Consider the following 66,794-nt stretch of genomic DNA (forward strand, 5'->3'; position numbering starts at 1 on the left):
GAAGTTTTAAAAGATATAAAAATACCCTCACAAATTAAACCATACACTTTTAATGTAAAATTTTAAGTAATAGATATCTTCTCATCTTATAGTTGTTTACTGAGAAGACTATAGATTCATATGACAGGTGATGTCCCTTCTACTATACCAAAAGATTAAGTTCAATGTGAAAAGTTAGTTTGTAGTAGTGTTTAAAGCAGAAGACATACTAGTAATTTAGCTGCTGAATGCTCCATATGTAAAAGCTGCTGAAGAGGCGATAAAATGTTCTTACTAATATTTTGAGTTAGTCAACTCTATAGGTGAGAGACCTAAAAACCAATACTTTTCAAAAGTAGTAATGTGTCAAGTCATTAATAAAGGTCGATATCCTAAAGTAGGATTGGGTAAAAATTTACAGAGGATAAGGGAACCTCCGATAACGATGGATAACAAGGAAAGACTGGGTCTTAGTTATGAAATTGAAGATTGAAAAATTAAGGTAAGACAAGCCAACAAGATAATAATGATCATTTCGTACTCATATGAGACCTTCAAATATGAAGGATTTATGTACTCAAATATAGAAGAAGATTTTAAACTAAGCATAGAGAAGACATTTGTTGAGTTATCTATCTATGTGATCGAAGATGAGAGTAAGTATGAGAAGAAACTATGGGTTCATTTTTGTCTGCCAAATTATGAGCTGAACAATTAGAGCATTAATGAAATGCCTACTATCCTTGATACCTATCCAATGTAATTGAACATCGCAATAGCTTATGCCCAAGGCCTTGGGGTGGTTTTTCTTGTTTGGGCCATTTCTCTTTTATTATTTTAATAAAAATTAGGAATGATGCATTTTTATTCATTTTTATTCATTTTTTCTAGTTCTTTATTTTTTTATTTTTCCATACACTTCACCAACATATCCCATTTCATTCAATTTTAGGTCATTAAATGAACAGAAAAATAATTATGATAATGATCAAGGGGTTAATCCTGAAAAATTAATTAACACTGATGCACTTGATAATGAAGATGATTCTGAAGAACATGCTATCCCTCTAGACCTAATAAGATTGTTTGAGTAAGAAAGTAAATCAATTAAGCTTCATCAGGAGACAACCAAGTTTGTGAATTTAGAAGATGAGAAGAATAAGAAAAGTTTTAAAATTAACACGTCACTCTTGTCGATAGACAAGCAATGATTAAAAAATCTACTTTGAGAATTCATTGATGTGTCTGCTTGGTCTTATCAAGATATGCCTGAGTTCAGTACAGAAATAATAGAGCATAAACTGCCTTTGAAGCCATAATGTAAACCAGTTCAACAAAAATTAAGGTAAATGAAACCTGAAATGTTATTGAAGATCAATAAAAGGTGAAAAAATAATTTGATGCAGGTTTCTTACAAGTGGCCACATATCTAAAATGGGTAGCCAATATTGTACCAATTTTTAAAAAGGATGAAAATGTGCGAATGTGCGTAGATTATCGCAATTTGAATAAGGTTAGCCTAAAGGATAATTTTCTTTTACCTCACATTGACACACTGGTAGACACTACGGTCAAGCATTCGGTGTCTTCTTTTATGGATGAGTTTTCAGGGTATAATAAAATAAAGATAGCCGAAGAAGATAAGGAAAAAACCACTTTCGTGACTATGTGGGGAACGTTTTGCTATAAAGTCATACCCTTTAGTTTAAAGAATGTTGGGGTAAATAACCAAAAAGTCATGGTGACGCTCTTTCATGACATGATGCATAAAGAGATTGAGGTGTATGTAGATGATATGATTACAAAATTTTGAAAAGGTGAAGATCATGTCACCAACCTTAGAAAACTATTTAAGAGGTTGAGAAAATTCTAACTCAAGCTAAACCCAAAGAAGTGCACCTTTGGGGCAAGGTGAGAAAAGTTGCTAGGCTTTATAGTCAATGAAAAAGGGATTGAAGTCGTCCTAATAAAATACGAGCCATTCAAAATTTGTTATCTCCAAATACACCAAAAGAAGTTCAAAATTTTTTGGGTAGATTAAACTATATTTCTCGGTTCATCTCTCAGCTTACCTACAAGTGTGATTCCATATTTAAGCTCTTGCGAAAGAATAACTTTAGAGAAAGAAATGAGGAATGTCAAATAGCTTTTGAAAAAATTAAGCAATACTTATCAAATCTTTCAGTATTGGTACCACCTATTTTAGGGAGACCTTTAATTTTATATCTGACGGTATGTAAAAATTTAATAAAATGTGTGCTGAGGCAACAAGATGAGTCAGCCGAAAAGAGAGAGCTATTTATTATTGGAGTAAAAAATTCATAGAATACAAGTATAAGTATTTTTCTTTGGAGAAAATATGTTATGTATTAGCTTGGACCGTCAAAAGACTCAGACAATATATGCTCTATCATACCGTCTGGCTCATAGCAAAATTGGATCCAATTAAATATATCTTCGAGAAGCCTTCTCTGTCTAGAAGAATTATTAGATGATAAGTAATGCTCTCAGAATATGATATCATATATGGGGGCCAGAAGGTAATAAAAAAAAGTGCCATAATTAAGTTTCTCGCAGATCGTGTTGTTAAGAATTATGAGCCAATGAGATTGAAATTCTCTGATGAAGATTTGATGACTGTTTCCTAGTTGGAAAAGGCAAGGCATGAAGAAAACCATTGGAAAATATATTTTGATGGAAGTACCAATGCTTTGGGACATGAAATTACGGTAATCTTGATTTCTCTAGAAAAATAATATTATCTTATAACAGCAAGGTTGAATTTCAATTACACAAATAACATCGCTGAATATGAGGCATGTGTCATGGGTTTGCAAGCTACTATTTATAAAAAAGTTAAAGCATTGAAAGTGTTTAGAGATTTAACTCTAGTAATATATCAGTTGAAAGGAGAACGAGAAATGAGAGATTTGAAACTCATTTTATATTGCAAGTATATCCTAAAGTTAATCAAGTAGTTTGAAGATATTTAATTTGATCTTTTACCTTAGGAGGAGAATCTGATTGCTAATACCTTGGCTATTTTAGCAGCAATGATTAAAATTAATGATAACGCTGACATTTAGCCCATCAGGTTAAATGTCAAAGACATGCTGGCTCATTGCTCTAATGTAAAAGAGGAGGAGTATAGGAAGCTCTGGTATTATGATATCTTACAGTACATTAGCAATACCCTACCTAGGTAACTGAGAATGACAAAAGAGTTATCTGAAGACTAGCTATGAGTTTTTTCTTGGATAGAGATGTTTTCTACAAAAAAAGCCATGACCAAGTATTGTTGAGATGTGTAAATAAGGATGAAGCAAAAAAAATTATCGAAGAGATGCATGATGGGATATGTGAGGCACATACCGATGGACATATGATGGCAAGATAGATCATAAGAGTAAAGTACTATTGGTTGACAATAAAAAGTGATTGCATTGATTATGCTAGAAAATGTCATAAGTGGGAGATATATGCTGATAAGATTTATGCTCCACCATCTACTTTACATGTTTTGGCACTACCCTGACCATTTTCTATGTGGGGCATGGATGTCATTGGTCTTATTACCCCAAAAGCTTCTAATCGGCATAGGTTTATTTTTATGATGATAAACTACTTCACGAAATGGGTGAAAGTAGCATTATTTAGAAGTGTAGCATGATCTATGGTCTGTAAATTTATAAAGAAAGAAATTATTTACAAATATAGACTTTCAGAGAGAATTATTTCAAATAATACCAAGAATCTAAATAACAAGATGATGTAAGAAATATGTGCTCAGTACAAAATCAAACACTATAATTTAGTACCATATCATTTAAAAATGAATGGAACAGTTGAGACAGCAAACAAGAATATAAAAAGAATTCTTGAAAAGATGACTGAGACCTATAAAGATTGGCATGAGAAGTTACCATTTGCACTGTATGTTTATCAAACATCAGTGCATACCTTTACTAAAGCAATCCCATTTTCTTTGGTTTATAGGATGGAAGCTGTACTGCCAGTGAAAGTAAAGATCTCATCTTTGAAGGTTTTGAAAGAAGTTAAACTAGAAGAGGTTGAATGGATTCAAGAGCACTATGAACAGTTGAATCTCATTAAGGAAAAAAGATTGACAGCGTTGTGCCATGGTCAACTATATCAAAGAAGAATGATGAGAGCTCATGATAAAAAGGTTTGATCTCATTGTTTTTGGGAAGAATAGTTGGTCTTGAAAAGAATTCTCTCAAGTCAGCACGATAATAGAGGAAAGTGGACTCCGAATTGGGAAAGGCCATATATCATAAAATGAGTTTTCTCAGGTGAAGCATTAATATTAGCTGAGATGGATGAAAATGATTTACCTCATCCTATAAATTCTGATGCTGTGAAGAAGTACTATGCTTGAAAAAAATAAAAATAAAAAAATAAAAAAATAAAAAAAAGACTCAAGACAAAAATTCAAAAGGGCGGTTTGAGTCAAAAAGGGGTTTATTTAAGTTAAAAACCTGAAAAGACAGCTTAAATAAGGAGAATACAGCATCGAATTTAAAAATTCATTGGTAAAGTGGCTAGCATGTTCTGAAGAGCTCTAAGTTATTGAGTGCATTGGATGGTTGAATTTTTTGAAAAGAACTTCAAGATATGTTATTATGATTGTTTGATTGTTCATTTGGGCATTGTCCCTCTATACCTATTTTTTTTAATTTTTTTTTTCAATTGGCCAAAGTTTGTCATCATTTTTGCCAATAAAAGACATTCCATTTCATTATTTATGTGTCTCTTCTGTTGATTATTTTCTAGCCATCTTACTTTTTTCTCTTTAATACCTTACAATAAAGGAAATGTGTGAATGCATTCTTACTTTTTGAGATTAAAATAATAATTGATAAATGAATAATAGCATGAAAGATTTTTACATTATATTGGAAAGGTTGAAAGTGATAAAGGTAAATTTGAAATGTTTAGTTCCTGATAAGGACATTAAATTTGAAAAGAGATTTCTTGAAAAGGAGAAAATGAGCATTAAATGAGAGAAATGATTCAGAGTTACATTGATTTGGCCATAGTACTTGAAGATTGAGGGGTTTGGGGCTCAAGAAAAGAGCTTGAGAAACTTGAATACTATAATTGAATGGGAATAAATTAACCAGTATTTGCATAACATGCATTACATTTCTAAATGACTAGTGCATAACATACATTGTATTTGAAAAGGTCTGGTGCACAGATGTTCTAAGATCCTACGTGAAAAAGACAGATGTGAAGACTTTTCGATGAAAGAGTTTCAAATTCTCATTTGAGAAAAAGCTTATGAGGTAAGATTTTAATCCTTGAAAGAAGATATTCCTCAATATTAGGAATGATTTGTAAGACCTTCAGGCATAATCTCCTAAAATCTCTGTAGACACGATCTATAACTCCTTTGGACATGATTGTCAAGAAGTAATTTATTTTTTCAAAGTTGTGGTGCCTCTGTTTAGAGGAGCAATTTATATTTCTAAAGTTGTGGTACCTCTATTTAAAGGAGCTTTGTTTATTTTTCAAAAGTCATTGAGCCTTTGTTTAGAGGAGCTTTGTTTATTTTTTAAAAGTCGTTGAGCCTCTGTTTAGAGAAGCTTTGTTTATTTTCCAAAAGTCATTGAGCTTCTGTTTAGAATAGCTTGTTTATTTTTCAAAAGTTGTTGAGCCTTTGTTTAAATGAGCTTTTTTTATTTTTCAAAGTCGTTGAGCCTCTGTTTAGAGGAGTTTTGTTTACTTTTTCAAAAAAAAAAGAAAAAAAAAGTCAGGTTGATTGGATTGTTTACGTCTTTGCACAATTCTTGTTTCACATAAAATGTGCAAAGAATGGTAGCTGTAGACACCTCAATTTGTCTGAGGGTCTACTAGATTAGGATTAATTAGAAAAATAAAAAATAAAAAAAATAAAAAAGAAAGGTGGTTGAGGAGTTTAAGTTGGATTGAAGGTTGGAATCAGAATTCAGAAAGGATTGAAATCCCATTTGGCTTAGGATTTTTGGATTTGAAAACCTTATAAATATAAGTTTGGATCCAAAAGCAAAACACATGAAAGAGGAAAAAATGAAGCAAGAAACGAGAGAGAAAATAGAAAGAAAAATCACAAGACACAGAAAGCAAACAGAGAGAAAAGAGAAGCAAACAAGGTATTTAAAATGTGCAAAAAAGGTCTTAAGATTTTAAAGATTTTTTTTGAATTTTTTTCTAAAAATTTTTTGAAAAATTCCATATTCCATTGAATTTTCTAGGGAAATTCAAGTTTTTCGATAACTTTTTCAATGAAAAACCTAGTTTTCGGTGATAAAACCTAGAAACTGATGAGAATTCCACCGATGTTCTTTGCGTTTAGAGAGAGACGTAAAAAAAATTGAAAGGAAGAGAGGGAAAAGAGGTGAAGTATCTGGCGAAAAAGGAAAATTTTTGCCTTTTAGACTACTTAAAAACGATGCCATTTTGGGGAAGCTAAAAGTGGATAGGATCCGCGCGTCACCCAAAATCTAACCCAACCCACAGCGCTTCAACCCGTTTACCCTTTTTTGCTTAGTCGTTGTTGAGCCACTGAGCTGAGCCGTTTATCAAGTTGTCCAACCGCATATCAAGTTGTCTAGCTACTTTTGTTTCTCGAGCCAAGCTTCCATCATGTTAAGCCGAGTTGTTTTCAAGTTTTTTTTATTCTTTTATTTATTTGTTATTTATTATTATTATTATTATTATTATTGCCAATTTATTTATAAATTAAATTAAAATCATTTATTTTTTAATGATCTCTTCAAAATAAAATTTCTAAAAAATATTTTTGAAGAAAAATTGAAAGTATTAATATTCCTTGAAAATAAAAATTTCTAAAAAATATTTTTGAGAAAAAGTTGAAAGTATCAATTTTTCTTGAAAAAAAAGTTTTCTAAAAAATATTTTCGAGGAAAAGTTGGAAGTATCAATTTTTCTTGAAAATAAAAATTTCTAAAAAATATTTTCGAGGAAAAGTTAAAAGTATCAATTTTCCTTAAAAATAAAAATTTTTTAAAAAATATTTTTGAGGAAAAGTTGAAAGTATTAATTTTCCTTGAAAATGAAATTTTCTAAGAAATAATTTTTTGAGAAAAAGTTGAAAGTATCAATTTTTCTTGAAAATAAAAATTTCTAAAAGATATTTTTTGAGGAAAAGTTGAAAGTATCAATTTTCCTTGTATAAAAAACATGAGTTTTTTTCTTGTAAAACAAAAAAAGAATCTATATCAAAAGTCAAATTCATTTTGGAAAATTTTTAATGTTAAATAATCTGACGACGGAGCTTTATAAGAGAAACAGTAGTTTTCTTGTATACTCTTGAGGTGAGAGAATTTTCTTAATTTTTTGCCAAAAGTATTGGAGTTAATTAAGAATAATTTCAAATAATTAATTACTTGATCAAATTTTTTAGGCTTATCGAATAACATAAAATTGAGCTAATACCATTTTCTGATGGGCATGTGGGGGTGTTATAACCTTCCCCATATATAACTGAACTCCCAAACTCCGTTCTGGTTTGTAAATCTGAACCTATTTTTTTAGGGACCCTTAGTAAAGCTTGGGAGCCCCTTAAGAGGATAGATTCCTTATATGGCCAATCACACCTAAATAAAAGATTGGTGGTGACTCTTCAAGTTAATATCTAGCTATAGATTTACGGATCTATATGTTATGACAGCTTAATCTTAGCATCGTTATCAATCCGGATCACTGTAACCAAAATGGCCAAAACATCCTCAATTTCACGAGGTAAATGTTCAAATTGAACTTCCTCAAATTGCTTACACAATTTTGAGATATACTTATGGTATGAGATAAACTTCGAATCTTGTTTCTCACATTCTTCCTTTAGCTAATAAATCACCAAAGTTGAATCCTCAAACACCTTCAATATATTAATTTTTCTGTTCAAAGTAGCTTATAAACTCGTTACATAGGCCTCATATTCTGCTACACTATTGGTGCAATTAGAGTTCAACCTTGCTATAACAGGATAATAGCACCCCTTAGGAGATATCAAAATTGTTCCAATTTTATGCCCTATGGCATTAATAGTCCCATCGAAGTACATTCTCCATGACTTTTTATTGCCATTCTTTTTCTCTAATTTAGAAACAACCATTAATTCTTCATCCAAAAAATCAAGGTTTATTGGCTCATAGCTTTCAGTAGCATGATCCGTAAGGAATTTTGCTATGGTATTTCCTTTGATTACCTTTTGGCTCATGTATACAATATCATACTCTGAGAGTAGTACTTGCTATCTTACAATCCTTCCTGATAATGATGGTTTCTCAAAAATATATTTGATTGGGTCTAATTTAGTTATAAGCCAAGTAGTATGGTAAAACATGTACTACCTAAGTCTTTTATCTATCTAAGTCAAAGTGCAACACATTTTCTCTAATAATGAATACTTAGACTCATACTCTGTGAGCTTTTTAAGTAATAAATAGCTTTTTTCTTTCTTCTAAATTTATCTTGCTACCCCCAACACACATCCAATTGGCTTCTCATGTACAATTAAATATAGAATTAATGGTCTCCCCAGAACTAGTGGTACTAGCATTGAAGGATTTGATAAGTACTGCTTAACCTTATCAAAAGCTTATTAGCATTCTTCACTCTATTCACCAAGTTATTCTTTCGGAGGAGCTTGAAAATGAGATTGCATTTGAAGGTAAGTTGAGAGATAAATTGAAAAATGTAGTTCAATCTGTCTAGAAAGCCTCAAACATTCTTTAGCATACTCAACGAAGATAGGTTTTGAATGGCCTGTGTCTTTTTTAGGTTAACTTCAATTCCTCTTTCAATAACCACAAAACCCAACATTTTTTTTAACTTGGCTTTGAATGTGCTTTGGATAGATTTAACTTAAGTTGAAATTTTCTTAACCTCTCAAATAATTTTTTAAGGTTAGCCACATGGTCTTTTTTCTTGTGAGATTTTGTGATCATGCCATCCACATGCACCTTAATTTTCTTATGTATCATATTGTAAAGAGTGTCACTGTGGCCCTTTAATAAATTACCCCAGCATTTTTCAATCCATAAGACATAACCTTGTAATAAAAGGTACCCCATATGTTACAAAAGTGATTTTTCCAATGTCATCTTGGACTATCTTTTTTTTATTATAACAAAAAAATCTATCCATAAAGAAGAATACAGAATGTTAGGCCGTATAATTCACCAATATATCAATATGGGATAGAGAAAAATTATCTTTCTGGCTAGTCTTGTTCAAATTATGGTAAACTACACACATTCATATATTTTTCATTTTTTTTAAGAACAAGTACTATATTAGCCACCCACTCAAGATATTTGGCTACTTGTAGAAAGCCTGCATCAAACTATTTTTTATCTCTTATTTGATATTCAACAACATTTCAGGCTTTATTCTTGTCAAATTTTGTTGAACGAGCCTATATTTAGGCTTTAAGAGTAGCCTATGTTCCACTATTTTGATGCTACGTCCAAGCAAATCTTGATAAGACCAGACAAACACATTTATAAATTCTTAAAATAGATCATCTAATCTTTGTCTATTAGTTGATGAAAGTGATGTGTTGACCTTAACCTCTTATTTATTCTCATTATCCCCTAAATTGATCATCTCAATAAATTTTTTATGAGGCTCAATAGATTTATTCTCATGTTCAATCAATCACATTAGATCTAGAGGCAAAGTATATTCTTCAGAATCCTCTTCAGTGTCCAATTCATTAGCATTAATTGAATTTTCAAAATTAAATCCCTGATTGTTATCATAATTATCTTCATATTCATTTAAAGATCTGAAAAATTATGAAATTAAAAGTATTGGTGAAATGCTTTGACTAGAATGAAAATTGAATAGAAAAAATGGATAAAATGCATACTCTTATTTTTTATTAAAATACTAATAAATAAGAGGTCCATTCATAAAAGACCATCCCAATGCTTTTGGTCATAAGCAACTAGGAGTTATAATTATATTGGGAAGGTATTAAGGACAACAAGCATCTAGATGACATTCTAATTTTTCAATTTAAAGTCTGGTGGACATGGACAAACCAACACTTTTTTTTTTAGACTTTTTCACCTATCATTTGGATAGATAGCTCGACGAAAGCTTCTTCTATGCTTGGTTCTTTTTCAACATCTTTTTCTACCCTTGGATACATATGTCTTCTTGGCCTAAATGTTTCATGCAAGTGCGAGACAACCATTGGTATGGTTCTTATTGTCTTTCTTTCTTTCTTATTGTCTTGTATTTTTTTTATTTTTCATTCTTCAGCTTCAGACCCCAGGCCTAATTTGTTGCTATTATCTACTATCATTGGTGGTTTCTTTATCCCTTGTAGATTTTTACCCAACCCAACACTAAGGTACCAACATTTATTAACCATCTGATTGACTATGATCTTAGAAAATTTTAGTTGGTATAATTTAGACCCTTACCTATAGTATTAATAAGCTCGAAAGATTGATAAGAACACTCTAATGGCTCATTTGTTACTTTTACATATGAAGCATTCATAGGCTAAGTTACTAGCAAATCTCCCTTTTTAGCCACCATCACAAGTTGATTTTTTATATTGAATTTAACCTTTTGATGTAAAGAGGAGGGACCAATACCTGTCATGTAAATCCATGACTTTTCTACCAAACAACTATAAGACGGAAAGATGTCTACGACTTAGAATCTTTCATTAAAAATACAAGGTCTAATTTGCAGAGGCATCTCGATATCTCTAATACTTCACGCCTAGTTTCATCGAATGCTTGGACCATTATATGGCTACTTTTTATTTGAGACATATCAAAGGGCAATTTTACTAGGATGGACATAGGCATAACATTAATAGCTGAACCGTTATCAATAAAGACCTTGACTATAGTGTGACTCTTGCATTTAATAGTGATATGAGGAGCCTTTGTGCTTTTCTTTCCTTCAGGTGGAATCTCATTACCACTGAAGGCTATATAGTAAAGTACCACCAGATTCCCTACCAAATGGTTCACATATTTCATAGACATATTATGTGCCACATAAGCTTGATTTAACACCCTTAACAAGCCATTGCAGTGTAGTTCTGAATTTAATAGCAGTGACAACAAAAAAATTCTAGCTGGCATCTTGTTTAACTATTTAATCATAAAATACTCGTTGTGTTTTAAAAAAACTCACGGCTTCCTTTTTAGACATAAGCTTTGGACTGTCTTTATCTAGAATCAGTTCTCGATCAACCTATTTTTCTATCACTATTACTTTCTCTTTTTTTTTCTTTTTTTAACTTATTTGGAGTATAACAACTTTTATTTTTGGTTATGGCACCTACACTAGTTATATTGGGGTGTCTGACTTAGGTATGATCTCCTCTCGGCCTCTAAACTATCACTTTATAGCCATACCTTCATGGCACAGCCTTATCATCCTTATAAGAGAATGGACTCAAGACCTTTAGAGTTATTGACTTAGGGATAAGTTTGTCTATAATCGATTTGGGTTTTCACCATAATGGATAGTTACAAGTTTTGGCACCCATTTTGATGACTTATCAGTTATAGACATCTTAGTCATCTTGAAAGTTTTCTCTTCTTCATAGAACTCAATTTGATAATAGTCCATCAACTTTTGCACTTTTTTATAAAATTGTTTACAAGTTTCAATAGAATGGCTTGGAACCCCACTATGGTATGTACACTTCTAATTCAAAATGCATCTTTCATGATAAGTGTATAAGTCCACTGGTTGCACCATACCAACTTCATATAAAGCATCAAATAATTAATTGAATGGAGTTTTAATTTTCTCTACTCTCTTCTTTTTACTTATCTTTATTCAAAGTATTCACTATATGATTTGATAATGGATTGTCACTAACATTGGGTGTTGTCTTCCTACTCATATCAAAATTGATCAACTTTTCTTTGATAAGATTTTACACATTATACTTTAAAGAGGTTCAATTTTTTATAGAATGGCTAGTTATTCCATAAGGGTAGTCATAGTAAATAGTAGAATCATATCACTTAAAATAGGAATGTTCAAGTAGTTTTGTAAATATAGGAATGACCAAATGATTTTTGTAGAGTTTTTGGTATAACTTTGTATAAGTCATAAGAATAAGATCAAAGTAGGCTTTTTTCAGTTATTTCATGGTTTTTATGTACCACTTGTTTGATTGGTTGGACGAATAGAATTTCTTGTAGTAGCAAAAGTGTTTGGGTTGTATGTATGGGCAGGTGGTTTGAATGTCAGTTGATAAATATGTGGATAAGAAGGTTGTAAAGCTAGTTGGTATGGGAAAGCTGAAATATTATTTATGGTGGGATAATATGTGGGATAGGTAAGTTGTGGGTAAAGAGTGTAGTTTCAAAATTACTATCCTTCAAAACTCACAACTTGAGTTTCACTCTCTTTTTTTTTAGTATTTTTTTGGTAGCAAATGGCTCTTCTCCCTCAAGTTTGCCATTAAGACTTAGTTGCCTTTTTCTTTATATTTTACAAAGAAAGGTGATCAAAAGCCATATCTATAATATGATAGCATTAATTGATGAAGGATAGAGTCAAATCATTTCAAGATTGTATATGGGTCCTATCCAACTGAATATACCATTTTATAGTAGACCCAGTTAAATTATCTTAAAACACATGCATAAGCAATTTCTCATTACTAGTGTGGGTTGCCATTTTACAATAGTAAATCGTAACATGCATGATAGGACACTTGATGTTATCATACTTTTCAAACTTTGATACTTTAAACTTGGAATGTATCACCACATCTGGTATCGGACAACACCTAGTGACATTTATAGAATCGTAAAAATTGATACCTTTCATAGCTCGTAATCTCTCATCGAGCATATTCATCATGTAATCAGCTTTAGGGTTTTCTAAGGACTCAGCCACCATCAACTTTAATTTTTCTTTTGAATCATTCAAATTGGAGATTTGGACCAACTTAACTACCTTTTCAGTGAAGGCAGGATTGATGTAGTTTTGAGCATTCCCTTAGTTAGGTACAAGTGGCATTCCTGAATAATTATAAGTTGAAAATACAGGCTGTTGTGGTAGGAAGCTTTAAATAGATTGGGCCTAGTACGAGCTATAACCCAAAGATATAGTAGGTCGATGACTTTTTACGAAACATCCTATTCCACTACTTATCCATTGTTTAGCTTACCTGAAGCTTCAAAGATCTTACTCAGTTCTCTCTTGATTTTTTTCTAAGTTTTTTTCAATTTATCAATACGGCTTGTATTATCTTATTTCATTTTCTTAGCTTGAGCTTGGGTGTTATATTAGTGTTAAGCTATTCTTGAACCTTATGCATTGTAATTTATAATTAATGATCTTGTTATGGACCAACATGATTAAGAATTAATTATGAATGACTAAATGCAATGCATGAAAAAAAAAGAAAAAAAATTTACGTTTTTAAAAATTTCAACAAAAGTAAACTTTCGTTAATTTCATAAAAGTCTATTTTACATCAAGTCTATTATTTTTCACTTATAAAAGTGATTAATCTACTCATATTGATACTTGGCTTCCTCAATGAAGTTCAACAGTCATTGCTTATGCTCTTCTATTAGTGTGACCAAAGTTTTTAATGCTTCAGCCTCTTTCACCATTTTTTTTGCCTTAATCACTACCTTGCTTATCTAGGTTGTAAGATGCTCTATGTACTTTTACCTTCCCAACCCTTCTCTTTTGTCAAACCATACTTGATAGGATAACTCCTTATGCTCTTTTATGAGTGCCATGATATGATTCCCTTGTTCATTCAATTTTTGTTTTAGTGTCTGGATATACCTTCTGAGCATCTCATTCTTTTTTTAGCCTTCAACATAATTATCTTCCATCTGGGAACATTGTCTTTTCAATTTTTCATTTTCACAAGTCAAATCAACAATATTTATCTCTTTAGCTTTCACTTGGAAACATAGTTTCTTATGATCTTGTCATAATTCAATAAACTCTTTAAAGGGGTTTTTCGCTCGCTAACAACCTTTTATGCTTTACTTTCAACTTTCAACCTCCCGTGTTATTAATGAAGTTCAACCAAATCATTAACTACTGTATCATATTCTTTAAAAATCTTATGGACTCTAACCTCTAACTTTTCTGCTTTATCTTTTCATTACTCCATCTTCTCTTGAAGCCTTTGAATCTTTTTTTCATCTTGTCTTTTTCAGCCTCAAATTTTTTCTTTGTAAATTCTAACTTTGAGGGTATCCCATCTAACTTCTAGTTCACTAGCTGGTAATAATCTTTAGGAGTAAATACAATCTTTTTCCCCTTTTTTAGCTCTCCACATCAAATACCCATAAGTGATTTTATCGGTAAATAACACATGACTCATTCTTTTGGGTTTCTTTTAGGCCTTAATCATGTTGTCAATCTCCTAAAATGTTTTAGGCTCTCAATATAAACAATCAAATTGGTTGAGCCTATACATCATTAGAACAAACTGTCCAGCTCCATACTATCTTCTCACTATCAACGTTGCATAGCTTGTTAACCTTCATAAGCCTAAAAGTGAAACCTCTATCTTATCTCCACATAATACAATATGGGTTCTCAATTCATCCATGGAGCTAACCACTTCACTTGACAAGTTGTAAGCTTTTACAACAAATACTCCCATTCTTTCTTAGACTTCGCTTCTGGCCATTCACTCTCACAAAACTCCTTGATTGGATTTCAATTGTGAAGATAAAGTTTGGAAAAAACACTCTTTTTACATTTTAAATGGCTTTTCATCTATAAATATAATAATAGTGTGCAACATATAAAGCATGCTTTATCATTCTATCTACAAAAATTCAACAATTTGATGGTTTTTGCTAGTATCATTGGTGAAAGATAATATCCTCTTTCAATCTATTCAAAAAAATCCACCATATATATTTTAATATAGCCTAAGACTTTAGGAAAGATCACCATCCCATATATAGCTAGGGTAAACACATTCATTCTTTGGTCATTATCAGGGTGTTTAACAATGAAATCTTAAAAAAATTCTCTTGGAATACCTTTATGCCCTTATTTTTCTTGAACATGTGAATTTATGAGTTTTATTTTCTATCTCTAAAATATAGGCTAACTTTTTACGATATCCTAATTTTTGTTTCTTCACATATATCCTATCTAGATACTAGAGATGCATACTAACCAGAATCGAATAATCCTTTATGATTGGTACCAAATCAACTTTATTGAAAATGAAACAACAATAAAAGGGGTCCCAAAACTATGTAATCACCTTAATGAGTAAGTTTTTAACCTTTAGCAACAAAAGATGTGCAACATGCCCAAACTTCTGATAAAAAGCCTGTTGTCTTGAAGCAACTATGTTATTCCATATATCTAACAAGTCTTTCAAATCATTTTGTTTAAGAAGCATTTGAACCTCTTTAGGTAAGGTAAAGACATGGCTAGATGGTAAACAATCTCCTTCCTTTTATTGTCTTTTTTTTTTACTCATCCTTTATATCAATAGGTAACTTACACTTGAAGAACACGAATGAGACATAAACTTGACGTTCTGTGGGTTCCATGAAAGCTTTTATTGAATATATCTTTAAGGTAGGAATAGTATGCAATCTATATGTATATTTATGAATATGCAAGAAAGGAAAAACAAACAAAGAAAGCGATTAGTTACCTCAGTATAAAATAAAAGATAAACAAATATAAATGAAACACAATACAACAACATGACTCTAAATTTCATATTAACTTTAAGAGGGCGTTTGGTTTGGGAGAATCCATGTATTTTTCTCTAAAATCTTACTGTTGGATATTTGATTCTAATGTTTGATTCAAGATAATTTGATTTTTAGGAAAAATGATAGATTTCTAACAGTACCTAAAGTCTCAGAATAAAAAACTCACATCTTTCTATGGCATTCTAAAATTTCAAGGGAAAAATTATGTTATTTTCAAATTTGACTTTAATAAAAAATTATGAAATTGTCATTACTATTTTGAAAAGTATGTCTAAAAGTGACTGCAAATCAGTTGTAGATTTTTGCTATTAAATTTTTTTTTATATTACAATTAACAGCGTTTCATGAAAAATGCTTTAAATAACTCTGTTCAATTTTTGTTTAAAATTATTTAAGGTGTTTTATTACTAAAAATGCCTTAAATAATCTTGTTCAATTTGTTAGGGGATAATTTAAGACGTTTTAGTTAGAAAACACCTTAAATAATCCCAGATGTTTTTTTGGCTCAAAAGGTCTTAAATAATCCCCAAAATAATTAAACAGGATTATTAAACACCTTAAATAATCTAAAAAAAATTAAGTAATACCTAAAAATAAATGCTAAAAAGAAGTTTCAAACCCACGATCTTATAGTTAATAGTCATATGCTTTAACCAACTGAGCTACTCTAATTTCTTTTATATTTTATTTCTTAAATCTAATAAGTAATGAAGTGGATTATTTAAGGCATTGCTAAACAAAAATGCCTTAAATAATACAGTTCAAAAAATTGAAGGGTATTATTTAAGATATTTTTATAAATAATCCCCTAAAAAAATATTAAAATGCTACAATGAGAGATTAAACTTACAACCTTATGGTTAATAACCATATATTCTAACCAACTGAGTTATTTTTTTTATATTTAATCTTTTAAATCTTATAAGTAATTAAAGAGATTATTTAAGGCATTTTTAGTAAAAATGCTTTAAATAATATAGGCTAAAAAAGTGAAGGGTATTATTTAAGGCTTTTTTTATTAAAAAAACCTTAAATAATCCTCTTTAAAAAATATTAGAGCTTATTTAAGGCGTTTTGACCAAAAACATTTTAAATAATCCTTTTTAAAAATATATTAGAGATTATTTAAGGCGATGTCTTATATTAAAAAGCATTATTTAAGGGGTTTTTGACCAAAAATATCTTAAATAATCTCTTTTAAAAAAATATTAAAGATTATTCAAAAAACGCCTTAAATAATTCCTTCATTTTTTTAAATGGCATTTATTTAAGGCACTTTTGGACAAAAAAAAGTCTTAAATAATCCCTTTTAAAAAAATAAAAAGAATTATTTAGGGTGTTTTCCAACTAAAAACACCTTAAATAATTTATAATATTTTTTTATTGATGATATTTCGTAAATAAAAATAGCAACCAAATAAAATATTTGTCTTCTTTTGTTGTTAAAGGCATCATTTATCATTTGAGTATTTGTTATTAATAAAAATTAATAAAAAATTACTATCATATATGTTAAGGAGATTATGATAATTATTCAAGAATTAATATATGTGAATTTTTTTCTAACAAAATGAATAAATTTAAACACAGGATGCCCTAAAAATAGAAAAAAAAATCTTAGGTATCGCATTTTCTCAAAGCCACACTTTTTCTCATAATCCAAGATTTCACAAACCAAATGCCCCTTAAGGGGTAAAGAGAACATGGCTCTACCTACAAGTTAAGCTCTGAAAGTTAACTATATGTAGCTTCGATTACTTCTAAAAAGTTTTCAAATTGTTCTTTACATCATTATCCATCACAGACTAGTAAAGCATCCAAATCCTAACCTATTATAGGCTACAAGCAAAAATAGTTCAATTTGAGTAGAAGTATTTCGCTAACTCATGCAAAGACATAAAATCTCAAAAAGGCATAGGTACTTTACTTTCTTCTAAAGGACAGAACTCAGGTGTAGAGTCTATGTTATACACATGCAAGTGAATGACAAGTATAGTAAAAAATAAATACATGAAACTTATGGGAAAAAAAATTCTTAAGTTTATTAAATAGGCTTGGATAATAAAAAATCATTTACTGGCCTGACTCTTCTTGTCTCTAGTGAAGTTGCCAAACTATCATAATACATAGATATGTAGATCTATCGCTAAACATATATTAAAAGGGTCACCACCAATCTTTTTTGTTTAGGTGAGATTAGTCACCTAATAGAATCTATCCCATTTTAAAAAAAGATCTCAAGATTGATTTAGATATATTTAAATAGTAGATTTTAATCCATGAAACCAAATCTTAAGTTCATTAGTGCTATTACGAGTGAAGAAGGTTATAACACTTTCATAGTGCCCATCCAAAGGATGGTACTAGTTTAATTTCAAATTATCCAAACCTAAAAATATTCTTGTAATTTTATCAAATAATTTAATTATTAAAAATTACTCTTAAATTTACTCAAATAATTTGGTAGTAGTTTAAGATAATTTTTCACCTCAAGAGTATTCATGGGGACTAGTGTCTCACTTTGAAGAGACTCCGTCATCAAGTTCATTAATATATTTTATTCACGAAAATAAATAGTAAAATCTTCCAATAGTTTGGTAATATTTACTTTGATGTAGATCTCTCAATAATTTGATGAGATTTTCTTATAAATTTATTTTTAGAAATTAAATTAAATCTTTCAATAGTTTGGTAAAATTTAATTTGATACAAAAATATTCAATAGTTTGGTAGGATCAAAACGAAATATTTTACTAATAATAGTTATTTTTATATAAAAAAAATTTTAAGTTATGAAATTCTCTAATAGTTTGGTAGAATTCATTAAAATTTAAAATTCGTGAGAAATCCTCAATTAGTTTGGTAGGATTCATGAATTTAGAAACATTTTTTAGTTATTTTTTGAATAAACAAATAAAATGAAATTCATAAAATAATGTATTATTCAATTTAAAATAATGAGTAATAATAAAGGATAAAAATAATAAATAAAAACAATAAAAAATCTAAAATAAAATGAAAATAAAATAGGAAAAATAAAAACAAAACAAAAAAAAAAGGAAAAAAGGAAAGAAAATATATGTGATTGGGTTGGCTTGTGCAAGCAAGTAACGCACGGATCTCACGCAGGTCAAGAGGGTCAAGTTCTTCACCGAATTGGTTTCATTTCTAACTTAATATAAAAACCAAATTCCCTCTATTTTTCCTTTAGACCCACAAACCCTCTTTCTCTTTAAACTCTTTTCTCTCCATCCTTCTCTTTAGCTTTTAAATCCAATGATCGAAAACTAAGATTTGTTGTCGATTTTTGAAAAAATTATCAAAATTTGGCCAAAAACTTTAATCAAAAAATTTAAATGTTTAACCTAAACACAAATTTTCTTAAAAATCCAAACTACCTCTAATTTTTTATGCAAAAACCCAAAAACTCCAAAATAATCAAATATACCCTTCCAAAAATACAATCTCATAAGCCAACTTTTCTACATAAAACCTAGATTTGTAAAATAAAAAACCCAAAAAGAAAAAAAAAAAACTTTTCATGCCAAAAAAACCTAAACTACCTCCTGTCGTTTGATTTTTTGATGCCATTTATATGCCTTTTTTATTAAAAATTTTAAGAATTTTATTAATTAAATCGAATCTGTCAAATTTGATTATGGTTTTATTAATCAAGAGGAAATCAAATCTATCAAATTTAATCTCATTCACCGTATGAAATCTGTTGATTCTTTTACTTTTAGAATCGTGATTTTATCTAAGGCTTTGATTGTGATCAATATATGATTTTGTTTCTAATTTTCAGCTTCCTGCGACCATGATTTCATAATTGACCAAAAATTTTTAATTTCATTTTTCTTTTCTTTTTTCATTTTTATTAAAAAAAGTTTTTATAAAATAAACAAAACAAAAAATAATACAAATAAAAATAATTATGAGCTTTAGCCCACACAGAGTAAGCCAAAAATTGGGTTTAAAATCTAAACAAAATAATTACGTTTAAAATCCAAATTATCCACTAAAACAGGCTTATCCGAAACTTGAAAAGCCTAATAGATTTCTGAAAAGCCCAACAATTCTGACAATCGAAGTGGAGAAATCCAACATAAGTCCGGACGAAAAGAGATATCTACAGGATTTTATAAATATCTTAACCTGACTCATTCAAGAATTGGGTCAAGTCAATGCCTGTTTCGATCCGATTTGCAGAAACGAAACAGGTGGGCTTAAAATCGTAGTGGGTCGGAATCAGAGGATAGAAAGGCCCACGTGTCAATCTCATAGTGAGTGTCCAGAAAATACTAACGCTTTGACACGGGATAGACATTAGACTCGTAAAAAAGAGTCGTACTCAAAACGGTATCTCTAATCTTCAACTACGACTTTATTTTGTATTTTTCATTTAGGGTTCACAATATCTTCGTAACCGAACAAGCCGTTCAAAGCCTCCAAGAAGCTTTCATTAAGCTTTACCCTCATCTCCTCTCTCTCACTCTCTCTCTCTCTCTCTAACACACACACAGAGAGCTAAGTTTTGCTCTTCTCTCGATTCAGGTAAGCTTCCTAACATCGAAACCCTAGACATTTTCTTCAATCAGTCGTTTTTTCTGAAAATTTCGTTACTCGTTTGATTTAGGGTTTGTGATTTGAATCCGTTTCTTTATTGTTGATTTTTTCTCTTTTCTCTCTCTTTTTTTTCTATTCTGTTTCAATGATTCTGGACTTTGCATGACTTTTTTTTCCCTATTTATTAGTTATCTCAAGAATGACTAGTGTATTTTTTTGGGGTCAATCTCGTTTTAAATTTGAAATAAATGTTAATAGGTTAGTTCGATTTTGTGATTTAAAAGCTTGCAATTGGTTTTAATTTATTTATTATCATTCTTTTAACTTTCTATTTATTCTTTCTCAATGTTGGACATGGACAATAATTGATGGATTATTTTCCTTAAGTTAAAATTATATATATATATATATTCTCAGCGGTATTTTCTTTGATTTTTTAGTTGTTTTAATAATTCAATATCGTGGAAAAGCTAAATCACTATTTCATATGTTCCTTAATTTTGGAGCTTGATTTGCATATTCATTCTTTTGTTTCATTGATGAATTGAACATGGGAACATGATTTAATAGCATAACAATGGATTGTTGATTTATTTACTAATTTACAATGCAGTGGTATTTGTATATATGTTTTGTGGTGCTGGTCTATTATGTCCAACGATCTGGTATCTCAGCAATTATCAATACCTGGTAACCAGATTGATCAGCTGGAATCCATTTCCAGCAAATTGGATGCACCAATGTCCATGGGATTGATGGGATTTAGAGCCAATGAATCTTTACAGCAGCAGATACCTTTGCATATGCCGATTGGACAGATGGGATCTGTGTCAAATGATCCTGGGTCACAATTATCCTCAATGTCAAACCAGCAAGGTGGACACATTGAATCCCAAGCATATACTCAGCTATCACAACAGTATTTAATGTCTAATAAGCAAGTAGGAGAAATATTTCCTACCATGTCGGATAGCCTGAGACCACATCAATTGCCAGCTTTGAACAAGCGTAAGGCACTGATGGAACCCATTTCCCCTAATTTTGTTCCACAGAAGTTATCATTACCGAACAAACGAGTGGCACAAATGGAACACAGGCCTTGGTTGCAACCAATATCTGCACCTAGTGAAAGAACTGTTCAGATGCAGTCTGTTTCCAACTCGCTAGGATCACAGCCTTCTCCAGCATTGAGTAAGAGATCAATTCCAAATAAATCTGGGTCATCAGCTTCAAGGAATCAACCTGCACAGATGCGGCCGTCACCAAAGGTTCAGACTGAGACATTTGAATCTGTGAGGTCCAAGATGCGGGAATCTTTAGCTGGTGCCCTGGCCTTGGTTTCTCAGCAGCAAGGTGAAAAGGCAATGGTGGGGAAGAACACAAATGGTGAGGCTTCTAGTTCACCAGGGAAGACAGAGGAAGGTTCTCACCCTGTTGATTCTAATTCTGGTAATTCTGATGCTGTCCACTCTGTATCGGCAGAACCTCAGGGAATATTGCTTTCCAATCGGGATGCTGCTGCGGATGGAAATAATAGTGATGCTACACAAACTTTGCAATCTTATGGGCAGCAATTTCAATCTAGCGATCTTTTACCTGATGAGGATGTTCCATTTAGTGACAACATATTTGCAAGAGATGAACTTTTGCAGGGAAATGGCCTTTCTTGGATATTAGAACCTGAAATAGATGTGGCAAAGAAAAAGGAAATTGAAATGGTTGAAAAACAAAACCCAGATAATAAAAAGGTGGGAAAAGATAATTTAGAACAATCATTACTGTCTCCACAAGAGTTGGCATATCAAATTGAAGCAGAACTCTTTAAATTATTTGGAGGTGTGAATAAAAAGTATAAGGAGAAAGGCAGGTCTCTATTGTTTAACTTAAAGGATCGTAATAACCCTGAACTCAGAGAAAGAGTTGTGTCTGGCCAAATTCCTGCAGAACGATTATGTTCTATGAGTGCTGAGGAACTAGCTTCTAAAGAGCTTTCACAGTGGCGACAAGCAAAAGCAGAAGAGCTTGCTCAAATGGTAGTTTTGCCTGATATAGAAGTTGACATTAGACGTCTAGTGAGGAAAACACATAAGGGTGAGTTTCAAGTGGAGGTTGAACAAACTGACACTGCTTCAGTTGAAGTTTCTGCTGGAACTTCAATTAGTCGGCGACCAAAAACTGAGGCAAAACACGCTCCCAAAACTGGTAAAACTGTTGGAAAGAAAGAATCAGATACTGCAGGTGAAAAGAGTAATATAGAGGACCCAAATCTTACCATTACTATTCCTTCAAGTGAGGGACCTGATCCAATGCAAGGGTTGATGGGAGAAGACGAATTGAAGGATGCAGATTTTCTTCCTCCAATTGTTTCCCTTGATGAGTTCATGCAATCTCTTGATTCAGAGCCACCGTTTGAGAATTTACCTGGTGATGCTGGAAATGCTACATCCATTTCTGATAAGGATGACTCAAAGTCTCCTGGTCGAGCTTCACAAGATCCTGTGGGTTCGATGTCTGATAAACCTGTAACTCTTGATGCAAGTAATCCAAAATCTGATTTAGATGTTAAGCCAAACGACATTCCTACAAAAACAGAAACTGCAGTTTCTATAGCCACTTCGAAGGGTGAACATTTATGGGAAGGGACGCTCCAGCTAAACATCACAGCCATAACCTCTGTCATTTGTACTTTTAAAAGGTATGTTTTACAAGTGCCATGTTATGCAAGGCTATGTTGTACTTATCTTTTTTTTACTGAACACAATTTGTTATTGATAGATTTTAGGCCTGCATCTGTTTGTATGTATCTCGGTTTGTCTTTTATTTATCATGATGCTCCTTTTATCTTATCTGTATATTAGTATTTATACAGGCGAGTGTTTATGTTTAATAACGTGCTTTTTCAATTAGCACAGGGCTTGAGTTTAAGTTATTATTAACTCAACTTTGACTATGGTGGTTTTTTCCTCTGAATATTGTAGAATGAATTGGGGAAAGTTGTGGAGTTTGCAATATCACAAAACTTTTTTAGTTTTTTGGATGTTTAAACTTTAAACCATAACTAGGGTGGATATGATATATTTTAAAGTACTTTACTTGACTGGGTCAAGTATTTTGAAGACAATTTCAAAGAATAGTTATCCAAAAGTGATGAGCTCTTCAGAGTGCGATGATATGTTGGCATCTTGGAGAAGCATGTGAACATTGGATGTTGATAAATGGTATGTGCTGAAGCATGGATCTATAAGTTGTGGTTTGGTTTAGTTCTTTAAGGTTACTCTGTGGATGGATAAAGGAACAACCTTTTGGATGTTATAAAAGATGTGTTATAGTGAAGAGGCATGATTCATCGTAGGTTAAAGTTTTAAGTAAGTTGGTGGAAGACCCATTATCTTGTGGTCGATGTGTTTACCTATTTTGCTATAGTCATTTTTATGGGATGGTTAGTCTTTGCACAAGATGCTGACTTTTTGAGTAATTTTCATTGAATTTTAATTTTCTTTAAAAGGAGATTAAAATTGTTATGTTAAGGTTTGTTGCGCATATTAACAATCCAATTTTTGCTGCTGCAGTGGTGAAAAAACTTCTACAAAGGAGTGGCCTGGCTTCCTTGAAATCAAGGGCAGAGTCAGACTTGATGCGTTTGAAAAGTTCCTCCAAGAGCTTCCCATGTCCCGGAGTCGTGCTGTTATGGTATCTCAAGTTTATTTAAATTGTAGTAAATTCCTGTACTCTCATTGTGTCCAAAAAGAAAAATGGGAGAAAAAAAGCTTTTTATCCCAGTTTTTGTCTTCGATTTATTTATTTTTGCTGAGCTTAGAATCATTCTCGTCTATAGAATTTAATAAGCTCTGGTCCGCTGGGAATTTAATAAGACAAAGGTAAAAAAGGAGAAGACAAAGAGATAGAATTTAAATAAGATTCTTGGTTTGAGTTGAACATTAAACAAGGAGAAACAGAGACTTATTGAAAGATCGACCAACTCATTTGCAATTTCTGGCTGTCTGGCTGGAATGAAAATTCGGAGGAGGATTGATCTGATTGGCATTTGCATACAAAAATCGTGTTTCTATGATTGCTTGTTGGGCGATGAATAACTGGAAATAATCTTTGCTCAAATACAATTGAAGTTTACATGAAAAGGTTTCTATTAAGTATTGGGAAATGCAGCCAATATTTCCAGATTATTCTCCCATGACGATGACGTGAAATGTTGTGTGAACTCGTAACATGATAATAATAATTTCTAATTATTTGAGATCCCCTCAGCGAATAACTCAATTTGGTTGGAAAAAAAAATAGAAAGTTGTTTTCATTTTCTTTTTTGCTGTGTTGGTAGGAATTTATTGTTCACTTGCATTTATAATTCGTAATTTACACGTTAGACTAATGTAATTCTTCTTTGAAATTTTGCAGGTGGTTCATTTTGTTTGCAAGGAGGGATCAACCGAGAGTGAGCGTGGGAGCCTTGTTGAGGTACGAAACATGGAAAAAAAAAATTCTAGTTAATTGTTCTTGTTCGGTTGTCATGTGATAGTAGTTAACTTGGATGCCCTTGTGCAGGCGGCTGATTCATATATTTTGGATGGGAGAGTGGGTTTTGCTGAGCCTGCCTCTAGAGTTGAACTTTACTTTTGCCCACCTCATGCGAAAACACTTGAAATGCTCAGCAAGATCCTCCCAAAGGACCAACCTGAGGCTCTTAATGCTATTGATAATGGTCTAATTGGTGTTGTTGTATGGAGAAGACCTCAATTAATTTCACCCAACTCTACTTCACACCATAAATACACCTCAAAAAAGCAACACTTCACTTCTAGGAGACAGCAAGAAAAGGATACTGCTAGTAACATGAATTCTAATTTCCCATCAAAGCCTACTTTTTCCCACGGTGGACCTCCTCTACATTCCCAACCCCCTCCCGATGACGATGACGATGATGTTCCCCCGGGATTCGGCCCTGCCACAACCCGGGATGATGATGACCTACCTGAGTTTAACTTTTCTGGTCGCTCAATCCCATCGGGGCCAGAATACCCCACTGGGTACCAATCCCAGCGAGTAGGGATCGCCTCTTCTCATATACAGTCTCAAACATCATCTCGCCCTGTTGATCAAATAAGGGATCTCATACAAAAGTATGGACAACCAAACGCTAATGCGCCCCTAGGGGTTTCAATGCAACAGTGGGATGATGATGATGATGATATACCCGAATGGCAGCCTCAAACAACATCCCAACAGCAGCAGCTGCAGCCCCCACCACCTCAAGTTCATAGATTTCAAAAGCCAATAAATGCACCTCAGCAATTACCCCGCCAGGCAACACCAACCATGCATATTCAAGGTCAACAGAATGCTGCTCAGTCATGGCAGCAGGGAACTTGGTGGGTAAATGGAGCTCAAATTTACGACACAGCAGTAGGAACTGGGCAGCCGGCCTGGCGGAGGGATGCTCCCAACAGTGGAGGCTTTTAGTTTCATCTTTTTGTAAACGTAGCGTTTATGTTGCTATTTTATTTAGTTTTCCTCTTGCTTGTGTAACCTTGATGAATCTTTTCATTTCGTAGCTTCTTTATTCAATTAATGGTAGTTTTTCAAACTAACTTAAGAATTTGTCCTTCTTCCATGCAACATAGGCTTTTAACTAAGAGAAATTATTAAAAAAAAATTATTTGATAAAATGTTAGTGGAATTTTTAATTTTACAAAATATATTATCAATAAAATTTTTTAACTTAACATACGGTTGTAGCAGGACTAAGCAATAACACATGTCCCTTAAGATATACTTGAAAAAATTCACATATGCAGAAGGCTTCTTTTATAGCATTTCCTTGAAAGTATTTTGCATGATGATTTTGAATATTTGAACGTGGGTTCGTCTATACTGGACCACATTTACGTCTAAGAGGACTCCTGGTATGCACAGAAAAGTAAGCTAAGCACCAAAAATGGCACTTTACAAGCATATCCATTCAATTCCATTCCACCCTCTCCCAACGGAAAAAAAAAACAAAAAACAAAAACCAAAACAAAACAAAAAAAAAAAAATGATTAAACTTATAAGCCTGATTTGCGGCTTGAGTTCTTGATATTTTATCTTTCTGGTTGCTCAATTTATACTCTTTCGATTTTAGTTATAAGAGGAAGTTCAACTCTCATAACTTAATTGTGAAAAAAAATAAAAGAAATTCAAGTTGAAACATGGAATTGATGGTAATCCTTGTATAAATCCATATATTATCACTTCTGAAAGTTACAATAACAAATAAAGAATATAGGACAACCCCTATCTCTCAAAAATTTAAGTATGACACGAAATAATAGATGGGAAAGAAAACAAAGAAAAAAACCCAAAAAAAAAAATAGTAACGAATGTTGACTTAAAATGATAAAGAGAATGTACTCTTTTCTTTATTGCTTGGGTTTGAATTTGTTGGAAGGCTATGAGAAAGTAATTTTTCATAAATTTATTAAGTCTAAAGTAAATAAATCTATTTGGATGGATCAATGATTCAAATAACGGTCGGATAACGGTGTTGCGATCGTTATTTCACGATCGCGTCACTATCTACTATCACTATTGAAAAAAAAAATAGGAGAGAATTTAAATCTCGTCTACAACGGACGAATTGCAATCGTGAATTGTGGTGTAACGGTAAATAACGATAATAACGGTCCGTTATTGCCCGCTATTACTACTATTGTTACTATTTTTATTTTCATTCAAAAATTCAAAAAAAAAATCATTTGATTTTGTTTAAAAACTTAAAATAAAAACAACAAGAAAGAAAATAAATATCAATTTATAAATTCTGAAAAAAAAAAAAAAAAACCCACAAAACTTAAACTTTCAAAAAAATCAATTTCTCTCAAGTTCAACTTTAATCAAAATCAAGTATATGTAATTTAAAGTAAGCAATTAATTCAACACTCAAATTATCTTTTTTTTTAATTTCTAAATTTTTCATAATTTTGTGTGTTTGAAATTAGATTGAGCTATGATACATTGATAGAAAGAGGCAGGAGTTGCTGAGACTTAAAATAATAGATAAAAAATAAGAGTGAAACTTGAAGTTGACAGAAGCAAGCAGATAGCACACACCAAATAAAAAGAGAACTAAGAGATATTGATGAGGATAAAAGTTTGAAAAAAAAAAATTATTGAACGCAAAGTGAAGGGATGAGAAATTGTGTGAGTCTGTGCAATTTAGTCAAGAGACAGGGTGAAGTAGACTTGAGACTATTATTGTTAAAAATCGCCCACAACATGGAGGTTGTTAAGTTTGACTTACTATAAGTTCATAAAAAGTAATTCTCTTGACTCATAAATAATAAAGCTTTTACTTAATTTATGAATATCTAATCACTTATTATTTAATTTATGCATAACATAGTTTGAAAATAATTTGATGAGTATAGTAATTTAATAATTAAGTATATTATTCGTTATGATTATTTATTTTTCACATGTTTATTGTTATTTTTTAATTATCATATAAATAATTTTTTACATATGAATATTTTACTATAAATATTTTTTCTTAAATAAATAAAACACATGACATGATATAAATTACTTTAAAAATCATAAAATAAAAGGTTTTATGATTAATAATTAAAATTACTATATTTTATAGCAAGTTGAGCAAAATTTAAAAAAATTCACGACCGTAATAATCGTAATAACCGTGAAGGTTTTCGTTATATATACAACCGTGACAAACACGATGCGACCCAAAACGTGACCGCTATCGCAATTTAAATCTTGGGATTGACTTGAAGAGGAGATGTACCAGGTAAAGTTCAAGGATCTCTTCTTGCTAAATAAAAAAAAAAAAGGCTAATATTAGGTTACAAAGCTTTTTTGTATAAAAGTAATGGAAGACGCGTTCGATTGAAGCAAGCACAAAGCACCAAAGATGATCCGGCATTAAAACTATGATATACATGCAAGGCAACTCTCTCCATTTGAATAACCAAGTTGCCAGTCAATGACTATATCAGAAACAGCTTTGATGTTTCAGTTCTGCCTGAAGATAATGGCTGGAGCATATCAAATATTCCTACTTCAACCCCCTAGAGCACGTTTGAGTCCGGCTCGTTGCTCTGGTGTCAACCTTGTAGGGAACTTCACATCAAATTTGATCCTAAGATCACCCCTATTACCAGGCTCCTTTGCAATTGGCATTCCTTCCCTAGCAACAACAAGCTCATAACCAGGGTTGATAATTTCAGTAACAGGCAATGGCAAGTTACGGCCATCAAGACTAACGAGATTTATCGTTGTGCCCCCAAGTGCCTCTGCTAATGACACCCTTTGGTTAACAACAAGGTCGTTGCCGTCTCTTTTGTAAAAATCATGGGGTTTCTCATCAATTACAAATACAAGGTCTGCTGGAAGCTGATTTGGCAGCTCATTTACTTTATCTGGGAAAGTAATCTTTGTCCCTTTCTTCCACCATGGCTTCACATCAATTGTTAGTATTTCTGATTGCTGTACTTGCCGCCTACAAAGTTTCAAATTATTATTCAATCAGCAAGATTAAAGATAGAAGTTCCAGCGTTAGTTAGATATAAAGCAACCAATAATGATGCCCTTATCACAACAATGCAATTCCAACCAGTTAATTAAGGCGGGAATATCTCAATTGAATTAATAGATTTCAGCATGAAATCGAAATAAATGCATAGAAAACAAAATGCCACAGAGCATGAAAGGGCATACGATTTGAAATATATATATATATATATTTTTTTTTTTTCCCTGCCCCAGTTCCATAAAAACACATGTTTTCAAAAGATGATATGTAGAAAAATTCCTTCTTGGGTGAAAGTTTCAACCAATGCAAATAAAGAATTTCATCAGTTCCATCCTCGGAACACGAAACTATATTTCTGAGCTTATTGAAATAAAAGTTCAGTCAAGAAAATGCAATAGTGGATCAGGCATAAGATTGCTCAAAACTTGAGAACCATTGTCGATTTCTTAAGGTGTTTCTAGATTAAAATGTAGGCTTTTATGGAAAATCGAACTCAGAGAGCAATAGCTCATGGTAGTAGATTTAAGAAAAGAAATGAATTAAACAGGACAAGCATGATTCTGAGATGAATATTCATACCCTTCTGCATTGACGACAGTTCTAGAGATCTTCATCTTCCTTGTTGATCCAGTGTACAGCTCCTCAAGGCTGCAAGGCAATTTGCTCTCAACTGGGGGAGGTTTCCTGGGCACAGTCGCCTCATTGTGAGTTCGAAAAATGTTGTCAGTTGAACCAAATCCTCCAGCCATCCCTCCATCAGAGTGGAATCTTGAAGACCTACCAGGTCCTGATGACCCAAATCCAAAAGGACTACTTCCAAAGAACTCTGCAAAGATATCCTCTGCATTCCTAGGATTGAACCCATTTGGCGCACAAGTGCCATTTCCAAATGCTGGTCCGCTGCTGCCTGGTGATGGCATGTCTTTCAACCCTTCTTCACCATACTGATCATAAATTGCTCTCTTTTGAGGGTCACTCAAGACCTGAATTGCAAAATTAACTTAGTTCTCCATGTGACATCTTCAGTTTTTTTTTTTTTTTCATTTAAAAGCAAATCCCAGTATGAAAACATAGACACCACGATGATGAATAGTAATTTAGAGCAACATAAAGTAGCAAAAGTGACTCCTCTAATTCTGTTGGGATGCAAATTCAATGTAGGAAAAGGAATTATAATTAAATTTTGGCATGTTGAATATTAATAACTGGAAATCACAAGGGATGACGGATACCAGCCCCTACATCTCTCAGTGTTACCTATACTAGTGATCCAGGACAAGTTTGAATCTATTGTGTTTGTGTTCCATTTAAGCACATGTTAGGTCTGCTCAGTCTTCAAAGTAAACAAGAAAACCAGATTGCAGTAAGCACAACATATTCTAGGCCAACTACTTTTTGTCTTGATGGTAACCAGCCCATATAAGATGCACCAAGTCCTGGTTTGAAGACAGAACACCTCAACCCCTCTCTATTAGTTTCCAATGATTAAAACAAAACATATTCTAGGACCTCTAACGTGACTAAGATAACTAATCAGATGGTTAAAATAATAAAAGAAACCCTTGAACTTTATCACTTTACATAAATAAGCTCTTATTCTTTTATTGCATCCAAATAAGCCCTTAACCTTTAATTCGTATCCAAATAAGCTCTTAACCTTTAATTTGTACCTAAATAAGCCCTTAACATAACACATAATGCATGTAAGACATCAGTGTCTCACGATCACAAATGGTTGAAGTAAAACATTCACTTATATAAAGAGTCAATTTTTACATGATTAAAGAGAACTAGAGAAAAAATGCAGTAATTAGCTTGGAATAAGGGCTTATTTGGATATAAATCAAAGTATAAGGGCTTATTTGGATGCAATAAAAGTATAACAACTTATCTAAGTAAATTGGTAAAGTTCAAAGGCATTTTTAGTATTTTAGCCTAATTAGATTAACAAGATACATGGAAAATCAACAATAGTTTAGAAGCTAAAACAGTCTTAGAAAAATTGTCAGGCACATAATCACATAGCCAATCCCTCCTAAATCCCAAGTAATCGAGATTAGGACAATCAGATTTAATAACTTGGTTCAATTGTTGCAACAATTTAAGCCATGGAAAAAAGAAAAAAGCAAAAAACAAGTAGCTGAAATCGTAGTCATAATAGTATTACAATTGAATGTATCATAACTTCAAGAAATCTTTGAGATATAGAATATACAAAGAAACAAAGCCTTAAACAGCTATAGCAAAAGTTCTGGTAGCAGCAGCTTAAAATATTATTGTCAATGGAGAGACTAGATTAAGCCAGAGGATAAGAAACAAAGAAGACAGTGAGAAAGACACCTTGTTTGAGAACAATATCCTGAGGCTAGAAATCCGTTAGAAAATCAATATTAAATTCTGAACAAACTTATAAAGCTGTAGTAAATGATTCCAGGTCAGAGGGCATAGTCCAGCATAACTCAGGTCTAAAGAACAACATTAAACCTATTAATCTGTCCCATTCAAGGACTGCCTAATTAGCATAACAATATCTTTGCTGGCCTGAATACAACATACTAAAACTTGCAATCTCGAACAAGTTTAAAAGCTGTTATGTCTTCCTGTCCCTTAAAATGGTTTCTGCAAATGCAATAAATTCCTATTTTATGCCTCTTTCTATAACCATTCATTAATTTTATACTCTAAGCTCTAATTCCCCTTGGTGATCAAGAAAAGTGGTAGCAATAAAGTTTACATGTCTAATACTAGTATTTAAAAGCTAGCTATGCTATTGCAAGATTGAAGCCGATAGGCATAACTTAATCCCACTTTTTTCTCCTGCTAGTGCTGCCAATAGTTTCCAGCAAATACATTAATTTCTACAGGCCTTCCTCTACTAACATTCATTCATTCTAACAACCTATTCTCAGCTAAAACAGAGTCAAGATCATTGTGTTTCCTTCCAGGCAAATACTATAAATAACAATAGAACTCCACAAAGAAAAAAGTAAAATAAATTCCCTTATTTTCTTTATTAACATTCATTAAACAGAGAAGGCAAATGATGGGAAGGAAATACTTGCCTCATAGGCCTCAGAGATCTGCTTGAATTTGGCTTCAGCTTGTTTTTTATTGTTTTGGTTCTTGTCAGGATGCCATTTCATTGCCAATCTCCTGTATGATTTTTTGAGATCATCATCTGTTGCATTCTTGTTTACCTTCAATATATTATAATAATCCACCCCCATTCTTCTTTATTCTCTTTAACAATTTGATCCAAAGCCTATAAATCATCAAAATTTTAACAATTTGACAAAAGCCCAGATCATAAAAACACCAACTTTTCCTTGAATCTCTCTCTCTCTCTCTCTCTCTCTCTCTCTCTCTCTCTTTATGAATCAAAATGTTGCAAAACAAGATCTATAAATTTAATTGTTCCAACATTGGAACATGAAAATGGAAATTTTGTCTGCAGACAACATTAACGCTGTCAAAAGAAGTAGACAAGAAAAGCCAGACAGATTCAAAATTTCCGGTTATTGAACAAAAAAGACAACACAAAAAGGGTAAAATAGCAAAAATATGAAAGGGGTTGAGAGATTTTTGTCTCTGTGGTGAATGTTTCTGCATTTCTTTGGTTAAGAGTTAAGACCGTGTTTGTTGGGAGACTTCAGTGTATATAACCGAAACCAACGGAAATTTAACCAATGTCAGTCAGATTGTTGTTTGTTCTTAAAAGTACTACGTTTTTTTTTTTTAATTTTTTTCCCTAGTCCTGGTGCATTTGCAACGAGGTAAAGCTATATCTTAGGACAGTGTTTGGATGCTGCATCAAAGGGGCATACTAACTTTTTGAAGAGCAACGCCATCGAAGTCATGGCAATAATTTATGCACCCCGTCACAATTATCTTTGGAGGATTTAACAAATCACGTTTACCAAATCCGTTAACTATGCTGATCTGAGACGAAATGTCATTGAAATGTAATATTTATTTAATAAAGTGATGATATGAAATTAAAAATAATATTTTTAATGTTGACATGGAATTTTTATTGAAAAAAAAGTTGAAAAACCTTGAAAATATGGGTGGCAAGTGATAAAAAAAAATTCATTTGTTAATTTTTTTTAATTATAAAATAGATATTTGCACTTAAAAATAACTAATATTTTTAAAATCAGAATAGGTTCATTGATTTTTAAAATTAAAAAATAATTAACAAATGAGTTTTTTTTGCCATGTGTTAACCATATTTTTAAAGTTTTTAATTTTTTTTTTTAAATATCATGTTAGCATTAAAAATTTTAATTTTAATTTCATATCATCACTTTATCAAATAAATATTACATGTCAATGCCACCTGTGTGCCGCATCGGTATAATTAACAGATTTGATAAATAGTGTTAATAATTGTCCTTATTTGCTATCAATTTTAAAAGTGCAGGGATTAAATTAATCCAAAATTGGGGAATAGGGATTAATTTGCATTTTTCTAAGCAGTATGGGGACTGGGTGGGTACTTTGACCATGAAAATATAACATTCGTTCACGTGGCAAGACATTATTGGTTAGGGAGTTTTACCCGATTGGTATCGAGTTGTAGAAGAACATAACCTATTTAAAAAAGAGTAAGAAAATCTAAAACGAAAACAAAATCCAAGTGGATGAGTTGATGAGCTAAGCAAACAAAGAAGCCGAGAAGAGAGAGCTCAGCTGAGTAAAAATGGTGGTTCTCTCTCCCTCTCTTATATCCCTTCCAACTATCCATTTCTTCAGGTTCTTTCTCTTTCTTTTGCTTTTTTTCTTCTCAACTTGAAAGTCTTTTTCTATTCCAATATTGGCTTTGATTTCATGCTTTCAGGTATGAGGCAGGCAGTAATGGCAACGGAATGCTAAGTCATAAAAATAGTAATTGCAATAGAAAATTTCATGAGAAAATCACGGTGTGTTGTAGTGTTGCTTCAAAACCCACTTCCCAAAACGTGTTATGGAGAAGGGATTTGCTTCTCTTTGCTCTTTCTTCTTCACTCTCCACACTTTTCCCATATTCAGGTATATATATATACCTTCATTAATTCTATTTTTTTAAACAAAATAGTCTATGGATTTCAGTTGTGAATGTTGAGGGTGACTGAATGGTCATTGACTAGGTCACATTTATGCACGTTGAAAAATGGAAATGACAGTTGGAAAAAATTTAGTTATTTAAAGCTATTAAGTGGTCGATTTCCTTTTTTTAAGAACTTGATTAAGGAGCATAACCTTTGGTTTACCATATTTGTCTTCTTTTTTTTTTCTCTTTGTAATCAAATGGAGTAACTAAAAGTGAAATGCTGTGCGTGTTTCATGATTAGAGTATCTCATATGCCCCTTAATTGTCATCAATAATGGAAAAGTTAGATGATGAGCTATATTAGAGTATGCTACTTTGATTTTGATTTTGATTTTGATGAATTTTAGTTCAGGCCTTTGACCAAACTAATTACCTTTGTTATCCCTAAAGAATGATTAATACTCCAATAAAAAAAACAAAGTTCCATCATAATGCTGAATTCACAAAACTATGAGGCGAGGCATCAACGTCGGGACTTGAGCATATGTAAAGAATTGGGAAATTTAAACTTATCATGACTGCATTTAAGCAATTTGGTAGTTTTATGGAGATCACGACAGTATGGTTCTAGAAACTGATACATGTGTAGTGATCCCCAGTTCTTCACTTAAGCAAAATTGATTTGCCAAACCCTTTATTTATCTGGCCAAGAAAAAACCCTTTATTTCTAGAAATTCAACTAGATCCTTCCTTCTGATGTTTTTCTAGAAGGTCATGATGGGAAGTTATAAATTTTCTTTTGTTATTGTTCCTTTACTCAGGGGGGCTTTTACAATTCCACAATGGAAACTTCACATTTTTCTGTTTTGTTTTAGTTCTCTTGGAAACATTTAAGATGTATGTTTGCTTTTTTTTTTCAAGAATTGCTTTATCCATACAGTTTTCAATTTTCTTCCAAGTATTCAGGGTGTCTTGCCGCGGAAGATGTAAGAATCGCTTCACTAGTTGATGAAATAAATGCTTATACCTATTCATACCCACTGGAGTTACCATCTAAGAAATTCCTTTTCAAATGGTATGTGTTCAGCATCAAAATTATATGTAATATGACTTGCTGCCTTTTATATTATTTTATCATATATAATGATAAATTAGAAAATTGTGAATAAAACATTTTGTTCACTCCCTCTCCATCACTCTAATTCCTTTTCAATATCTCCCTTATTTACTTCTAGCAAAGCAATTAATCCCCTATATGCAGAGAATTGACCCCTGTTACAGTTTATGCTGTATGATTTACACACCCAGTAACAAGTATCTTCTGAGGATTCAAATTTCATATTTTGTTTAAAGGACATTTACCCTTTCTTTCACAAGGAGATTCTGATACACCTTTCATATGTTTTCACTTCAACATTACTCATGCAAAAGCAAACCAGTTCTCTACTGTATTATCTATTGGTTGCCTCAAATTATAGGAACATGACTCTTTATGCATTTTTCTGAAGGGTGGAATCTAGAAAGCCGGAACGCTATTCATCCGCTGCACCTTTGTCTCGTAAGTCTTATTCAATCACACAGTTCAAAGAAGAAAAGCTTTGCCTGCAATAGCATTTTTTGTTGGTATTAGTCATATGATTCCAATTGTTGGAGCGATATTTCTAAGACACAATTAGATTGTGGTGACAAACTATATGATATACCTAACTGGATCATTTATATGTAATGCAGCTGATGCACGTCTACGCATTGTGTCTGAACGTGTTGACATTATTGATAATCTCATCATTTCTGTTTCGGTAATTTTATACAACTGTAACTTGCTGAATGTGATCCCTATTAGTTATCTGTCTGACGTATATAAATTCTGCTTCATCCTTTGATTCAGATAGGTCCTCCGAATATTCAGTTTTTAAAGTCAAAGGATAAGAAGACCTGGGAAGCAAAAGATGTTGCTGATTCTGTATTATCTGACAAGTCTGCACTGGTAATGCAAATGACTTTTTCCTGCCAACGAGTGCATTTTTCATATTCATGATAGATAACTTAAAGATTTGGAATTTTGGTTCATTCACCTGACCATTCTTCCCACATTTTCATTAAGACTGAAATCTGTGTGAAACTGAGTTTTGCACTAGAAACTATAAGCAACATAAAAATCGTATACATTATGTAATTGTTGGCAGCGACACATGTCTTCAAGGTGCATGTCTGCAAACATTTTTATAGACATTAAACTAGAGTCAAAATTGTCTTATGGGTTTGAGCCATGTAACCGGTTTATATTTTTCTTGAAAGTATCAAAAAATGTCTACTGTTTCTCCATGTAAATGGATGAACGAAAAAATAAATAATGCTTTCTACAAAGGTTCTTGGATTTAATTGCTGAAAACTGAACTCTATTGAGTGGATTCTCATTTGGTATTCTACATCTTTTGGCAGCGTGTCACCTCGAGTCAGCGAATGACCGAGAGTTCTGTTCTTGATGCCCATTCTAGTGAAGTAAGCTTTAAAGACCTTGCTTTTATTTATGATTGCCATTTTTGACAGCTTAGATTTTAGTATAATTGATATACAGCTAAAAGCTTGGACGTATGTATTATAAGTGATCTAAGCTTCTTGTTTTATTTTCTTTTTCCTTTTTCAGATTGATGGTGAGCAATATTGGTACTATGAATACCTTGTTCGCAAATCACCAACAAGATCCGTAAGTGTTTCCTTTTCAACAGAGTTATTGCTGCAAAGATGTGTGGCTGTGCCCTTTCTGTGGAATGTTAATGCCTTTAGTGGATATTTGTAGGCTCAAGAACCAAACTTTTACCGGCATTATGTTGCTTCAACGGCTGAACGAGACGGTAGGATCATGAAATTTCTGACCTTCTTCCTTATTTAGGAAAGATGTAGCTGTTATACAAATCTATTCCATTCTGTTCAACCCTGTTTACTTTCTAATTTCTCATAAGTTTTGAAATTGAAATTTGAGATTTCCTTGGTAAAGTCTTGGAACCCTAAGATTTGGAAAGAAAATAGACCACTTAATCAATATTTGAGTGACATAGCTTGTCTGCCTATATATTCCAACTTGGTGGAGAGAGGAAAAAATTATAGAAAGATGCTTCATTGATTTAAGGTTAGATATCCTTTTATACTGTGATTTCATAGTCAATGGTTGAATCTGAAACTTGAGATAGTTATTTACTGATCTCTTGTGCTCTGGTTATAGGACTTTGCCCCTATCATTGTCATATTCTCATTCATCTGTGCAAATGTGTATTACAGGTTATCTGTACTCTCTAAGTGCTTCAACTCTTAACAAGCAGTGGACTGAGGTTTCTCTTTTACACTCTCTCTCTCTCTCTCTCTCTCTCTCTCTCTCTCTCTCTCTCCACAATAACAAATGACATTAGTAAACTATTTCTATTAAAAAGACATAAATGTGTAACTCTGGTGAAGGAGCTCAAGTTAGCTTTCGTAAGTCATCCAACTCAAAGGGAAAAAGACACTAGTTATTTTTATTATTTCAGAATAAATGTGAATTATTACTTACAGAACCAAACTTGCATAATGCAGATGGGTCGCTTTTTGCAACAGACTGTTGCATCCTTTCGCCTTCTTCCTCCCACAGATAGTTATGTTCCTCCATACAAAGATCCATGGAGATTTTGGTGACAACTTTCTTTTTTTTTTTGTTTCTATTCATTTTTCTTGTTGGGGTGATCATTGTCCCCCTCCCCCGGGCGTTGATAACAAGTGTAAAGCTTTAACAATGTAAAACACTGTTATCAGGTGATTGATTTTTTTTTCTTATTGCTGCCCACGGTGTCAAATTGAATGAAGCATAATTTTTTTGAATCAAATGGCAAACTTAACAGGCTCTAATCTTTGCATTATCTAAGGTATAAGTGTGGTAAAAATGTCAGTAAAGACAAAAGATTGCATCATACAATAATTAGTTATAGAGGTCAAAAGATTGTGCGATGCCATAAAGGAGTTCAAACCTTAATAATTTTCTTTTTGTCCCTTGAAGATATATCATTCTATTGATTTTTACACCTGTACAAAGATCAAGTTGCTTGAAATATAAAAAATTTCATTGATTTCGAGCAAAGAATAAGAATATGCAGGAAAAAGTTACCTTTACATTTTCAAAAACTACTATCCCTCCCTTTGACCTCTGTTACCCTCGTTTTGCTTGAAACTTAGGCATCCATGGAACTTTTACCCTGAGTTTTAACTGGAAGATGGCAGATGGCAGTTTAGTCTTGCGAGGTAGCAGAATACTCAAAAAGAAGGCGTTTTGAAGGCACGGATTGTAGGAGTACTCGCAGACGGCTTGTAAGCTGGTAGATCAAGGTCCACTGCATAGCCATCTCTGAGTCTTTCAGCTGCCTGACTATGGAGGCCTAAGAGAGAAAAAGAGAGATATGAAAACACAGGTATAAGAACAAAATTCAACAGACTAAAGGTTGTATAAAAGCTTATTGAGCCAGATCCAAATGATTAGTGCACGATCAAACAAAGCACCCAAAAACTACTTGCCATGTTCGTTTATTTTTCCCCCTATCTTTTTATTCTATATATTGATTCACTTGCATGAAGGAAGAGCTCATTATATGAAATGGAATAATGATTTGAGAAAAAAAAAAAAAAAAAGAACAATCAATGATGGATAGAATTTAGATTTACCTGCAGACGTTTTCCAAGCTGGACTTCAACTTCTGTTCCAAAGGATATATTACTAGCCAATGATTTAAGAGGATCAGCTGTAGGATCAACAGAGAGCAAACTAGGGATTTGTGGGGCATACACTAGCCTCCACCTGGCCTGACCAAACTCTCCCTTCCCTTCTATTCTTGGCATCAGAGTTTCAAGTGTTGCAGTTGCAAGCTTTTTAAATGCAAGTTGGCCATCACCTTCCAATATGGACTCAGCCAATTGACTCTCAAATACTCTAGCAGCCTGTGCAAAAGGGGAAATTCACAACAAACCACTATAGCCTATGAGATCAAAATTTTTATCTGAATTTGGCAACTACAAACAAGATGACTAACTATATCAAAACCTAGGGAAAAAATTCCTCACATATCCAGGCTAAACTTATAAATTCCTAACACATTAGACAATTACCTTGTTAGATCAACAGAAAACCAGAAAAAATATCACATCCATTAGCATAAAGATCAAACAATGCATTCAATAAAAATGCAAGTACACAAAACAAATTTGCAAGCAAATTTGGACGCATAGGTAAGAAGAGATATTTCACTCAGAATGATTTGACTTTGTCCTTAAGACAGCTTATTTGGTGTATAAAGCAAAAACCAGAAATTGTTGACATTGTTTACGAATAATAATTCATTAAATAACACCATAGGAGGCAACCCTAGTATAAGATGTTATAATCCTCTTTCTGACAATTCAAGTCATTCTACCTTTGCCACTTTGCTAGATAGAGGTGGGACAAATGCTTACAGTGCATGTTACAAACAGAAAAGATCATTTCAGGGTGCCCAGCAGAAACAGAAATTGACAAACCAATAAAGTATCTTTTGTTATATTACCTCAGTGGGTGAGAGATCGTCCTGCTCCACAGAACGAGTTGAGGTCACCACCAGCTTGTCCTGCCAATTGCTGGCTCGACTTTGAATCCTGAATTGCCATTCTGATCCAACCAAAGCTAAGTCTAGCATTGGATCTAGACCGTGGTCAGGCTCAAATTTTGCTATGTTTAGATGTTCCCGCTTAAGCCTGACCTGAATTTGGAGAAGTCAATGTCAGTATATCAAATGCAATAAAAAAAAAGTCTACCAGAAACAAATTTGGAAACTGCAAACGACAAGAGTCACATAGAAATACATAGGACTCACTTGAGTAGCAACAAGATTCACATCGCCATTCTCAAATGTTAAAATGCCCTTGGGTTTTATCCATTTTGGATGAGCCAGGCCATTCAACTCGAGTTCCCCACTAACAGCAAAATTAAGAATCAAAGGATAAACTATCCTCAATTCTGGTCCTAAAACAAGCTTCAAATCACTAAGGCGGACATCAACACTTGGTTTATTGTTCACTTGCTCCATCTCCTTCTCAACTTCAGCTGATTTAACTGCAGAAAACAATAAATAGTTCACTTGGATGATCAGAAGCAAACAATAGAGACAAATAGATCATACAACGATAGATAGGATTCTGCATGTTCACAACACTGATAGTAAATCCTTTCCCTTCATTTCAGGAAATTGATATTATTTCTTATTCTCTTTAATAAGATCCTTCATCTGGTCAATATCTACCTAATTTGTGCAGAAAATAAGAAAAAAATTAAAAAATAAGTTTAAGTTCAATAGCATTGAAAAATAACACATCTCAATTTAAGACATTAATAGACCAGCACATATCCCAATCTATAATTTTCTAATACAAAATTTCTTGCAATCAAAGAAGCTTATCCCTTATATTTAGCACCCATGTGAGGCTTCAAGTATTGAAACAAAAGATGAAAATCCACTATAAGAGATTTTGCCTTGAACCTCTTCAAGTTATCTAAAAACCTAACTGAAGGTGAAGGCCACCATTTTTCTATTCTAATTTAGATATTTGTTGTGTTTAACTTAGGATTGATAATCTCACAAGTAAACGGGTGATAAATAAATTGTCAACTTATAGGTGCCCACAAGGATACTTGAAAGGAAATGTCATCTCCAATGATTTATAAGGCATTGCATTAAAAGAGAATCCTTTCTAGATTAGCCTTGAAGTCTTATCCAGTTCTTGAAAAAGAGACATTTCAATAATATCGTGACAAATAAATTGTCAACTTATAGGTGCCCACAAGGATACTTGAAAGGAAATGTCATCTCCAATGCTTTATAAGGCATTGCATTAAAAGAGAATCCTTTCTAGATTAGCCTTGAAGTCTTATCCAGTTCTTGAAAAAGAGACATTTCAATAATATCTACTGGAAATTTTCAGAATTTTAAAATCATTGCAGAATTCAGTGCCAGCTAGATAGAAAGAAAAGGCATCAGAATTGGAAGTATTGAATAGCATATACTACCAGACTGTTGTGGGAGTTTGGTTCTCGAAGATGCAGGTTCAGAACTGACAAACCGTGAGACATATCTAGAAGCAACTGCTTGATTGACTCCAGCACCTGGAAGCCTGGACTGATTTGATGCCAACCTATTAAAAGGTGCAGCTCCACTACCCTTATCATGAGGTAAATATGCCTCTCCATGGCTCAATTTAATATTCCCTGAGATGTTTGGCTGCATCATAGAGCCAGTTATCTGCAACTGAGTGTCAACCTGGCCACTGATTCAACAAGATGTCAGTTCTCCACTATCAACACATAAAGGAAATCAAAACAATTAGATAGCTAATAAAAAGCTGGGGCAGGGGGATCTGCCGAGTATATAGATCTAATGGCAAGATTAGGCTAATGCCAGATGGCAGCTAAGAGGCAGGTGTAGTGCAGGAACTACTGCCTTTCATCAATCTTACAATAAACACAAGAACCAGCATTCAGGAACAAAATCATTATATAAAGAATCATAAATCACATTTCAAAGAAAGACAAATGTACCTCAGAATATTCTTTGCCCGTACTTCGAGAACTTCACATTTCAAGTCAATTTTATCACCCAGGGATGCTTCACTTGTTCGAAGGGGTAAATTCCCTTTTACAAAGAGCTTTCCCCTTCTGCTTACTCTGCTTTCCAATAAAGCAATGCATAACTTATTTGATTTCACATGGACAGTGCCACCAATGTTTGTAAGAGGTTTTCTGAGTACCGGAGAAGATATAGATGCCTTGTGGAATGATGCAGATCCATCAAGTACAGGTTGTTCAACTGTGCCTCTAACCTGTTTATGAAAAGACATAAAATAATAGGAAGTTAATACTAAATAAATCTTGATTAAATTTTAAGCAAATTCTTTACCATAAGTGTTTAGGCAACAAGTAACCTTCTTCAACTAACCCACCTGAAGCATGACATCAGCATTGCCATTAAGCCAGTTGGCATAAGGAGATAATGCAGTCAACAGCATCATGCCCCCATCCTTTATATCAGCATCAATTCTAACTTCTCCTACATCTAAGATGTTCCAATTTAAACCTTTAAGGCTTTCTGCTAACTGAGCATCCCAACCTTCTTCTGTTCTCTCTCGAAAGGTTTTCTTCTCACTAGCTTTATCAGTTGAATCCTTACTCCTTTCTTTCACCCAGCCAGGCACCAAAGTTGTCCTGCTTCGTTCTGTTTCTGTTTCTTCTTCCTCAGACATGCTATTCTGAACAAAAGTAACAGGAACACTTCCCTGTATATGCACATGGCCATTTTGGATGATTGGTTCAAACTTGGCATTGAACAGAAAACGGCTGCTTGAGGTTAGGGAAGCGACAACTTCAGCTCGCCCTAGATCAATGCCCCCAATGGTACCATCCAGGAGTCTTACTTGCACATCACATTCAGGTTTTGCAAGACTTCCTCTGAGGTCTCCTTCCATGTATAATATACCCTTAATTGGGGCTAACAATTGTTGCAAAGAATGAACAGCTTCAGTGGCAGATGATTCAATAATCTGCACTAGGGTAGGAACTAGACTAACAGGAAAATTTAGAACAGCAAAATGAAGATTGGTTTTTGGCCCCAACAAAGTCCCATCAGCATGGATTGTTGCATCATCCTTTTGGATAAAAATTTTCTCAAGACGCAAACCATCATCGTTGCTGTATGCACCCACTGCCACAACACGTTGAGTGTTATAGCTTCCCCACTCCCAATCCTCCCCATGAAAGTCAAATTCTGCCTGAAAAATATTTACAAGAATCAATAATGTCGAAGGAAATACACTGCATGGTAAACAAATTCCAAAAAGTTCCTGGAAATGATAAAATGGCAATCTTATCTTCCCAATAAATGCAAACGTGATAAAACATTTATAGGCCCCTCTATGAAGTTCAGGGTACATAAAATGAGAGAAAGAGAAGGTCCTCTATAGGTTGTAATCTCCAAAACCAGCAGCAATAATTAAAAAATTAGGCTCCTAAAAAAAATCACTTAAAACTGCTGGTGTTCCAATCAATATGTTCATCTATATCCACAACATTAAATTTCAAAGTCATGATTCATGAAAACTGGATATAATTTTGTGCTTGAGATTGACTACCTGCATGCTGTTTTAGGACTGAGTGGCATAACCTTAACAAATACAGCAGCTGTTCATAACTTATAGTTCCTAAGATGGAGTTATAAACAGGCTTTAAGTCCAGATTTTAGTGAATGATCATGAACAAATATAAACTTGCCTTTTCCCATTTGAAGAACTATAAAATAAATATATAATAAATACTTTATGTATCAATGATCCAGTTTCATTGAGCTTCGTGACAAGAAATACTGACCTTGTTGTTTCACATAACAATTTTGCACCCCATCATCACATGGTTATACACTGATCTTACTATTAGCTATAATATTTCATATTTGACAAAAGAAAAAAAAATTAAAACTTATTCATGTTATGTACATGTGGAAAATGCATACCATTGTGTCTCCGTTGCCTCCACCACTTGCATCAAGAGAACCATGCCAGCGGCCCTTAAGTTCTGCTAAACCTGGGAGACTTAAGTCTTCAAGAACAACTTCATTTGAAGCAGTATAATGACCCCGTATTACCTAAAAACTCAAAGAGATGTTAAAAGCATAGAAAAGTACAAGAATTGAATTTTGGTGTGATTCCTATGCAGTTCATGTCATAGAAGTTACTGGAGATCAGGTATTGACCAAGTACCTCAAGCAAGTCTGGAAGACTTTCAGTATATACTCCCACTGACTGCAAACTTTGAATGAAAAGATCCTGCAGTTAGCATGAAGAAACATGCAGAGTCATAAAGATTTTTAAGTGAAAGAAATAAATATTGGAGAGATCTCCATAATGCAAAGAAAACAACAACTATAGTGCTAAGAAAGAGGAAACCTCAACGTAGAGCATTCCTTTTCACTCAAATACCTATAGAAAATCCATAAAGACTAGAAGGAAAAGCAAAATCCCAGTGTGCATTCATGAAGCCTGATTGCAATAGGTATTCATTAAGGGAAAAGAAAAAAAGAAACAGCTGAAATTTATACTCATATTAAATGCATTTACTTAAAGAACCACCAGATATATCATAAGCAATCCCAAATTTGTATACATCGGTTGTTCCACATACTTACAGTATCATAATCCTCCTTAGATGCGATATAAGACCTTCTAACTCGTAAATAATTAAATGCATTTATTTAAGGGACATATATGCTTAATTTCAACATTTTCTTTTAGAATGATATTGTTGTACTCATAAATAATTAAGTGCCAACACCATTACTCTTTCCTGTAATACTTATGGTATGTTCCTAAAAAGCCAACATGTACAGACATCAATAGCAGTTCTATTCTTTTTCATTTGGACACAAATTGAATAGAAATCACCAGGATATTAATTTAGCCCAATTGAACACCCATTTTACAGTAAGAACATTTCACAGATGTTTGAAACCATTTGATACTCTCATTTTTCATTTTGGAAGAATTTGGCTAGGATGAAGTGTAGACAGTTCATAAGAATAAAATCTCTATTATGCAACTAGCAAAATGCTTCCAGCAAAATAGTTGTGGTGACTTCTTGTAAGTGTCTAAGATGCCTAGACAAATTTGAATATAATACATTTCAGTAAATAAACCCAAAAACAACCTTTGATCTAGAACGAACGGCAGGATCTGTACTTCGAGACAAGAGTCTTGCAAGTGGAAGCATCTCACCAACCTCAGCTCGAGGAACTTCAAGTCTCATTCTCCACCTTCCCATAGAAGATATGACACTACCAAGATGCCCCGTCATTGCTCTTTTGAACAAGCCACCCCTTCCCTTTTCAGAAAGGTTTCTATCTCTGCTGCCAGGCAATACATATTCGCCTTGAAGCTCATAACGGCTACTAATTTGTTCTAAAACAGTTTTTTCAAGCCTGATCTACAAAAGTTCATGTCAACCAGTAACATCAGTCACAGTGTTTGCAGACTCTATATCTTGCAATACAGGAAATTAGGGATGGAGTCCTTAATGATTTTACAATGTCTTTAGCAAGCAATACTAGAAAAAAGAAATCAATTTGTTGCTAAAAACCCAAATTGAAGTAAAAACTTGGCAATGGCCAATATGAACAAAAGAGATTTTTTTTGGCCAAAGAACAATAGTGATTCCAATCACAAGATCAATAAGATAAATAACCAAAATTATTTCTATAAATTATATTTTGCTCCAGTCAATTAAATGAATTTTAGTTGTACAATCTAAAATAGTACTAATAGAAAACTAATAGTAGAAGTCAGAACAAGGTTGGAGGTCAGTTTCTGAGAAAAATTACAAGTGTTTGAAAGGATAAGTTTTAGAGGAAAACAGTTTAAAGAGAAATAGAGAGAGAGAGAGAGAGAACTTCAACCCCAATATCAACATTAAGTTACTTACAACAACAAAGGATCAAAGACTGCACATGCAATTAGCAAGGAAAGATATACTCCTAGCAACCATTGGCAGTAAAAAGTCACTTAAAATTGAACTTGGTTGAAAGAATTCCCAACCAAATAACAAACCAAAAGAATATATTAATCACACAGAAACTTCAGGTGAGATGATGCAATCTATTAAACAGAAAAAATGGAAATATCAATGATACAGAAGTTCAACTACTAACAACATCACCGCTCCACCTAGCAGCCACATCTAGGGCTTCACCAAGCACACCGCTGAATTTAGGCCGAAGCACAGATAGAACACCATGACCTCTTCTTTTCTGGAAATTAAGCTGGATTTCTGCCTGAAAGTGGAAAGCAAAGCACAATTAACTAAAAATTTCAGGTCCAAAGCACCACCAACAACTGATATATTTAATGATTAAACACCATCAAACTCCAAAAAGATTCCATCTAGGTTGACTTGGAACACAATGTTTCAGATAGAGACCAGAAAAAGCTTATGACCATCAATACAAGCACCACAGCAGATGGTAGAAACTTCTTTTAGTTTCTAGAAAATTTTGGCAATGCAGAAAACAACCCTCCCCCCTTCTCTCTTTCTCTCTCTCTCTCTCTCTGATTGAAAAGAGAAAAGAGAACAATAGAAAAAGAGATTAAAAAGTCACCCCCACTATCTTCAAGCAAAGAAATGCTAATTAGTACCCAAATAGACGAGACTTATTTTTAGATCCTTTCTTGCCAAATTAATAAGCTATAACCTCTGCTATCAGCTTTACTTTCTCAAGTCTTGGTAAGAAGGCCCACATGAAAACTTACTCGTTGTATTGTTCCACGAAGTGAAGCAAGTTCCAATTCATCAAGTGGCAAGTGGCGTATCTGCAAACAACATACACATGGGCAGGAAAGTTTCAACTTCATTTGACCTTTGGCTTTTGTATTAGAACACTTTATAAGAATCAAGCTTACAAACTAAACTGGAAAGATCTTAATATACCTCCAAGGTAGCAGAATGCAGCGAGCGAAAACAAATATTAGCTCTCAGTTGCCCCTTTTGAAGAGAAAAGGAAAATAATTTTCCATTTTGCAAGTTTTCCTCAGAGCCAACTTGTAAGGGCTGCACAACCTCAACTGCAAGACTTTCGTCTGGCCTGCCTGCAGCATCTAACTGCACAACCAGAAAGAACAAACATTTTGTAGCAAATAAGTGAGCAAAAAGAATTGGCAATAGATAGGTATACAAGAAAGAATAAGCTGTGGACCACTACTACAAATATTATATTTGACAACTGAATATTTGACATTCTGAAGGAAAACATTTACCTGTATTCTATTCAGCCCAATAAGAACAGACTTGATGGGGAAAATAAGGGCTCTTGATGATATGACATATATTACTATTTATTTTACACAATTTTGTGATGCCTTCTTATCATTTCAGATATTCAAGATTACAGACTAAGAACTAAAAAATCACAATATAGTAGACAAACAAGAGGTGGAAGTTTTTGTATCAAATAGAAACACTAAATCTCAATGAAAACAGGTATTTACTTAGTTAGCATATACTGATAGCAAGGACAGACTCCAATCAAAAAAGGGCAGACTAAGTGAAACAGCAAAATAACAAAAAGTTAGTTAGCCATAAGTATTGAGAATGACAATGTCGGCAGTCAATTAGACTTGCACTGATATTTATGCAACTTATAATTTTTTTTTACCTCATCACACTATCTAATTTTGATTGAAATAGATGTTATTTCCCTTTTATACACCAAATAGCTGCCATCTTATCCATAATACATCCAATTAAGAGTATCCAACAAAAATCAACTATTCACTCTCAACCCTAATCCTAAGATTTATAAATGACTATTTCACTGGTTATAAGCTTCAAATATCCACAAAAAGTAACTTAATGAAATATACTATTTAAATTTTGAGAAGTAAAGACATACAGAAATACAAGTTACTACACTGTTCACTTCATTAAAGTGGTGTCCTGATAAAATTTTGAACAGAAAAGGCAAGCATAATTACGACATAGCAATACTATAGAAGTTGTCAGAAACAGTTTCAACATTGACAAGTCTTGCGTGCAACATATTCAATGGAAGCATTTGTTTCTGGACTAACCCCACAAATTCTCAGAGATTGCTATGCAATTATCACATTAAACCAAGTAGGCAATCATTTCAAAATTGTTTATCTTAGTTTAAGTCTTAAGAGTTTTCCTGATTCAGAACTGAATGAAAAATTAGGAGAAAAAAGGCTAGCAAACTTCTTCACCATCTTAAGATGACGTTCAGTGATGAATAAGAAGTCACTTCCCAGTTGAGAGTAGACACCTGGAAGCTACAAAAACAACTTTGAAAAAAGGCAAGCAATGGGCCAAATACTTTATACCAGACATTGCTATCACATATAAGTTGTCCGAAACACTTTCAACACTGACCACTCTTGAATGCAACTTGTTACAAGTATTAAACCAAGGAGACAACCATTTCAAAAATGTTTTATCTCAGTTTAAGTCTAAAAGTTTTCCTGCTTCAGAACTGATTGAAGAATTACTAAAAAGGGTTAGCAAACTTCTTTGCCAGCTGATAAGATTACAATTAGTGTTGTAAAAGAAGTCACCACCAGTCAACAATAGACACCTGGAAGCTACAAAAACAACTTAAGCCTTCCTCATCATGTTTGGTTGGCTATAGTGGCCATACTAGGATATCACGCTATTTAGGTCCTTATCCCAAGTATTCTCAATAAAAGCAACATCTTTTTATAGTTTAAACCCATGTCTTCTTTTGCCTTTCCCTACCCCTGACACTATGAAAGAACAAAAAAATTTTAAACCTCTATATTATATGGCCCACATTGAAGGAACTAGTATAGCCACAGTAATGGAGCATACTAAAGTTTCAAGTTCCTCATATCTAGCAGTATGTCGTGGCACTCTTAAAATGTACACAAAAATTTTAGCCATTTAAGATGATCCTGAACACAAACACAAGAAAAGCTTTAGTAAGTATCTTGCTTAGTGGAGAAAGTTTAGTCAGTACCTTGACAGAGTCTCGAGAGATGCTCAACTGCCCAACCAACTGAGGAGCCAGCATTAACTGATTCAGTCTGAGACCTGATACCGACAAGTCACCAACAAGACTCTGTCTGCTTCTATTATCAGTCATTTTCTCAGGCTGCCCCTCGGGACCAAAATCTTGCTCGCTGGTAATACATGGCTTCAGAACCTTTCCGTGAAATTTTATTTTTCCAGTTGCTTTCAAATGTGTAGGCCTTGGAGAATCGAAAGTATAAGAAGAGACCAGATTGAAAAACTCAAAACCGCGCATACGTAAGTCCAACTCCACTCCTTCAACAATAAATGGCATGGTGATATTCTCATTGAACTCTTTTCTGTTTAGCCAGTATTCCTCAGGGTATGAAGTTTGAACTTTGGTAAACAAATCAAAAGCAACAGATGAAGAATTAACAGTAATACAATCAGATGAAATCATTATATCTCCCCGAGCATCACTAAATGACCCTTCAGCTTTTGGTGCAGTCCACTTGATATCAAACCTCCTATGTTCACAAGGAATGTGAATAAACAAACTTAAAGTATAAGGAACATCAAAACAAACAGAAAATTAAGCAATAAAATTAATTCCATCATCAATGAACCCAAATCAAGGAGGAAAATCATCAGCTTACGGTTTCAAAAGCGATCCAGAAAGTTTTGTCTCTCCAGTTAAATCCCCTAACTTGAGTGGCATAAGATGAAGATAACCTGGTATATATCGTTGCATAATCTTGTCAAAGGACAAATTCCCTGAGAAATTTACATCCATTGCTGTATCATCTTCCTCACCCTGTGGGATATATACGTATTGTACATAAGTATTGCAGAAGAAATAACTTTTTAATATCGTAGGACAAAGAAACATACTTCTATTATTGTATTTCCACTTTTCCAACTAGTTATAGGGAGAAATTAGAAAATAATAACTCATCCACTATGAAAGAAAGCATGAACAATTCAATTTAGAAGAGGCATAAGTGCATAACAGTCATAGCAACACTAACAATGAAAAGAGTATTAAAGAAGCAACCCTGGAAGTGCAGAAAATAACAGCTTCATTGCATAAAAAGTCAACCAAGCTCTGGAGTTCAGATATCATAGCCAACAAACAGATGACGACAAAAGGAATGAAGCAGAATGAAGATGCATTAGAAATGATACTTGAGGAAACTGATTGAATAACATGATAATCCAATGTCAATCAAGTTTTATCTCAGCCTAGTTAATTGGGAAGGAAAAGGAAAAGACTAACATACTTCTGGACAAATCCACGCATTTCCAGCCCCTCGAATTTCCCCACCATCCACAAGACTAGCTCTAATTCCATACAAGTCAGCAACCTATCACATATGAAACCAACTTTAAAAAGCTGACCACTGCACTGATATTCAAAGAAAAGTTCATCTTAATACACAAGATTTTCTATTGACAACAACATACACAGTTATCAGTGCTAAAGGTAAAATTAGCAGACAGATATGAAAATGGAATGCGGTCAAATGCTGCCACTGCACCAGCTTCCTTGTTTTTCAACATTGCTTCAGATGCAGAGGATGAAGGGACATCAGAAACAGAGTAAGATATCTTTCTAGACAACATTCCACTCCCCACAAAAATAGGAGCATCTAGTGGGCCTTGACAGTTGAACACAGCCGTCACAGAACCAGCCAACTGCAATCAAGATAGAAAGAAGATATAGATAAAAATTGAGAGATGAAGATGAAACCATATAACTAAATTCCTCAAGAAGTGGAACCGTATAGATGGACCTAGAGTGTTAAGTGTATGAGGAATTAAACCATCCTGCACTAATTGCATCTAATTGAAGTGGAAGATCATGAAGATGACAATGATTATAATTGCAATAATAACAGAAGAGGCATCACTTCATCAGAACAGAATATGTCATCCTAAACAATTAACAATGGTAGCAGTCATAGATACAGTAACAATGACAATTATAAAATTGATGACATGCATACCGGAAACAACAAACGCTTCATTTTGAAAGTTTTCATCAGGGCATTCACTTCCACACATGGAACCTGGAATTAAGTAATGGTGACACAATTAGGAAATTGAGGAAGAATGGAACACTACAAATTGTCAGATAAAAAGAGGACTACAGTAAAGCTGCCACTTTTAGCTCAAAGGAATGCATTAGATTGTAAGTCACGACTTCTTTTTTTTTTCAATAATAAGTTCTAATGTGAATATCATGATGCATGTTACAAATACATTAATTTAAATCAAACAATAATCCAAAAGTTCCATCATTAGACATAGAGTTACAGACTCCCACACTAAAATGCAAAATATATGGACTAAGCTGCTGTGACAGCATCTTTGAAGTGATCATCAAAGTTACAGTTCATCTTCAAATGTGAATCTAACTTCAAACATTCCTCTCGAAATCTAGCAGTAAAACAAATTGAAGCTGATGGTTATAAGAGATAGTAGCATTCTTGTGGAGTAAAAGGAACTTGGACTTGAAATATCTTCAATACGATAACAACTATGAGAAAAAAAACATATGAGAGGATCATCTTTTTATGGAACATAAGGATCATGTTAACATCAGACCAAATCAGTTAGCAATAGATGAAAAGGACCAACCTGAATATAACACCACAACAATCCCAAAACTTAATTGTAAGTAATGGCACCACTCATAACACCCACTAGCATGTAAGCACAATATTAACAACTGAAACAAATAGAACAAGCCTACCTCATCGACAATAAGCATAGAGTAAAAATGCAATAAATAACAAACTATAAATTGGCAACAAACAACTTGGGCTCTCATACTAAGTTAAGCATCCAACTCGAAACAAATAGACAACATAGAAGCCCAACCTATATAAAAGGCCTTAACAAGCCTCAAACTTGACTGGTGGATAACACTACTTAACAAATCATATGTTTAAGCCATAAAGAAGTAACTTGATCCTACCATCTAACTATCAATAAGGATTATCCCCTTTTCAATTGCATGACAAAACTCCAATAGTCCAAATGAATAACTGTTCAAATTCAGATTCATTTTAGCACATACAGCAGTATCACTTTTAGTCCAAAAAAAAATTTGAGTTATTCCAGTTTAATAACACAATTCGATTCACAAACCATGTCCTCAAAACATAGAATAAAGCCTGGCCAGAATATATACAAGGACATACCTGACACATCAGATGGAACTCTCCTTCCTCAGGATGGATGCCAAAATCTCCAGAAGCTTCTAAGGGAACACTGCCAAACCAGCCACTTGAATTATGCAGGAATATTCGCTGACCCCGGAAACATAAACTTGCTGAAATTTCCTGCAAAAGGAAAAAAATGGATAGATCAATATATTTTCAAAGGACAAACAAGAATTTGGTCCTCAACTCAATGCTCAGCTTTATCTGAATTTAAAGGTATAAATGTAAGTCCAAAGCACAGCATGAACATAAAAGCAATCAAAAGAAAAAGCAGAGAAGGAATAAATCTTAGGAACACCTTTTCCAGTCTCAAATGTCAAGAAAGATGAGAATTATACTAACCAGAAATAAAAATGGGCAAACAAAATTAGAGTGATGTTCACAAACAACATAAATATATACAACTCAAGAAACAAAACCTTAATCTCAAAAAATTAGGTGTAAAAGTACTATTAGTTTCATGCAGAGCCACAAAATGGAGCTCTCAGCAATCATGTCTCTTCCTTCTGTTTTTTGCTTAACCCACTCATTCCAAGGTCTACTTGACTTTCATCCAGTTTATGTGCTGCCTTCATCTGGATCAAGTGTTGGGTGCAAAATCCAAGTTCTTTTTGTGCTATAAAAACATCTTTGTCAAACGTTTAGGTCCAAATCACTGCAAGAAAACTGTTCAACTAAATACATGCACCCACTTCCTACTGAAAGAACAAGAAAACAGAAACAGGAAATGTTAAAGAAAACCATATCCTCATAACACCACCCAAACCAGAAAAGTAAGCTCACATTACCCCAATAACAAAGATGTAGAAATCTGTAAGAACACTCTTGCAATTCCCATATTATAAATGTCAAGACCCAAGCCAAATAGCATTTAGGGCTGCACTAGAATTGGGTTGCTAAAATTTGTGAAAATAGTAGTGCACCTGAAAACAAGAATTGGACACTCTAAGCTACAAAGTTGAGCAATTTTTGTTATTGAGAAAGAAAAGGAAAGAGAAATAATGATGAAGCATAGAGACCGCACAGTTATGATGAATTTATAAAAGGCTGGTACATTGTCATAAAAATGGTGGCATCTCAATAGGAACGAAATTAAAACCGATTCAGACGAAATTATTTCCCAGCAACTGCACCCACTTCTGCTTTTAAACATCCTAGCAGGTGCTATACATGAACCAACTTCTCTTCTCTTATCACACTCTTTTCCTTACAAACTGCATCAACTCCAGTCATATTAGGTTGATTGAATTATAATTCCCCATGAAGATATACATTATTTCATGCCATAATCTTAAAAGACTAGAATGTACCTGTAAGCACCTAAAAACACCTAAAGCATTCAAGAGTACTGGAACATAACAATATCAGAAAAGAAACCAAAGTACTCATGCATCATGAGCTGGTAAACTGTATAAAGCAGAGAAAAGTATCAGCCATGCAACAAAATACATAAAGTGACCTTCAGATCTCAAACCTGCTACACACAAAAATAATGTTTTTCTAGTGCTCATTAAAATTGGATGTGCTAGCAACACATTATCAAAAAGTCATCATTCATCATATGGGCATAAAGTACACAAAACATGGTAAATTAGCAACCATGTAACAAGTTATGCAAAATGAGTTTCATATCTTGTACCTGCTAACCAGCAAAATAAATAAATATTTTTTTTGCAGTACTAGCTACAACTAGAGACTGCTAAGTTCAATGGTGTACTACAAGAAATATCAGAATGGATATAGAAGCAAGTGGCACAGAAAAGATGAAACAAGGACATACAGAAAAACTTGATGGAGCATCATATATTTGAAAGGCCAACCCTGTCACATCAAGCTGTCCATGAAGATTAGGAAATGTCTCCCCTCTAGACATGCACAAGTGAACCTGCCAATAAACAAAGTTGACCAGGATATATATATATATGTATATATATATATATATCAATCAATCATTATTTCTACAATGCAAGGAGGGTATTCAATTCTTTTTCCTTCCATAAAAGAATACAGTCATTCCAATAAACAAAGTTACCAGGGTATATATATCAACCTATCATTACTTATAGTATGAGTATTAGATTCTTTTTCCTTCTGTGGAAAAACAGTCACAAAACTTGGTAGAAACTTTACCACTTATTAAGGCAGGAATAGAAGCTCTAAAGCCTAAAACAATGTCACCAATGCCATTTTATATGTTTCTAGGTGACAATTCTTAAAAAATGTCCCTCCAAAGGCAAGGGGAGATGGACTCAGATCATACTGCAAAACTCTCATAATTATCAACCATTATACGAGATAATGTCAGTGTTATGATGCTATTACATCTATCCCATCCTTCATCTGTAATGCTATGAAAAGTAAAACATGAAAGCTGTTCAGCAACTTCCAATGAAATCAACAATGAAATATAAGAAGTACACCGAAGTCAATAGCAAAGGGAGCAAAAGAGATAATAAACATCAGATTGGAATACTAATTCGAAAAGTAACTTTGAATATGGTACTGGAAAGTATATAAAATGATTTGGTTAACCATATGCAAAGATCACAACATGAAATGTATTTTTATAAAATGCCAGAAAACACAAATACAAAAACCATAAATAAATAAATAAATAACAAAAACAAAAAAAAGTGAAGTCAGAAAAGCACCTCACCAGTGGCTCTTCCTTTAATCCAAGTGATTGGAATTTCTAAAATTCTTTCAAAAAGCTGTAGGAAAAGATAAACAGGAAAAAGCATAGATGTAAAATTCATGCTGGATCAAATTCAGACAGAAAATCATCACTTTCTTTTTATAACCTACCGGAACAAAGAGGTTGGAAATATTTAAATTTGCATGCCATTTCTGATCTAAAGTATCAACAAATACATCTGTTGACAACCAGCCACCATCTTCAGAAACCAAATCTGACCTCCAAGTTTTACAGTTACCACTGAGTTGTATGTGTGCATGGCCATAATGATTTTGGAACTTCACATATCCATTAACATTCTCCATCTCTCTACAAACAATATCAAAATTTTAAAAGATAGAACAAACATGGAGCATGTGTTGTTCATAAACTTTCTCCAGACATGGTAAATGCATCAGCAGACAAAAATCAGATTGACTAAGTGTGCATGGATTATTTCAAGGTGGGATTGTACTTCAAGAGTGAATTTTAAACTTCCAAATGTGTCAAATACATTTTTTGACAAACCAATACAATAAAATTTGGTAAATTTTTCTGCGTTCTGGAGCTATATTATGGGTACACCAACTACATGCTTTAAATTAAGCCTCAAGATTTCCAAATGCTGCTAACTTAATTAAGTACTTGTGAAAGAGACAAAATGCCAGAAGAGAGCAAAGCTCTCTAACCTATAGACTAATCCTGTCTTTCCCCAACCACAGACACCTTCAACTTTAGGCAACACCATTAACATCAATTTCAGTGTTTTTCTTCTCCCTCCGTCTCCTCTCCTCCAATTTTGATTCCATCATTCTTCTTCTTTGTCTTCATGCTTGCCTTTGTCTCTAGAGCATGTTTGATTGAGAAATTTAGTTATTGAAGGTTGAGAATTTGAGTTACTGATTTCATATCTAGTTTAAGAATTTTGGAGTGGTCAAATGGTGGGTCTTTGACAATTTTAAAGATGGTTTAGAGTTACTTTAATGCTGAGTACATGGTTTAAGTGGAAATTTTGACATAGAGTGTGTTTCAAAGGTATGGTGCAGTTGTGGCAAAAACATGGAAGGCGGATACAACAAAAAGGATGAGGCAAAATTTATTCTTTTTTCTTCACTTTTTCAAAGTCCCTTTTTCCTTCAAAAAATTCATTGGAATGCTGTTCATTGTTACCCAAACAACTATCAAATTCATGAATTTCAAGATACTGCATTTTCTTGAACTTTTCAAATGCTTCACTCAAAGACCAACCTCAGATTTCCAGCAGAAACCATATCACCAAAAACAACTATATTTTACATACATAACTCTAAGAAGTGTAAGCAAAAACCAATACAAACAAAAACTTAAAAAATGATTTCTTCCTTATGGCAAAAATTTGCAGGGTATGAGAAACTCAGAGAGATACAAGTAAAAAGTACATATTGATTCCCATAAATTATTGTATACAAAAAGTCATCCCGAATGCATGCATGAGATAGGACATGCTACAACTGATATTATAACCTATAAATGAAAGCAATCTGAAAAAAAAGGGCATTTAATTCCCTATGACATATTCTTAAAGGCACTTTAAGGTAGGGCTAAGAACAGATATGAAGTTAGATCTTGCTTATTTTCTTTATTAAGGTAAAAATATAATGAATAAACTGTCTACTTCTTCAATCAAATGCCCATAAAAGTAACTCAGATACTCTAATTTGTTCTTTTCTCTGAATTAAATATCCAGTGAAAATACATGAGGTTTTTTATATTAGTATTAGATATAGGAATAAGAGTCAAACAGTTTTATGGAATTCCATTCATGACTATTAAAAGCCGTATTGCCAATCCATGGTACATGAGTAAGAAATCATTAAAATATATGAAAATACTTGTACATGCATGTATATATGCATAAAGCAAAAGAGCAGGAATCGAGTTTGGACCTGGGCTCTCTGTCACCAAATGCTAACAGCATCAGTGTTCCACCCTTAAAATGGACAGAATCCACAGTAACTGGAAGCATCTTCTCGGTGCCATCACTTTGCCCCACATCTGCCCCATCAACAAGTTCTGCAATAATACGTTCAACCTTTGGAGCCACACCAAACTTAAGCTTTTGAAGGGATCCAGCTAGAAAATTGGAAACTCGTTCCCCCATGTTGTCAGGAAAAGAAGGAAAGCTAAATTTCATGCCAAAATACCAAAATGCAACCATATGGTAAGCTGAAGGAGTGAGGTCAGACTTTATGGAAGTAAAAGGAGATGCGTGAGTCCTTCCACCCTCGGACACATTCTCATCCATATTCTTATTTACAACATCAAAAACCAAATCTCCATCATCTACTTTAGAAACCATGGCTTTAGCAGCTCCTGCAGCATTTGCATCATATGGAAAACCTTTGCCAATTTTTCTAACTCTACTAAGTCTTTCAACAGTCATAAGAAACGGATCACGTAAGAAATTGAAATTTCCTAAAGTGCCATTATCATTAATATGCTGGTTTTCTGTCTCTTCACGTTGTTCTTCATACAGGTTATAAGTAAGTAAACTTCCTTCCCCGCTATTAATGTCAATAGAAGTTTCAGCATTAGAATCATCTTCATTTTTCACTAAGAGGGTATTAAGATCTGATAGATCATAACTTCCAGATGCCTCTGAATAATCACCAGAGTCCTCTAGGGATAGACCCTGGAAATATGCAAGCGCTGCTGATGCACTACGCTCAAGGATTCGTCTCTTGGCAGCAACACCAGCGGAAGAGGTATCACTCCTATTAAACTTTTTCTTAAATTTGTTCCTTTTAGACCCTTGTATAACTTTTGGCCACAATGTAAGCCCTGAACCTGGAATTTTCACACCAAATGATTTCTCCAATTCTGCATGCTTCGTGTCATAAAAAACACCGTTGTCCACGCAATGATGATCCCTCCAATGCATCTTCTCATCCATGCATGAAAATGACTTTGAGCTTGTTATTTCAGCTGAAGGACCTATCTCTTTAACTGTATCATCTTCAGATCTATCTGAACTTCCCTCAGAAACAATGTAACCCATCTCTGCTGCTTTCCTAGCATCATCATCCCTCTCTCTAGCCCAACGAGTGGCAGATTCCTCTCTGGCAATCCTCCTGCTTTTAGTACGAAAATCAATACCTTCCTCAGTTGATAAATGCCTTTGTAAACCATCTTCAGAAAAGGGTATTCCTAGCCAAGTATAATCCTTCTTTTGAGCAATCAATATGCTTGGATGAGACAAAACAGCATCTATTACAATCTTGCCCCTCCTCAAACTTGCAAAAGGCTGAACACGAATTTTCATATTGGGAACCTCACCACAAGAAAACTCTTCAGTATGAGGCCCAACAGAGCATGCTTCCAATGTAATACTTAGTGGTGAAACACTCCTAACCTTACCAAAATCAATCTCACGCTGTATGTAGTCACTAAGCACCGAACAAACAGAAGGCAAAAGCTTTGCTTCCACAAAACCTTTGGCTTTCTTCTGTCCATACCAAACCAATAAACACACACCAGACATAACAGCAGCAAGAACCGAGCATCGAACCAACAGTAACCCCTCCTTCCACAACGGAGACAAAGACCTCACTAAAGCCTTGCTCCCAGCAAAAGGCTCCTTAACACTTTTGGCGACAAACCCATTTCTCAACCCAATAGTTTTCCTAAACAACCCAATGTTTTTCCCACAAAAATGGGAAAACCTGATTGCTTGAGCAATCCAATCGTCCTGCTTCTCGGCGGATACACGCTTGCGAATAGCAATTCTAAAGAGCTTCCCTCTATCGAAATCGAAGTAATGCCCATTGCTTTTTTTACCATTTAAAGAGCTTCCAAGTGGTTTTCCGAGAAATGGGGAATTGAGTTTTAGGCTCATTCTCTTCTTCTTCTTCTTCTTCAACTCATAGACTTAACTCATTCTGTTGGGGGACCAAGAACCTCCTTGCTCTTAGTCCCCTTCCAATTTAAACTATCTTAAATTTTGCAAACATTCCAAAATAACCCTAAAATTTTACGAATCAACAAATCTGTTTTTTAACTATATATTTTATTTAAAAAATTATAGGTTTTTAGAGAGAGAAATAGAACGAAACCTGGAAAAAGGAACGCTTGAAAGCTTGAGAATGCTTGCCGCTTCGTTGTTCTTAATTTTAATTTGAATCTTTTTTCCTCTCTTTTTTAGAAAGAAAGACAGAAAGAAAAGGCAATGGGTTGCTTGTCTGGCTTTGCTTACGACTTCCGAATGTGAAATCTTTTTTTTTCCCGTGGCAAAGGAGATAACAAGAGGAAAACACCGTGGAGTTCGTCACTTCGATGACAAAAATGCAATCACCTTCCCTTTTTTACTTTTTCACTTTTTTTTAAATCACTTTAAATAAAAAAAAAAAATTTTTTCTTAATACTTTTTTCACTTCTAAGCTTTCAAATTTATAATTTCGGAAAGCATTTGCATACCCGGTATTTCATATAATTTATCCAAAATTAGAGATGATAACAGTATTTTTATCGGTATTTTATAGTATGAATTTTAATTCAATTTTTTAAAAATATTACATACTATTATAAACTTTTAAAATCTAATCTTAATTAAATTTTTATACAATATTATTCGAAACGAACAAATTTTATTAGTTTAATTCGATTTAATTCATTCACTTTTAAATTTATTTTTTATATTATTTTAATATAATTTTTAATATATTTAAATAAATTTTGATATAAAATAATGTTTTTATTCTATAAAAATTTAAAATATATATATAAACTAATAAAATTATATAATTCGATTCAATTAGATTTTTTTTATTTTTTATTTTTCAATCTAAAATTCGATCTAAGTTTAATATATAAATTTAATATCCTAATTTAATTCAAACCAAATAAGAAAAAAATTATCTAAATTAAACCGAATATTATGATTTCAAATCAATTTTTAGCTTTTTTAATTTTTTTACTCGTGCCGATAATGCATATCCGATAAGTTATATAATTTATCAAAAATACATATTTGAAACTTTAAAATTGAACTGAAAAGAATAATTAAGTTATTTCATAAAAAAATAAAAAAATAAAGTGTGAAAAGGAAAAATATCAAATTCTACAATGGATGTCTATACTTTAATTAAATAGTGAAATTAATTCTTCTATTTAATGTGTTTAAATTAGATCTCTATACTTCATTTAATTATTGAATTTAATCAAATTGTTAACCATTCAAACTTTTACAGTTAAAATTGATAACGTGGTATTTTGACTTTTCTCACATAGCATTTTTTATTTATGTGACTATTGATTTTATTAACGTGTAAAGTTCACGTGATCGGCAAAATTTTTTAACACATTATCATGTTTTCACCCCCAACTTTTCTTAAATTGTGCAACTTGTTCTTAGACTTTGATTAAATTATGAAATTAGTCATTTTACTTTAGTATGTGTTTAAATTTGATCCTTATACATCAATTAATTATCGAATATAAGATTTGATTTAAAATAACATATAAAAACATATTTATTAATTCAACTGACTTTTTTTCATATTTAGATAATTTTTTTTGGATATTTGAATTATTAACTGCACTTAATTTGACAAATTAGGTTAATTTAAAATTAGATTATAAGCCCAACATAAACTAAATTATAATTTTATTTATCTTTTATTTATTTTATTTTTTATTTTTTGTTAATTTTTATTTTTAATATTTTTAAAATATAAAAAATAAAAAATAGATTAAAAAAAAACTTGTAAAATGACAGAAACGTAAATGTTAAATAAAAAACCATAATCAACAAACTCACACAATTAACAATAAAAACAATTGTTAACATTCTATTTTAAAAAAAAAAAAATTCAATATTAAATGGGTTTCAAATTTCATATCGACGTTAGGTTCTAAAATCATTTTTTGATCAATTGAGTTTAATTGTGAAATTAGATTTTAAATCCAAATTTAAAAGCTCAAAAGTATTTTATTTATAATTTTATTTATTTATTTTTATTATTTAGTTAGTGAAAGTAAAAAAAAAATCAAAAACTTGAAAAAAAAAAAGAAAATATGAAAATTTTTTGGAAAGTTTAATTGTGAAATTTAGAAAAAGTTTGAGAATTCAACAACAATCAACAACATAACACAATAAAAATAAAGACAACCAACAAAAACATTTAGAAATAATTTTTTCTTGAGAAAATTTTTTTTAAGGTTTCAGAGTTTAGAATTTTTAGAGCATTATGCTCAATTTTACTTTAGATGATACAAAATAGTGGTGTTGATAATCGATTTATAGGTATTGATGGTTTTTTGGTTTTTTAGATAAATTTTTTCTGCGATCATTGAATTTTTCAATTATTAGTTTCTATAAATCCCGTTAAAATATGAATTCGTTTAAATGAGACCTTTAAAGAGAAGTAAGAGAAAAATGGGAATGAGAGAGGAGAAAAAAGGAAAATAAAATAATTATTTTTTTTATAACAAGTTGAAATGATGTTGTTTTGGAAGACAGGTCTGATGCAACTCTCGTGTTGATCGATATATTGACTTTGTTTATGACTCGACCTATTCGTATTGAAATTTTTTTTGTCTTTTATTTTAGTTTTCTTTTATTTATTTTATATTAAATCTTAAATTCAATAATTAATTAATGTATAGGTATAGCTAAGTAAATTTTGGTTAAAATCGAAAAAAATCAAATTTTCAAGGGAAATCAAGTTAGGTAATTAGGGTTATATGAGTATTTCGGTTATTATTTTGATTTAAATGGTTAAAACGGTCGATTTCAGTTTTAAAATACCTAAACTGAATAAATCAAAATACTTGACTTAATACAAACTAAATAATTAAAAAAAAATAATGTGATATAGGTATACCCAATAACCCAAATCTGATATTCGGTATGCCCAAGCCTAATTTTTTTTTATTTGAACCCTAGCCGCATCACTCATATTTTTCATTTTTCTTATCCAATATAGCTACACCATTCCTAAATTTTCTTTTCCATCTCATTTTCTCCCTTAGCCCCTAGGCTTTAAATCCTAATCCATTTTTTGAATGTCTCATCACCAGTTTCCAACTTTTCCCTCTCCTTTTGTTTCAGCATTCACAGTCCATATTCCCTTTTATGCATCTTGTTTTGTCTCTCAAATCTGCCTTACTACTACACTGATGCTTGCCTCACCTCTTTTCTTGCTCAGTTTCTCCCTTTCACACTCATCTTACCTTTTCTTTAAGGTTTCAATAACATCAAAACCAGGTGAAAACCTTAAATATATACAAGCGTGTGTACTATAAACATGGTATTGTAAACATCTTTACATGTATAAATAAGTTATCTAAAGCTGGTTTCTTCTTTATTTACTAATTTGTACTAATTGATCTCATTTTTTTAAACAATATGCTTGTCTTTTCAAAATGGAAGTGACAGTCTTAGTGTTATCTAAATAATCCACAAATTAATAAGAATAAAAAGGGATTGCTAGTTTTATGTGTCTAGTAATAAATATATGTTTTTCCTTTTTTTTCTGGTTAATTCTATGTGATTATGTATTTAATTACAAAAACTGAGTCAAATTCTCTTTTATATATATAGAGAGAGAGAGAGGGAGAGAGAAAAAGAGAAAGAAAAAGGGAGATATATATATATATATATATATATGCCAAAGATTTTGTATATACAGTCAATGAGGTTTCATCCCTATTCAATTTCACAATTTGATTTTGTATGGCTATGCTAATGAAATTATTGCAAAGCCAAATTTTAAAAACCAAAAAAAATAATAATAATAAGAAACTTCATAATGGTTTAATTTTAAAAAGACTTTTTAAAACTTTTAAAGAAAATAAAATAAAATCTATCTATAAGAGTTATATAGATGTTTCGAGTACTTACCATAATGCTCATATCATTCGAGATTCATGAATGATCTACTTAATTCATTTGATTTAGCAAGAATGAAAATATAGAAAACAATCAACAAATAGAAATGATAAAATTTTGTCAAACCTAAGAAATAATTTCACTATGAAAAGAAGTACTTCAAATAAATAAATAAATGATGGTGATGATAAATAAAGATAAAAACATGTATTACTATTTATATTGATTGAATACTGAATATAATAATAGATACCAAATAACTGCTCCAAGGTCATTTGGTTTTTCAATAAAATGGAGGTTTTGAGATTGAAAATAACAATAATGATAACATGACTTTTCAAATTATAGGAAAAAGAAGAAAACTACTAATTAGTTTTGTCTACTATTCTTTCCCCTTAATTTCAGTTGTAACTAGTGTTGGGGATTAAAGAAAATGTTATAGGCACAATTTTTATATAATCGAAAATGATAGAAATGAGGTAAATAAGGCAATAGCATTTTAAACCTTAAATAGTTGCATTCAATCATTAATGTTTTCATAACTTAGAGAAGCATCAAGCATACATGCTCTAACTATATATAATATATATATATATATATATTATATAAAGTTAAAGTCTCTTATTTACATGTTTCTTTAAAATCAAAGTATAGACACTCTTTTTAGTTTGGGGCTCAAACTAATTGGGCTCAGATTCGATTCAAGTCCAATTGTACAATTTTCTATGTTTATTTTTTATATATTATCTATTTATCTTTTAGTCTTTTATTTATTTGGTTTTAAATTTTTATCATAAATCATGTCAATGAATGTGAAGTAATTTGAGCATTAATCAAGGATGATCTCGGTAATTAAAATTAAAATATGATCTCTTCAAATATTAAAGGAAGGTTAAAAAGAAATAAAATCAGAAAATCAAAGTCAGATTTAATTTAGAAAAAATTGAAGGATTCTAAAAATTAAGGAATATTGAGACAATTTCAGAAATTAGTTAAATAGATTTTAAAAAGAATCAAGAAAAGAAATCAATTCAAATATATAATCAGATTTATAATCATTTCCATTCAAAGCAAATCTCTAAAATTTCTAACAGAAAGCCTTATATAAACACCAATCAACCACAAAAAAAAAGGAAAAAACCCACCAAAAAATGATGAGTAGCAATCTATACCCAAGCTCTTAAATTGGAATTGGTGGCAAAACTCTTTGGTTGGAATTGGTGACTATCTGCCACTATAGAATAATAGATACTTCCACCTAGATATGTCTTCATCCATTAAGGTAATTTCCACATTTTGTTTATTTATATATTTTTTCATGTATTTCACTTTTTTTTATGTATGTTTCAAATAAAATTTAAAGAATAAGTTTTAAATTATGAATTTTTTATTTCATGGGTTTAGAAATTTTAAATTACGTATTCTACCAACTTATGTAAGAATTTCATAATGAATTTTTTGAAAAAATATAATAAAATTTTTAATCATACCAAATTATTAGAGAATTTAAATCTTAAATTAAGTCTTACCAAACTATTGGAAGACTCAATGGATTTTTTAAAATTAATAATAATAAAATTTTCAATCATTCCAAACTATTAAAGGATTTAAATATAGAATTAAGTCTTATCAAAATATTGGAAAACTTTATGAATTTTTTGTAAAAAATAATAATAAAATTTTTAATATTATCAAACTATTAGAAGATTTAAATATTGAATTAGATCTTACCAAATTATTGGAAAGTTTAATAAATTTTCTTAAAATAAATTTCATATATAATTTTATAATAAAATCTCACCAAACTATTAGAAGATCTGTATTAAAGTAAATTTGACTAAACTATTGAAAGATTTTACTAATTTTTTCTTTAAATAAAATTTAAATGAATACTCTCAATGTGAGAAAGTTATCTTAAATTACTATCAAACTATTAGAGTAATTTTATGATTTATTTATTTAATTAAATTATTTGGCAAATTATAAAGATGTTTTTAGGCTTGGATAACTTGAAATCAAATTGGTACTCTCATTTGGATATGCACTGTAAAAATGCTATAACATTTCTCATGTGTAATCGCATTTCTAAACTTAAATATGATTTCATAGACTAAAATCTATCATTTAAAGATACCTAAGTCAAGCTTGAAACTTCTTTTTAAAATGGGACAAATTCGATTAGGTGATCAATCACACCTAAACAAAAAAAATCGGTGACGACTCTTAAGTCTATATCTAGCGATAGGTCTACGAATTTATACATTATGACACAAAGAATAATGATTAGTCTTTTTTAGCTTTGGTTAATTTGTAAATTATTATCTTTCCTTATGATAAATGAGAAACTGAATAGTTTACATTATTAGCTGTGCCTTACTATCTTTAATGTTAACCTTAAATTGATCATTATTTTGAAATGACAAAACATTAAGCTAAATAAGCTTGATCAATATTTTGAAAAAGATTTATTTAGTACATGTTCTTAAGTTATTTGTTTTCATATTTTTCAAACTATATCTATCTTTAAAGATTATTTATTTGAATTTAAATGAGAGTTCAATTGTTGTTTTTAAAGTGAACTTATTCATTTTAAACTCAATACAATTTTGATAATATTGGTTTTGAGAAATAGATTAACTTAAGACAGTTGTTTTACAAGAAAAAAGTTTTCTAACATTGAACTTAGTTTTATTTTTCTGTATTAATTCACAAAACTTTAATATTTGAATTTTATATGGTTGGAAAGTTCTTTAAGTCTACTTTATAATGGATCAAACAAAATCAAAATCCACATTTTCTTAGAAAATATTTTGAATTTTTACTAGACACTTTGCAATTGTCTAAAAACTACATAAATGATAGATTTAAAAATTTACTATAATTCATATATAATAAATTAGATGATGAATTTTACATGGATAGAAAGCTCTTTAAGTTTTTTTTAAATACTTAAATAATTTTTTATTTGAATTTGTATAACTCAAGATATGATCAAATTAGTAAGTAGAGTGCAAAATATGATACATCTACCTAGCTTTGATAGGATCAATCCTCTCAGAAAAGGATCAATTGATTTTTTACCCAGAATGCATCTTTGTGATTTAGGTTGAAGAAAAGATCGATCACCCTTTTTACAAGATCGATCTTCTCATAGAAAGGATAGATCGGGTCACATTTTTCAAGTGAAAAATGACACCAAAACTTGAACCAATCGATCCCTTCATGGAAATGATCGATCGGGTAGGCCTTAAAACAACTTCAACGACTAGTTTGTCAAGTTTCAATGGCTATTTTCTTCTTGCAAGCATTTTTAACTACTATTTCTTTAATTTCTCTATAAATTAGACATTCAAACACACCAAGAAGATTGATGAATCAAAAGAGCAAGATCCAATAAGCTATATTTTTATTTTCTTAAAGAATCAAGAGTTGTTAAAGCTTAAAATTCATATATTTTGTATTTATTGTATCCAAGCTATATTGTTGTTTATTCATCAAATTTTTCTGTACTTCATTAGGTAAACACTTAGCCTTTAAGAGGTGTTCTAAGTTTACATTTTTATTAAGTGATTTTGTAATCAAGAGGTGGGGCATCCTCTTAAATTTATGGGATTATAAGGTTGCTACTTAGCCTAGAAAGTAGATAGTGTAAAGTTTCTATCTTAAGCCTTTGAGAAAAAAAGATAGGGTTGTATTTTCAATTCAAGATTAATATATTGAAGTCTTAGCATGAATAACCAAGAAGAGAGGACGTAAGTGCCTTATGGAGAAGGACTGAATCTCCATAAATCATTGTGTTTGATTTTTACATCCATATCTCCTTACATCTATTGTTGTTTATATTTGATTATAGGTCCATTAATTGTTATTGCTCGCATTATATTTTCATAAAAAATGTTTATTATTTTAATTCCTCATTCAATTATTTTGAAATCATTATTTGAAAAAAACTTGAAGAAATTCAATTTACCCCCTCTTGGATCACTATCTCACAAAAAAGGCTAACATTTAATTTTTTTGAAAAGGGCCACTTGTTTTTAACAATATTGAACTCATCATATTTTGCCATTGTTTCATGATTCTACTTATTAGTTTGTTAACTTACTGGAAAAAGCCATTTCCTTGTGTTTATTTATAACTTAACTTCTTTGATTGATTGAAATTTTACACAAGAGGATGCTCAATCAATCCCTCAAAGAGACACACATAGATTAAAAAGTGAAGTTGTAACTGCTAAATAAAAAAGGAGATGACCAAACACATGGTCGGAGGTATGATGAATTCAAAGCTAGATGCAATTATTGTGATAGAAAATTTTATGCTCGTCATAAAAAAATGGAATATCTGCATTAAAAAATCACATGAGTTCTTGTATGAAATTTTTTTGTGGTAATGGTGATCTTTCCTAACCAGAATTAGTTTTTAACTCGAAAAAAGATGGATATTTAAATACTTTAAAGTTTGATCAAGATGCCGTTAAGAGAGGTGTGGCTAAGAGGATAATTATAAATGAGTTACCTTTTAAATTGGTGAAAGCGAAATGATTTAGGTGTTGTTTAGCTATTGCATATCCTAGATTTCATGTACCATCATGA

General features: G+C 32.3%; 4 protein-coding genes across 12 annotated transcripts; 2 read left to right on the forward strand and 2 right to left on the reverse strand.

Moving 5' to 3' along the window:
* The first annotated feature begins 20,129 nt into the window (after nt 1-20,129).
* LOC111284565 (uncharacterized) lies at nt 20,130-25,894 on the forward strand. 2 transcript variants are annotated; one of them, XM_022873262.2, is made up of 5 exons: nt 20,130-20,279; nt 20,905-22,986; nt 23,861-23,981; nt 24,705-24,764; nt 24,852-25,894. In XM_022873262.2, exons 2-5 carry the CDS (start codon nt 20,942-20,944, stop codon nt 25,764-25,766), a joined length of 3,141 nt encoding a protein of 1,046 aa, XP_022728997.2. In that variant the 5' UTR covers nt 20,130-20,279; nt 20,905-20,941; the 3' UTR covers nt 25,767-25,894. The 2 variants fall into 2 exon arrangements, with proteins under 2 accessions (XP_022728997.2, XP_089618569.1); XM_089762443.1 differs by having other exon boundaries at nt 20,990-22,986.
* A 2,132-nt stretch (nt 25,895-28,026) lies between these two features.
* Nucleotides 28,027-32,546, reverse strand: LOC111285558 (uncharacterized). The gene is made up of 3 exons (XM_089762444.1): nt 31,896-32,546; nt 29,413-29,816; nt 28,027-28,800 (listed from the first exon to the last, which is right to left on the reverse strand). Exons 1-3 carry the CDS (start codon nt 32,058-32,060, stop codon nt 28,362-28,364), a joined length of 1,008 nt encoding a protein of 335 aa, XP_089618570.1. The 5' UTR covers nt 32,061-32,546; the 3' UTR covers nt 28,027-28,361.
* Nucleotides 32,547-33,437: 891 nt separating this feature from the next.
* Nucleotides 33,438-37,670, forward strand: LOC111284941 (psbP domain-containing protein 5, chloroplastic). 3 transcript variants are annotated; one of them, XR_016342969.1, is made up of 11 exons: nt 33,438-33,588; nt 33,674-33,864; nt 34,832-34,940; nt 35,374-35,423; nt 35,597-35,664; nt 35,754-35,852; nt 36,308-36,367; nt 36,513-36,572; nt 36,653-36,720; nt 37,145-37,194; nt 37,436-37,526. XR_016342969.1 is itself a non-coding variant. In XM_089762446.1 (11 exons), exons 2-11 carry the CDS (start codon nt 33,742-33,744, stop codon nt 37,532-37,534), a joined length of 780 nt encoding a protein of 259 aa, XP_089618572.1. In that variant the 5' UTR covers nt 33,438-33,588; nt 33,674-33,741; the 3' UTR covers nt 37,535-37,670. The 3 variants fall into 3 exon arrangements, 2 of the variants coding, with proteins under 2 accessions (XP_089618572.1, XP_022729810.2); XM_089762446.1 differs by having other exon boundaries at nt 34,825-34,940; nt 36,666-36,720; nt 37,436-37,670; XM_022874075.2 differs by having other exon boundaries at nt 36,666-36,720; nt 37,436-37,670.
* On the reverse strand, nt 35,174-58,676 carry LOC111284940 (protein TIC236, chloroplastic-like). 6 transcript variants are annotated; one of them, XR_016342967.1, is made up of 25 exons: nt 56,258-58,676; nt 54,464-54,662; nt 54,310-54,369; nt 53,439-53,543; nt 51,638-51,778; nt 50,438-50,500; nt 49,896-50,126; nt 49,712-49,795; nt 49,088-49,245; nt 48,439-48,958; nt 46,377-46,547; nt 46,199-46,258; nt 45,601-45,723; nt 44,604-44,879; nt 43,661-43,726; nt 43,414-43,545; nt 41,852-42,676; nt 41,451-41,731; nt 40,923-41,179; nt 39,733-39,971; nt 39,427-39,618; nt 38,552-38,824; nt 38,001-38,268; nt 37,864-37,918; nt 35,174-35,467 (listed from the first exon to the last, which is right to left on the reverse strand). XR_016342967.1 is itself a non-coding variant. In XM_022874069.2 (24 exons), exons 2-24 carry the CDS (start codon nt 58,204-58,206, stop codon nt 38,122-38,124), a joined length of 6,552 nt encoding a protein of 2,183 aa, XP_022729804.2. In that variant the 5' UTR covers nt 58,207-58,333; nt 58,424-58,676; the 3' UTR covers nt 37,935-38,121. The 6 variants fall into 6 exon arrangements, 3 of the variants coding, with proteins under 3 accessions (XP_022729804.2, XP_022729808.2, XP_022729809.2); XR_016342968.1 differs by lacking the exon at nt 37,864-37,918; XR_002689639.2 differs by lacking the exon at nt 35,174-35,467 and having other exon boundaries at nt 37,693-37,918.
* Between the last annotated feature and the right edge of the window lie 8,118 nt (nt 58,677-66,794).

The sequence above is a fragment of the Durio zibethinus genome, chromosome 6, assembly GCF_047325235.1.
Source record: "Durio zibethinus cultivar Kanyao isolate XHJ-2024 chromosome 6, ASM4732523v1, whole genome shotgun sequence".
Lineage (NCBI taxonomy): Eukaryota > Viridiplantae > Streptophyta > Magnoliopsida > Malvales > Malvaceae > Durio > Durio zibethinus.

Excerpts from the sequence above, each read along its gene's own strand:
- LOC111284565 (XM_022873262.2), top strand. The coding sequence starts at position 20,942 with ATGTCCAACGATCTGGTATCTCAGCAATTATCAATACCTGGTAACCAG. Across the intron at positions 22,987-23,860 it reads GTCATTTGTACTTTTAAAAG|TGGTGAAAAAACTTCTACAA; the intron begins GTATGTTTTACA and ends TTGCTGCTGCAG. Across the intron at positions 24,765-24,851 it reads AGCGTGGGAGCCTTGTTGAG|GCGGCTGATTCATATATTTT; the intron begins GTACGAAACATG and ends GCCCTTGTGCAG.
- LOC111285558 (XM_089762444.1), bottom strand. The coding sequence starts at position 32,060 with ATGGGGGTGGATTATTATAATATATTGAAGGTAAACAAGAATGCAACA. Across the intron at positions 29,817-31,895 it reads AGATCTCTGAGGCCTATGAG|GTCTTGAGTGACCCTCAAAA; the intron begins GCAAGTATTTCC and ends TTTGCAATTCAG. Across the intron at positions 28,801-29,412 it reads ACTGTCGTCAATGCAGAAGG|GCGGCAAGTACAGCAATCAG; the intron begins GTATGAATATTC and ends GAAACTTTGTAG.
- LOC111284941 (XM_022874075.2), top strand. The coding sequence starts at position 33,536 with ATGGTGGTTCTCTCTCCCTCTCTTATATCCCTTCCAACTATCCATTTC. Across the intron at positions 35,665-35,753 it reads ATCTCATCATTTCTGTTTCG|ATAGGTCCTCCGAATATTCA; the intron begins GTAATTTTATAC and ends CCTTTGATTCAG. Across the intron at positions 36,368-36,512 it reads TTGATGCCCATTCTAGTGAA|ATTGATGGTGAGCAATATTG; the intron begins GTAAGCTTTAAA and ends TTCCTTTTTCAG.
- LOC111284940 (XM_022874069.2), bottom strand. The coding sequence starts at position 58,206 with ATGAGCCTAAAACTCAATTCCCCATTTCTCGGAAAACCACTTGGAAGC. Across the intron at positions 50,501-51,637 it reads AGTTCCATCTGATGTGTCAG|GTTCCATGTGTGGAAGTGAA; the intron begins GTATGTCCTTGT and ends ACTTAATTCCAG. Across the intron at positions 46,548-48,438 it reads TCTCTCGAGACTCTGTCAAG|TTAGATGCTGCAGGCAGGCC; the intron begins GTACTGACTAAA and ends CTGGTTGTGCAG.